We start from the raw sequence: 72089 nt of genomic DNA, 5'->3' as shown, positions 1-72089 counted from the left end.
ACTGGAGGAAGAGACCATCTGCTGTTGTGGGCATGAGCGGCCCCAGTGGTGCAAGTGCATGCTTGTATGATTTCATTGGATTTTTTTTTTTTTTTTTTTTAAGGGACCGGCGTATTTATATCCTTCATGACACAGTCGAGAATTCAAAAGGCACTAACCAATGGCAAGGCAGCTTTATTTATTTATAACCATTTGATATGCCACCTTTTCCTTAGTTAGTCAATTACCATCAAAATTATTATTAAAATAACGAATTCAACTGCAGTTGTATCACAGATTAGAATCAGAACAAGGAACATTACTGAGGTAGAACATGTATGCAGATCCGGTTAGAGATATGAGGTGGATTTTAATAGTTATGTAAGTTGTATTAGTACATATAGTAGATCAGAAAAGGACTACTTTGGGAAACTGGACAGAAACAAAAATGAGATGGGTGGAAGAGTACAAATGCATATATGATAAGGCAAGATTTCATGCTGCTGTTGTTGTTCCAGAAATTGGTGTTTCCCACTTCTGCATTTGTAGCACGTTTAACAACTGATGAGTCGGCAATGCTATCATCTCCGAAGGGATTCAGGGGCTGGGGCCATTTCTTCACCCCAAGACGGGAGAACCCTCTACTTCTTGGAGGAGAACTCCAATAACTGCTATTAATCAATTTGACTTAGGGAATAGCCACTGCTATTAATTGCATCAGTAGCATGGATCTTCTTGGTGTTTGGGTAATTGCCAGGTTCTTGTGGCCTGGTTTGGCCTCTGTTGGAAACAGGATGCTGGGCTTGATGGACCCATGGTCTGACCCAGCATGGCAAGTTCTTATGTTCTTAAGGCAAGCACCTAGTGCCAAACTAGTAAGAATCCAATAAATAGGATTGGCCTAATGGTGGTTGAAATTGTGAGCTCATGATCAGGAAGTTCTGGTAGTCGGTAGTAGAAGGGAAAATCTCTTCCAAGAAATTTAGGGGAAGCCTGGCCGAACAGCCAAGCCTTGATTTTCTTCCGGAAGGCGAGGTAAGATCTCAAGGCATAGGGGATGCAGTATCTTCTTCCATATTTTGGGGGCAAAGAGGCTGAATACACAAAGTCTCATGCAAGTTAATCTGTCTGAAGTCAAAGGAGGAGAGATTAGGAGGGCCATTTGAGAGGATCAAAGGTCCTTTGTGGGGGAGTAAGAGAATAGAAGCTTGCAGAGATATTCAGGGGCCGGTAGATTCAGGCATCTGAAGATAAAAGAAAGAGTTTTGAATTTTATGTTTGACAATGTCGAATGACACCACAATATGCTCTAACCCTGCTGAGATTGCTAATAAGTTGAGCAAACACTAAAAAAAGATATGCACATTGTTTTGGTCTCAGGACATTTTATAAGTTCAATAATTCACTGTAGGGTGTGCGTTGAAATGCAATTCCTGGCTCCCAACACTCTTAGGCTGTGTATTGAAATTCATGAATGCACAGAGCCATGTGTTATTGGCTATTTAGCACAACAAGAAATCCGTCTTCCTTGTAAAGACTATGACTTCTGTTTGACTTAGTTTCCTGCAAAAGGTCACGGACCACGGTGTGGTGTATTGCATCAAACTCTCAATTAACCTGAGTCGCTACTGTAGCTTCACAGAATGAGTCCTATGTGCCATTTCCTGACATGCACTGGGACTATAGATCCATAAACCTCTCTGACCTACTTACAGTGCTATTACTTGAACAATCTAGCTCATTTTAGAATAAAGAAGTGATTGTATTATGCAGTATGATTGTGAACACAGAAACGCGGAAGCCTTCCAAATAACATTTACTGAGAGGACGAAACAAAGAACAATGGTCGAAAATGGGCTCTCAAAAACAATTAGAATCAGGCTCCCAAACACAATTAATCATCAAACCTAGTCAATATCATGCAATGAGTAAAAAAAACCCCCAAAAAACCCCAACAGCAGCAGCGCACAAAAACTTCAAAGTTACAAGGATTTAAAAAATGCAAGCGCAGGCGGGAAGGGCTCTTACAGTAATCAAAAAGGAGGATCATGAAGTAGCGAAAACAATATTAATCGAGGTAGCCGAACAGTGACAGAGGGAGGAAAGGGAAAGAACTCTAGGACATTTCTGTTGCATTAATTCATGTTAGCATGCGCTAAGACGACACGACCACACAAAACCAAATTCTGTTGGGGGGTGTTTTGTGTGTAGTTTTGGATGGTAAACGACACAAAACAAAGCAGGAAATCTCACATTCCTGCTTACCTGCATTCTGTCTTCCTTCCGACAGAATTTTAAACACTTTCCCTTCTTCTCTATTTATTGTATTTTATTGTTCAATGATTAATTATGTTTAGGATCTTTGGGACCGTGTCTTTAATCGCTATAATAACCCTTTAGTAGCTATTTTCCTAGGGTTTCATCCTTTAATAAATGTTATTTAGAAAGATTCTGCATTTTTCTGGTACATTCAGTCCACTGCATAACACAACCACTTTTCTACTCATCTCTTTAGTGTGTGGTTATTTCTACCTTTTTGCTTTCCATTCCATTTTAGAACAAAACATCTAGAAGTTTCAGAAAATGGTGACCATCCATAGCAAAAATGCAGTTGATACAGTGGTACATACAGAAACAAAAAACATATGGTGGCAAAATAAGGACCCTATTGCTCATCTAGTCTGCCCAATTTCCTTCCTGGTGTCATGTCATAGACCTTAGTGGATCTCCAGTTCTCCACAACTAAGCATTCTCTGTCCTTATCCCGTTATTTTCTTGGATGCAGTTATTATTCTGCCTCTACCACCTCTACCGAGGTGAAGTGCATGCATCAACCATCTTTTCTGTGAAAAAAATATTTCCTATTTAAGAAATTTATAACCCATTTATCTACCATTCTAGGTAGGTAACGAATAAAAACATTCATTTAAAAATTAGACAAATTCATAAACGCAATATAAAACTCTACTCTTCTAATCATTATTAAGCTCAACAGATACAGAAAAGAATATCCAAATCAATAGAGGCCTTCATCTTGGATTAATATTCTCAAAGGTCAGTAGATTAGGGCTAAATGCTTCATATCATGACCTATTTTTTCTAGAATTTCTTGTCTAATGAAAGATGTATATGTCTTGTGTACAGTATTATTTATAATGACGAGTGGCTCTACCATATTCCCCTCTTTGTCCTCTCCTTTATGTTCACATATTTAGATCCTTACGTCTCATTTCATAGGGCCTTTTAGTGCACACTCTGTGCCAGATCAGTAGCTCTTCTCTGGACTGCCTCTACTTTGTCTACAAACATTTGGAGGAATGGCCTCTAGAGTTGGATACAATACACCAGGTGAGGTCTCATCAACGATTTATACAGGATCATTATCACCACCTTTTTTTTTCTAATGGTTATATTTCCCCCCTGTAGCCCTTAGCATTCCTCTGCTTCTGGTCATTGCCTTCTTGTGCAGTTTAGTAACCTCGATATTATCAGACGCGATCACCTCAAGGTCGCTCTCCTGTTTTGTGGCACATCAGTATCTCCTCCCCCCCACGCCCACCAGATGTACCAAACAGGAGCTAGAGCTCAGGGTGGTCAGACAGAGCTGTTACATTTTCCTGCAAAACTCTTGTAAGCTGAACTGCTCTATCTGAACCAAGGTTTGCAGTATGTTTAAAAGCCCTGCTGGGTTCAGGACCAAGAAAAACAGGTATTGATCTTATTATATCCTTTATGTTACCTCCGCTGGAAGGAGCAGTTTAGGCTTTTCCATACAAATAAATATCACAAAGATATATGTCCCAAAGAAGTTATAGATTGAACAGAGTGGAGGAAATCATAAAATTGATTTTTTGCCACCTTATATCATGTTTTTGCAGAGGATATGTTGCCTATTCCATGATGAAATGTCAACTGTGTTCTTGTCCTTTCCTTCCAGAGCTTTCTTGTAGCTAAGCCTGCTTTGCTGTGAATAATTTCTCAAAAGAAAGTCAACCATTTTTTTTGGGTTGTTTTTTTTTTAATTTTTGGATGGCCTGATAATTTTCTAGCATGATTTATGCTTTTCATTTCCATCAGAATCCCTCCACTTCTACCCACTGCCATACTCAGAGGAGACGTCTGATTGCGGGGAGCTTATGGACCTTCACTGGGTGAAATTTGGAACCAGGTGGTTTTCAGCCTGCTTTGTGTTAAAAAAGAAGACCTCAAAGCTGCCCCAATCAATCCGGTTTACAATTAATAGTAGAATAATAATATCTTAATCTGAGGTGGTTTCTTCAGGTCAATGAATCTGTATGAGGGTTCAAGCAGATATTCTCCAGTTGGATCCACAGCACACAGATTCAATATAGATTCCTGGGAACCCATGTCAGTTTGATATAGTGATGTTTTTTTTTATGTATCAACTGATTCATATGATGTATTCATAGTTTCTTGATATACTGTATTAGATTAATGATGTATATTCTTCTTCTACTAGGTTCTTTCTAAACCAGTCTGGGTTGTACTTTGGCACAAGGAAAGTGGTTTACAAAGCTAAATTATCAAACAAACTAATTAGAAAACCTTTGTCTGCTTAATTCACAAACCTTTCTTTACACGACGACTTGGTATTTTTCACCTTTGAATGTTCCTGTCTCTACAAACTGAGGTGCGGTTCTTGGCCTAATCTGCTTGCTGCTGAGGACAAGGCCCACAGTCACACCAAGGAAGCACAAAAAGTGACTTTTCCATTATTTTGAATGCGTGGTAAAATTTGCATATTTGTGAAAATATTCGTCACAGAATTTAATGGGAGAATTTTTGTAAGAAAACGTGCAAACGGTTGTAACTTGTACTCTTCTTCCCTCTGCTCGTTTAAATTTAAAAAAAGATGGAGGTGTGGGGGGGAGAAGGCTTCAAAAGCCAGGGCAAGGATCCGAAAACCAGAAATTTCGCATTTCTAATAAAAATGTTTTTCCATTAACTTCCATGATAAGAAACAAAATGGAGAAAGTGAAAGGCCTTTTGGATTTCTTTTATAGAAGCCTTAGCGCACGTGTCCGTTAGCTCAGGGGTGGGCAACTCAGATCCTTGGGGGGCCTTAACCGATCACATATTTGAAAGAGACCCCCAAACCGCTGCTAAGATTTTATTTCGGTTTTTGTGCATTTAATGCAGATCCCATGGCTTCGGTATTTGCATCGTCTTTGAATGGTTTCCTTTATTTGGGTGGGATTGTAAATGCCGTTTTTAACTTTGATGCCCTCCTGTATCAAAATTACGGCTACCGGCAGGAGAGAACGCTCTGAGGGCTTGGATCAAGGCCTAACACATCCTGCCAGCTCCTCAACAGCAGCAGCTTAATTGCCTCTCACACAAAAGCTGTCTAAATTAATTGATAGGTTATTATGCGTAATTACATTAAAACCGATCACATATAATGCACTTTAAAAAAAAGTACAATGTGCTCCCAGCTTATAGTTAGGAGGACAATGTACACAAGCTATTTCCGTGGGTAAATACACTGCTGTCGGGAAAGTCTCACTCTTTATGCAGCTAAAACTGCACCCGGGGCTCACCATCTGCCTACTTTCAGCCACATTAGGGGGCAGGCGTTCCTGGGCGCATGTTTCACCCGGGCACTGTCAGAACAGCGCACGCTGCTTTTCACGGGAAAAAGCATCTGCGGAAAAAGCAGACGGAGGCCTCCGTGGACGCTGCGTCCCCGAGGCCCCTGCCTGTCGTCACTTTTGAAAACTAGCGCAAAGTCCGGGGGGTAAACAACACTAACCACAGACGTTGCAGCCACGCGAGCAGTTTGAGAATCGCTCCCATTATTTTTTTGCAGCCCGTGCTAAGCTTATTTATTTATTTATTTATTTTTTATGGTCCAGAAGTTTCGACTTGCTCCTTTTAGCTTTCGGATGGTTTGGAACCGACCTCCACTGGGACTGCAGTGCCAGAAACCCCTTATTCACAACCCCCTGGCTCCCGCCCACCCCCCCTTTTGGCGACTCTCTTCTTCTGCCAGTTCAGCCCAGGCATCGCAGTGACAGTTCGCGGGCTGCGGCTGCTTCCTGAAACTGGCATGTGCGCAGCCCAGGGGACTGTCAGGGAAGAAAAAAAACAAACAACAAGAAGTGATTTGTCGGGATTTCAAGCAGAGTCTGCCCGGTCAGAGGCCTGTGCTCCGCCGGTGAGGCTGCAGGATGGCTGAAGGCAACGTTAGCCTGAACCACAGCCGTGCGCCCCTCGCGCCTACCCTTCCAGATCCGGACTGGCCACCGGGAGGTTGGAAAAGGGATTGCCGGGGAAAGCCCAGTGTGTGTAGGCAGCTGGATGGCCGAGGGCTGCAGGGTGGTGCCGGGCTCTTCTCGGAGCACCGGTGAAGTGACCTAGCACGAGCAGACCTGCACAGCGAGCGGTGGACTCCTGTTTAAACCAAGCGCAGTACTAACTGTAAATAAACCTGTGTCTGGTGAATGCAAACCCTTGCACTCAGGCATGAAGGAGAACCGCGTTGTGCCCAAAGGGCCTTAACCTGACGTGGATATCACCATTATGTGAGGGCTGTAATGTCGCGCCTTTCTTCCTGCACCTCACCAGGGGGATTCTACGCTGCCTTCATAGCAGCTCGAGCTTCAGCAGGTCCAATGGCCCGAAGTCAGGCTTGGAAATTCAGCCTAGCTTTCAGCACCACTACAGAGCCCTCTCAACCTGGCTTTGGCTGAGACACCTTTTCTTGGTCTAACGTATAAATTATCCAGTGATATTATTCCCAAGCTTTTCAGGACCCTTCTTCAGACACATTTGCTTGAAAGCTCACATACAGCCAGGGTTGCCATCTTGTTTCTTTTTCCCCCCCCCCCCCCCACCCCATTGCATGCACGGATTTGTAGTTCTGTTCATTTTAGGGAAATAGCAGAATCAGAACTACGAGCCCAATGCATGCAGACAGCAAACAAAACAGGACTGGATCAACCTTTCTGGGAAAAAATGGAGTCAGCTGGTAGGCGTTCATGTAATATCATAGAAACATAGAAACATAGAAATGATGGCAGCAGAAGATGTCAATCAGACTTCTCTAGGACAAATACGTCTACTGAAAGTTTGTATGACTCAAAATGCCAAACCTACAAGCAGGGCTATTTGTTACCGCTCTGGCTGGGTCAGGGCTTTGATTTGCAAGCTCCATGGCATTGAATGAATACACCCCCGTATACTGTGAGACACCATTGTAGACGTACACCATGAGATGCGTATCTTGGTAGTCCTCGAAGTGCCGCCAGGTGAAATTCAGGTGGACTCTGCAGCACTAAAAAATGTTAACTGGTTCGGGGGTGATTATAAACCCCGCTTTTAGCCTGGTTATTTGCCCCTGAGTAGTGCAAGATCGCCAATCGTTTTTAGCTCACTATGCCGACCTCACATTATCGCAATTGCCAATCCTGATCTAAATAAACCTCGCCGTAGGAGGCAATTCCTTACAATACCAATGACAAAAGCAATGAAACATCACCCAGGTAAGTTTTTATAAGGCATTTCATCCGTGCACTAAATAAAAGAGAACAATGCAGTTTTCACAACATAAGCCAATCTGATTAGAGAAAGATAAACCAATGTTTTCAGGACCAAAGGTTTAATTTTCTGCAAAAGTGATTTTTTTTTGTTTAATCAGAGAAAAATTGCTTTAGATTTCTTTTGATGTTAGTTGCCAGCTTTTCACCCACAGGAGAGGCTCTGCTTAGGGGAGGCAGCCTTTATTATGATTTCACATCGCCCTTGATTAAAGCTAGAAATTTGCTGAGAGTAAGACGCAAGTTGAGTGCGACGACGTGTGCACACACGTCTCCGATGATGCTCTCGTGGCACGATCAGATTTCAGCACAAGGTGCCACTGGAGAGGACCCTATCCTCTATAAATGCAAGCATCTTTAAGTCAGTTCTTTCTTTCAGGGTTCTAGGTCTTCCTTTCCATTAAAAAGACACCAAACGACTGAACTTTTTATCCTTAAGTCCAATTTGCAGTTTCTGGTATTTAAAATTTTATACCCCCGTTCCATTTAGAACAAGAAACTCCGTAGTGCTTACTTTCTTGGGTGCATGGACTCCGCATGCGTCCACACATTTTGGTGGATCCCCTAAAAAAAAAAAAAAAAAAAAGTACCTTTCGGGATCTTCTTTGACTTCCTGACATATCCTGAAACCTAGGTGTGGTTAGGACACCAGGTACAAAAGGTATTAGTAGAGGAACGCACCCAGAGACATGATGGTCTTCGGAAATTAGACTAAAAGGAAAAAAAAAACCCCGAAAGCAGAGTGGCCACTATTCATAAGATCTATGTTCCTAAATTAAGGCGTCAGATCTACCAAATTGAAAATGTACCCTGAACCCCTAAAATTAGGCAGGTGGGGCCAGGGGTGGGATCAGGTCAGGAGGACGAACTTAGGTGCTTGGTGCTGAATTCCAGCACGAGGTGCAAAATTAGGAACCTCAGGTTTAGGTGGCTAAAATGATGTCACATATTTTCAGCCAACACAGGAGCCTACGTTCAGCTGAAAACAGGTGGCCTAACTTAAGAGCCTAAAGATAGGGGCTGGACCACCAGGGAGGTTTGGCAAGTCTTGGGGGGGGGGGGGGGTTTGTAGTTAATTACATTTTAGCAGGGAAGCGAAGAAGAATGGAACGCATGAACGGATCGGGGGCCCCCCTTGCCGAATGCAGCGTATCTGCCCCCCGACGAATACGAGTACCGAATGTAACGTATGCGGTCCCTCTGCACATCCCTACTAACTTTAGCCTTGATCAGTTATATTCAAAGAACATAGCCTGTTAAGTGGCGATGGCCTTTGAAAAGAAAAAAATGTGGAGCTCGGAGCTTGGAATCTGATTCCCAGCCCCCAACTCAACTTAAAAAAAAAAAAAAATTGTCCTGCCTGGCTGAGACCCCCCACCTCACTAAAGCCCTCCAAGCGTTTATTAAAAGCGACAGAACGTGCTGCCATGTGGGAGGGCAGGGTCGGATTCCACAGCCTGGCTTCGATTCCTCGGCTTTACCTGGGCAGAGGACGCTGCAGAGGCCCGCGGGTGGGTGAAGGGAAGGGGGGGGGGGGGTAGGGGGAAGCCTTCCGCACTGCACACCGGTGGCATCCAGTGACCCAGATCCCAGGTGCAGGGAAAAGATGCAGCCCTGGCCAGTGGCCAAAGAATCTCCATTGCAATGGTTGGACTGGCGAGGAGGAGGAGCTGGGAAAAACGAGGAGAGCCCCTGGGTAAGACGTGCACGACGGCTCGTGACCACCACCACCCCGGGAGGTTCTAGTTACAATCCGGCTGGAAACCCAGAAAGAGCAGGAGGAAATCGTCCAGGAAAAAGAAACAATTTAAAAACTCATCGAAAACCAGTTAGCTCATGTACCGTTCATATTTACAGACAGCCAGATGTGGTGGAGATAAATCTGACTTTTCCAGGTTCATGATATGCATGCACTGCTTTAGAGAAATTCACATCAGAGCGTCTGGTATTGTGCTGAGAGGAGAGGTTCATCATCAGGGAATGATACCTGCCGCTTAAAAGATGTTCAAGAGCAACAAAAAAAAAAAGAGAGATCAGATGTGTCTAAATCCAGAGGTCAGGCTGAGCCGGTCCTGCTTTTGTTCCGCTGCAAGCAGTTACAATCCCTATCAGGTGGAGCACCGATGCCGAAGCTGTCTCGGGCTGTGTTTTCCGATGACCTGGCACCATCTGGTAACCGTGTACGCTGTCTTGCAGAATCTAAGTCCGAAAACAGATTCTGGGTAGAAAGGAAGGAATTCTCCCAGGGATCAGATTGTGGGGATTAATCTTCTTCTCCACATGATGCCAGTGTGCATCAACTTTTATATATCAATAGCTTCTGCTCGACTGCACCAGACCTTCATCCAAAAAGGAGCTGGTCAGCCCCTCGTCCACATGAATAAAATATTTCTACAGTCATGCAGAAAAGGCATGCATTCAATTAAAACTGCTAGTGTGCGGGCAATTTTTCTTCTGAAGGCACATCACTAATTTAATCAGCTTCTGAAAGGCCCCTCTATTTAAAAGGATATGATAGGAGGGAGGATGGCTGGAAGCGAATTCTATTATCCCATTTATTATTAAAAAAAATAAATAGAGGCCTCTCTGCCTTCAGATATTTTAGGGGAATTGTGAAGAACACGGGAATGTTCCAAAAATACACAATTGTTTTTACTCAGCCTTTTAGACTCTCTCTCCCTCTCTTCTGAGTTTTCAAGGCATCTAATTATTCTAAACACAAGTACAAATGAATTGGTAGTGAGAACCTGTCGTGCTTCCTAATTAGCGTATGAAGGTCAGCAGCAATAAATACTATATTGGGTTGGATGATAAGAATGGTGAGTGTATTACTACAAGCACTTAGAATCCAAAGCAGACGATTAAATGTGAAAACCCTTTAACTGGAGAGCCGCAGTGAGCATCTTTCAGTACCACTATCTGGAGCTGTTTTACTGATGCTACATTTTATGCAATTAGCTGTGGCCATAGCATATAAAGGATTGGTGAAGCAACTTCCTGAAGGAAACATATTTGGATTCCTATAAAAACAAAGGATTTTTTTTTTGTATTAATTATAGTATAGTGGAACAATAAATCAGTTTTTAGTGCATTACTGGTGGACAGATTTACTCTCCTGGATGGACAAGAAGCTAAATGTATTTTTCTGCAGGGGATCAGTGGGCCTCCATGTCACCTAAGACTGACTGAGCAGAGGAATAAATTCTGCTTTGTTGGCTACAGATCCTCCCCCCCGCTGCCTCAGCTCACGTTTCCTGCATGGAGTAGTGCTGCATTTCCAGGGCACTTATCATCAAGCAAGGCCGACCACGGGGGCCGGGACTGGAGGGAATGAACTTCTTAAGTCATTCATCTCTGTCTATCCCATGGAAATGGATCGGGAAGTAGTCGTTTCTGCAGGACGCAGTTTTAACCCTAGGCTACCTCGGAGGGCTTGTGCTGCCGTGAGAGCGCGCAGAGTATACCGGAAAGGCCGATCGTTTGCATCAATCCTCGGATAATTCAGATTCTAACTTGGATTCCCCCCTCTGGAAGGCAGATGGGAATCTCCTTCGGTTTTCCTGGGGCCTGGTTTCAAAGAGTGATGCAGGCACGGGAGGCCGTGGGAGCAAAAGCCAGGGATCGACTGTGGTCTATGGCATTGCACCAAGAAATCAATTAGGCGGACTAGATGGGTCTTAGGCTTCCTAGCTGCTACCATATTCTGTTTCTCCATTTCTAGGTGAGTGGGGGGGAGGGGTCAGGTGGTGTGCCGTGGAAGAGGAAACGTTGGCCGTGTTTTTTGGGGACTGAATTGGCAAGCTGCCAAGAAAAGGAGGAAAGCAAAGAGCTCCAAGAACCAACCCCAAATTACCAGGCATGGAGCACACAGCCAGGAGAAACGGGTCTTCATTGATTTTTCCAGGCTGCTGCTCTAAAAGTCACCTGTGCTGTCTGTCCGGTAGTGCCACACCTGTCTTTTAGCTTCCCCGAGAACCCCTGTCACATTCGGTATGTTCCACTGCAATCAAGCAATCGGATCAATAGCAGTAGAGATGGTGGGGATGTTTCAGATGAAATCTGGAGCCTATCAGGCACAAAGGTTGGGTGATCAGAGCTGAAAATGAATTGATTCAGATCTCGTTACTTTTTGCTTGGCTTGGGTGGATGAATTCACACTTAGAAAGTATTTGCAGGCAGATGATGAATGGATCAGGATCACAGGGCCCATCTAGGCTGCCCATTTCAAATTTACTACTGCAGAACCCACCCGATCTCAGGCTTTACCATTACATCTGTGCACCTAAAGATCCTCTGCGCTCAACCCATGCTTCTCAAATTCTGATCCTCATTTGGCCTCCACAACTTTAAATAGCCTGCGTTTGCAAATAGGGTCACTCCGGGAAAATCCAGATTATTCCCAAACAAATGAACTTGAATTCAGCGTAGGATCTGAGCCAAGGTGAGTTGCACCGTGTCATGGCTCACTCTGCTAGGTCTGGAAGGTGAGTATAATAGCGAATGGACGCACCTTAGGGGCAGGATGGACGTTGTGGAGCAGTAGTCTTCGCTGTTCCCCGCAGGTTGAGCCTTCGAGTTCAAGTGGCCACCGAGTCTTTTCAGGCGCTTGGCAGGCTGGAGGTCTGGAGAGCACCGGGGTGCCATGGCAGGACCAGAGCAGGAAAGGAGAGGCCCAAGGCAGGACCAGGGACCAGGGGCCAGGAGCTGGAGCAGGAAACAGGAATTCAGAAAGCAGAACACGGCCAGGCAACAGGATACAAGGAGCAAACTCAGCGTTGGGCTGCTGAACCAGCGAAGGTGTGGCTTCCTTATATAATGCTGTCTTTTAGGATCTACACCTAATGCTGGTCCTCTAGGAGCGGGTGAGCCTCCTTAACATCTCTTGGCTTGGTATTTACTATGGGAAGTGTGTGTTGCTTCAGAGTCCCCCCCATGGCTCTGTCACATAGTCCTCTGCCTCTAAACACCTGCGCGTGCTGGTGTGAATCCTGCTGACCCTGACATACTCATCTAATTAAACTGTTTGACCCTGACAGATCTGAATTGGGTTGTAGGAACTTCATCTGTGGTGGATACATGGAGCCTCCCTTGATGGAGGTGGTGGGGGAGCAAATGGTGGACAAGCTACAGAGAAGGTAAAGTCAGACCTTAGGGAGGATCTAAACATTACAATAGTTAAGGGCATTGGCCTGGAGAGGTTTATCTGCCATCAATTAATATTTTTCTGTGTTGTATACCTGCAGAGCGGCATTTTGAAATTCAAGAACTTGCAGAAGGAAAGTCAGAGACGACCCTTTATTTCTTTATTTCTGAGAGCATTATCCTGCACGACTTTACTTTGTGGTTTCCAAGTCAATGATAATGTCGCCACCCCCCCCCCCCCCCCCATAAGCAGCTGTCCCCCAGATTCTAGCTGAGTGGTAATCGGCATTCTCAGGCCGTGCGCTCTCCGGCCTGACTGCTGCCCGTCAGCTCTTCCAGGCTCGTAAGCCTTTCTAGTCTATCCAAAGGTCGGTGCCAGATTACTAACCAGGCTCTCTCAGCCTATTAGCCTGATGCAGTGTGACCTCTCTTCGCTCCCAGCAGGGCAGGAAATCAATTTTAAAATCCCAGTAATCAGAAGGCAGGCTTTGGCCTCTCTGCCGGCATTGAAAGAAATTCTAAGCTCTCGTTCACAACCGTCAGACCCAGTGATTGCTTGGGTGTCTCAGGCTGGTGAAAGCAACGCGCGGGTTTTCTCATTATGTCCCTGCTTGGTATAACGTTTCCCCCTATAGGGCTCTGTCAGTGCAATTTATCACGGGCAGGGCATGACCCATGTTACAATCAGAGCTGCATTTCCCTTTCTTACCAGGGAGTCGCCCTCTTAACTGTTAAAATAGGTACTATTGTCCTTTCTGGCTCCGTTACTGAGGTATCAGTGGCAGGTTTCTTACCTGCTGGCTTCCTCCTTCTGCGGTTCCGATTCAGTCGGAGCTAGGGCTGGCACCTGGCACCCGCGAGCCTTCACGGGCAACCGCCCCAGGGACTCTTCCCTCTGTTTTGTATCTCCTCGCTCCCTCCAAGGCCCGCCCACGCCGGGGGACCATGCAAGAGAGCTCCTCGCAGAACCCTGCAATAATACACCTTGCAGGTGTCGCCCTTAAGCAGTGAGCATGACGTCCTTCCTCCCCCCCCATCCCCCCCCCCCAAAAAAAAAAAAAAAAAAAGCTGTGAACAGGGACTCCGCAGCATCCCTAGCGCCGGCCTACCCGGAGAGCGGAAGACCTGACTCAGGATCCTCCGCATGGCGGTCCACGGGACTTGCCGCCTGAGCTAGCGCGCGCTGGCTGCGACGTGGCTTTTCTTACCTCTGGATCACGTTCTGGAAAAGTTATCAAATGTTGGCGCACAGACATCGCATAAAATAGTAGCCTTTATCCAAAGCATACCAAAAAAAAAAAAAAGGGCGAGGTCTCCTGCTAAGTTCTAGATCTGGGAGACCTTCGACATCCCTGATGGGGGCCGCGGAGAAAGAGAGGGGGAGCTGAGTAACCTTCGCAAGAGACTGACGCAGAACCGGAAGCCCTGAGTTCTCCCTTCTAAGTATTACAATTGTGTACAGAAGAGATGGGCACATGTGTTTAAATTTAAGAAATAAAACTGCACACAGGAGATAACTGGGCGGAAATGCTTCCACCACACCCCCTTTCACCCTATGCTCTTTTTTTAAATTTTTAAATTTTTTTTTACAATTTTCATTTAATTGGGCACACTTGAAATTTCCAAATTCTGTCCTTTTGTTAAATAAGAAATGATTGTGCAAGTGACAGTAAAACATGCATAGCTTGGTTCACGTGCAAGATTTTCTTTAAAAAATTAAGTATAAATGTGACCATACGCAGGGATTGATCTCTGCTGCTGCTGCCATCAAGCAGTATTGAAACCATCTTGCTTTTGGTTAGGTTTGGACAATTGCCAGGTTCTTGTGGCCTGGTTTTGGCCTCTGTTGGAAACAGGATGCTGGGCTTGACGGTCCCTTGGTCTGACCCAGCATGGCAATTTCTTAACAATTTCAGGACCTATTGCAGTGAAAGTTTAGCATGCACGCTAAGGTCATTTAGCATTCAGGAAAAAGTAGCACGCCATGTACTAAGGTGCTAGCACGCACGCTACACGGGTCCCGGTGACGTCAGCGGTACGCACTAAAATTAGCACTTTCAAATGTCTGCTTGGAGGGTGGGACTAACTTAAGAGACGAGGGGAGGATTGGGGCATACGGACCCCTTGATTGACATGTCATGTGGGTAGGGTAAGGATCAGGCCTTTCACTGTAGTTGGGGGAATTTCTTAGGTGCACATGGTAGCACTTTTTTTGTTACCATGCATGTTAATAGGATGCACATGGTATTGTAAAAATATTGTGGCTTTTTTGAGTGTGTACAGTAAATAATTGAGTGCATTGTCCACTAAGCGTCCTTATAGCATGGACATCCCATTTGTACCATGTGCACACTGGAAAGTTTCTCGTGCAAGTTTTAGTGTGTAGGACCCCTTGCGGCCTGTTATCCCAGGGGGTCACACTATCTATTTAATCGACAAGGCAAATAGATTTTTCCAGTCAGTTTTGTAGCTTACAGCACTTGGCCATGACCTGTCCAACTTTTGAAATAACAAGAAAACTTCTCAACTGCAAAATAATTCTGATCCAAGAAACAGAGAGAGGTAGGGTTAGCAGGGATCTCGGGGGGGGGGGGGGGGGGGGGGTCATCCACATCATAATTCTCCTAGGATTTTTGTGATGGAGTGCAGCGCACAGCTAAACAGATTACCCTTTCCTTGTTATGGTGACTGTCAAGGAAGAAAATTAAAACAGCAAATTAACATTTGTTGTTATCCTTCAGCCAAAGCAGCTGCAGATAAAAAGTTTCTGAAGTGTTAAGTTTGGCTTGCATCATCATTAGCATGCGCGGCACTTAGAGAACAATTGGAGACCGCATGCTCTTTGGAAACTGGGACACCTTATCCTTTTGCACTTTCTTCTGCAGATTTAGGTAAGTGTGGCAATTCTAGTTAACTCTTCGGTGCCTAAGGGTGAGTTTAGCCTTTGCTGGAGTTTACGGTCTGCTGGGGAGGAGAATGTAGGAGGCGTGTCCCACATTTTTGGAGTGTGACAGCTATTCACATTATGCCTTCCACGTCCCACTCCTGTACTGCAGTATCACCCTCCAAAACAAAACATCTGGTTTGTTCTACAGAGAGCAAATTTGGAGGCCCCCTGTTGATGAGGATATCTAGAGCAGATAGTAACCTATACACTAATTATTCCTTTTTGGTACAGAAAATCATTAGGGCTGTAGAACTGTAGGAAAGTAGGGTCTGTCTTGGGTGGGGAAGGGAAGATTGGAACTTGAAGGGAGAAGCGTGGAGCTTGCTTTGTGGGGGCGGGCTGAGAGCTTGAGGTAGGACTGTAGGATTAAGTTCTGTGATGGGAGTAAGGAGATGTCAGGGCACTATATTGGGGGGTGTGTGTGATGAAACAAGGGCTTCACACATGCAGAAGCAGCCTGGAGAAATAGGATAGTTAGAGACCCCAGAAGACAGAGGGAGCTGTAAAGGGAGGTCCAGGGGGAACACCGCTTCAAGCCAGAAAGAAAAAAGTAAATATGATTTGGCTAGAGGACTGTAAAGCCAAAAGGGACAGGAAGCACAGGGCTACTGGGAAATGTAGTTTGGAGATCCTTGACAGAGAACTAATTAGAATCAAGGTAGCAGCCATAGCAAGGTGGGTTACTAATTGGGAGACACAGCTGAGGCTAATTATAGAGCCACTGCATAGGATCAGCGTATCTCTTAAGAACGAGATCAATGCCTTTCAAACAGACAGAGAAAAGAAGAGCTAGGTGGGAGGTCAGGGGAAAAGGACAGAGATGCCCACAGGAATTTTGTGTTGTGTTTGCGGACCCTTGGGCTGAGGTGAGATTGGCCCTACCTGCAGGGAGGTGCCTTGCAGTGCTCACCGCTGACGGGCAAACCCAGGCGAGGCAGAGACCGGTCAAGACCTTCACCTATAGCATCCCACGTTCGTTCCCACCCCCCCCCCCCCCACTGAGGCTTTGGGTGGCAGGGCTTAGGTGAGGGTCTCTGCCGAGAGAGAAGGGAAGGTTCAAGGTTAGCTAGGGTCATGGCCGGCAGCAAGCGGGCCTAATTCGAAGTCCAGGCAGGGGTCAAACCGGGCATCTATCCGAAGGAGAGGGAGAGAGTCGGATAGGCTGAGGCAGGCAGGCAAGGCCTAGAACAAGCGGGCAACGGCGGATGGAACAGGCTGGATGAAGACTGGAAGCCACACCTACTACTAAGGAGTGGCGGGACCCGTCGCTGAGGCGAGCTGCTTCCGGGAGGCCGCCCTTATGTAGAGCAGCGGAAATGATGTCATCACCGGGGGCCGTGGGGGCCTTTCCTGCCGCGGTCCCGCGCCCAGGGGAGATGCATTGTGTTACTGGCAGCGGCGTCTTGCCACATGGAGGACTGGCGGCATTCGCTGTGCCGGCGGTGTTTCACTGGGTCGGGACACCGCCCAGCCAGCCCGGGCCCGCAGGTGAGAGCGGTGGTTCACGGGCTTAGCCCATGGGCCACCAAATGCCACATTCTGAATATGAAAAATGGTACAGTTGGGAACTGAAAATTAAAAATGTGAACACTGATGTCTGTATTAAAATGATTTTACTGCAAGTGGCTGGCTCTGAGCATTTTTTTTTCCAGAAAAACCTCGTGGATCATGCAGGGCCTAGTTAGTGACTCATGACAGGTGTCAGGGTTTGATGGGGGATGGAGGGGGGAGGGGGAGGAGAACATCTTTGTGCTAGCTGGACCTTTAACGTCAGGCCAATTAGCATGGGATTCATGCTCTGCTTTTTTGGATTAAAGTGCATGCTACTACTGTATACATGCTATAGACGCAATTTTCCCATTAAGTGGTATTTTAGTGTGCACGTTATAAATTTAGTAGTCACTGTAGTAGCTAGGTCCCTAAAAGGCAGATTTTTAAAGGGTTTAGCTTCCCAACCTTTGGAGTTAGGTCCTAAATAGGCATTTTTGAAAATATACTAAGTCCCTAAATTTAGGCTCTTTAGTTTCACTAAACACCTACATTTAGATGCCTAAAAAGTGGGTGGAAACGGATAGATTTAGGGCAGGGAAACAAGTTAGGTGATTAGTTTGAATTTTCAGCACTAGATGCCTATTCTTGGAGCCTAACTATAGGCAAACGAATAGCAGATCTAAAGTTTTAGGTTCCTAAGTTCTGGTAATTTTTCAGCCAACAATATAGGCACCTAAGTTTGACTGTAAATAGGAGCCTAACTTAGGTCCCTAAAGTTAGCTGCTCAACTTGCTTTGAATATCGGCCTTCTGTATCACCTCTCCTCTCTTACTCACTGAAGCTGGAATGTGGTTGAATATTATTGAGGTCTATGCATTAATTACATCAGCGAGCCTTGACCTATTATCCCCAACCTCTCTCTTTTATCTTGTCTCCAACTGTAGCATAAATTGCCTCTGAAAGGAAAAAGCCTACCCAAGTGGTAAGTGACTATGTCCAACAATGGCAATATTTTCAGCTAACTAATCAAGGACTTTTCAGATTAGATTAGTTAGGCTGGCAGGGACAGAAAACAGAATTACTTTAGTGGCTGAAATGCAATAATGTCTTGATTTGAAAAAAGTATGGTACTATATTACATTTTATCAGCTTCTGCCAAGGAGATGACAGTGGTAATGTAATTATTCTAAATGCATGATTTTATAACACAGTTGAAATCTGCAAAGCATAACGAAGTACGAAGAAAAGTGTCCAGGGGGGCCTCTGATTTTCCAAAGGCAGTCAAACCTCCTAGCAAGTGACTGCCCTGTGCCATTGTCTCAGCCATCGGTGTGCTTGTGTTTCTATAATTTTATTTTATTTTCTTCCCTAAGTTTGCAAGTTTGAATTTATTTATTTATTTATTTAACTCTTTTCTATACCGACATTCATGATACAAATCATATCACATCGGTTCACAAGGAACAGGGGGGTTGTATCAATAATATTGAAGAGGAAGAAAAGTTACAATAAAACAAGGTTATGTGAACTTGGAAACTGAAATGTGCCAGAGACAGAGGAATAACGTTGTAAACTTAACAAGGCTATACTGGAAGTGCATTGGGTCGGAAATAAGGCACTCTAAATATATATAGAGAACTTATGTGCAATCATGAAACTGGCTAACAATGCGGGGCTGTGACAGTACTGGGAGGAGGATTAGCAGGGGGTGAGGGGGGACTTACTAGGATCAAGGACTTAGGAGGGGGGAAGGGGAAGGGGTTATGGGACGGCTTGTTGGAACAGCCAGGTCTTGAGTTTTTTTCCTAAAGGTCACCAGGCAGGGTTCCTGTCTGAGGTCTGGTATTCCAGATGGCTGGCCCCGCTGTTGAGAAGGCTCGTTCTCTGGTGGATGTACGAGTGGTGGATGTACGAGTGGTGAATTAAAACTTCAGAGCATAGTGACCGAGATAGATCTTGCTCAAGTTTGAAAACAGAGGCCCAAGCCAGTAAATGTTATTGAAATGTCATTCTCCCGAGCATTGTCCTGGCATACTGCTGTTAAGCGCTGTGGTGCAACGTGCAAATCACTGATGAGGTAGGAGGAAGTGAGAGAGAGAGATTAATAACGCACAGGGATATTAATGCTCGGTGTCAGATAATGAGTCTATGAACCAAGCTGGAGCAGAAGAGCAGCAAAGTTAAAAGAGGAAATAGAAACCATCTCTTTCTGCTTTACATGTTTGGATGACACCATCACTTGCAATGACTTTTGAAAACAGATCGGGGAGGGGGTAACCTTCGGTTTACGAGGGCCGCACTCCGGCTGGGTTTTCAGGACATTCCTAATGAATACGCATGAAATAGATTTGCATGCACACTGCCTCAAATGAAAAACACATCTATCTCATGCTTATTCATTAGGCATATCCTGAAAAGTCAACCTGTGGCAGAAAATACAATTTCTTTTGGCTACACAGGGATCAGGCAAGCGGATAAAGGGTTTTAATCTAAATGAGCGTGCTCCTCCTGCACATAAAGCAACAGGGAAGGTGATTTCATAACCGAGCACACTGGGCTAAGTCTGCGTAGAGGTTTTACACACAGACTTTACCCCCATCTCATTTTCAAAGCAAACACACAGGCATCAGTTTCCTCTGAAAATGATCGGCTAACTGCCCTTCAACTCTGGCATGAAGTCAATCAACGAAAAGAAGACAGTTCTGCCCAATCTTCCAAAGAGTTTCACCACGTGGAGTAGGAAAAGCCCTTTAGAAACTGGAGTCCATCTTGGTGGAGACCAAAAATCATTGCCATCTGACAGCCATGCTGCAGCCTCTGTGAAATAAGCCGGCAGTCACAGTCCAGTTCCCAGTGCACAGGTGATCGCTAAACCACCACCATCCTAATTTTGAGCTGATTAGCACTGTGGACTGGGAGTGCTAGTGATCGTCATAGATGGTGTGAATGGGCAGACTGGATGGGCCGATATGGTCTTTTCCTGCCGTCCTGTTTCTATGGGATGGAGACCCCAAGGGGCTCATTTTCCCGGCACCTTAGACACATAAAAGTTGGGTTTGAAAATCAACCTGCAGCTTGGGTGTCTAAACGTACCTGTGAAACCCAGTTTCGTGCACACTTGTAACCACAGTCGAGGTGGGCGTTGTGCTGGGGGAGGAAAGGGTTCCTGCGCACACCTGTAAATCTCAGGGGCAGGTGTAACTTTCTATACGTCCACGTATGTACCCGGTGAACCTGTGACTTATTTGGGTTAAGGTCTGCGGCTATAACCTACCCCCAGACTTTAGCTTCATCCGGGTGGATATAAAATGAAAGTCTTAGAGTGGGACCTTGCAGAGCAGGCTTAAGATGCAGTGACAGAGGCCCCATGTGCTGCAGGGAACGCTCGTGCACCTTCTATCCATGATGTATACATTACATATAACCTCAAAGCGAAGACATCTCTGAGTATAATCTGATGCAGATCTTCTGCAAGACACTGAGCATTCTGGAGGTAGGAATGTTTTCCTGTGTAATAACTGGCACTGCCAGCACAACAGTTCAATTTCAATAGCCAAAAGTTTTATATGAAGGGCAATACCATCAGCTCTCACTGTGTATGAATATATTTTGTTATTGTTTTTCAAAAAATACTTTGATACGACACTCCTATATAATACAGTTGAATCAACATCTTTGACATAACAGTTCTCCATGGTTGAATTGGCAATGCCTATGGCTATTAGTTTAACATCATTAGTCATGATAATGCTTCATTGTGGTGATTAATTTCACCAATAGCTGGTCATTATTATGCCTCGTCCTTACAGTAATTAGTCCACCATGAGCAATCGTAATAAATAATGCCTCAAGAAGACCATTTTCACCATCACCAGCTGCTTTAATGCCATGGCTGTTATGAATCGGCTCCTGTGGAGGGAGGAGTTAGCAATCTTTATGCTCTACTCCTCAAGAAGGGAGGTGTTAGTAATCTGTTATGAACTGGCTCCTGTGGAAGGAGAAGTTAGCAATCTGATATGCTTAGCTCCTGTAGAGGGAGTAGTTAACAATCTGTTAAGGTTTAGACTGCGGAGTTGCAATCTGTATGAATCTGTTGCTGAAGACAACAACTTTGACATGGGGAAGGAGTAGCAATCTGTTACCAGCGGAGTGCTTGGAGAGGACACTCAGCTGTAGAGGAATGTAGATAGGTGGATCCTTGGGCCGATGGCAGATGACTGCGCCCCCAGGAGGATATCCTGAGAGGGACCACCGGCTAGGCTTGGATATGGAGACAGACACAGATAATTATTTTATTAGACAGGTTAGTAGAACCACCAGAGGTGGCAGTAGTGAGGTGATATGCCCGGCAGGGCTGAAATCCCTCAGGTACTGGAACCACAATCCCAGGGTTGCTGAGCTGTAGAGAAACTATAGATAGTGAGTAGACAGGGTATGCTGTGTTCATAGCCAGAACTGGATGACAAAACTCACATAAGGTCTCAAGGCAGCTCAGAAGCTGGAAAGGTTTAGGCTCTCGAGGAGCGAGTACCTGGTTCCAGGGAAAGCTCTGAGAGAGCGATGGTAACTCACAAATGTCTGTATCTGCGATAGCTTCCAGGCAGTAGAGAATCTTCAGAGTGTTCAGGAACATGGGCCCTCGAGGAGCGAGTACCGGTTCCCATTTGCAATCTCAAATAAAGAAAAGAGAGCGAGGCCCCCGAGGAGCGGGTACCCCTGGTAAGTCCGAGGAGGCAGAGTACATTATGGCACCTGTGTAAACTGACAAATTCTAGAATCATTACTTTTATGTACCTTATTGTAAACCGTTGTGACGGTCCCCAGCAAACGATGGTATAGAAAAGATTTAAAATAAATAAATAAGCAATCCCCAGCAATCCCCTTGCTAACTCGATTCGTTAGCGAATACTGAGACCTTTTATATTGGAAGCGGATGACGTCATCTCAGGGGACGCCCCCGAGATTCGCGCCCTTGCTGGTACATCAATCGGAGCTCGCGCACGCGTGCCCTACGTCATCAGATAACATAGCGGATCGGCAGCATCAAGCCGGTCCGGGGACGCCGGAGGGAGACGGCAAGAAGACGCCGCGGCAGCTAACCGTCCATCAGACCCGGAGGGAGTCGCCACAGAGGTAAAGAGGCGGAGTGAGGGCGTCGAGCAGCGACGGACACAACAATGGCATCATGATAATTTTTTCCTAGCCGTTCATTGTAGCACTATATTATAGGGTCGTGTGACTGCAGTGGTGTGAACATGGTGATCACCTTCTCATTGCCCCTCATCTGAAGACTTCATCAGTTAGTCTCTTGTTCTCTATACGCAGTCAATGGCATGCTGCTTTATAGTGCAGAATTGTATAGCAATTGTGCACCATAATATTTTTTTTCTTCAGTGTCCTGTTTGAAATGATTTAAGACCACAGTCAATAGTACTGGCTAACTCCACTTACATTCTGCTGCATGTTCTAGATGTTAAGCGTTTGCTTTCTGTGACTTTTCATCTAAGATTATGGGAAACTGGGTGTTGCTTCTGATTCATACAGAAAAATCAAATACACTTCAAATTCATTGAGCATAAAAGAGTACATTTATTTGACAATAGGCCTCTAAAAGTGATGAAAAGCCATGTTTATGCTCAATCATGTTGTAATGTCTAATACTGCCATTTGCTATAAATGTTGCCAGAACTAAGACTGTTTAAAGCGATATTAAAAATTCAGCAAGCATACATTGATTTGGCTCACGCTGGCTATATCTGTGATGATATTTTAATCTGACATCAATTTAATTTGATTATCCCCTCCCCCCAAAACACACCCCAAATTGTGGAATTAGTAGAGACAATTCTCTTTTGTTTTGGGAAATGAAGGCAAATAGCACAAACAATGGATTAACATTTTGATCAATGTTAAAATTTTGAACAAGGCCTCAAGTCAGGTAGGCTTAAATTGTCCTCTACCAAGCACGTTAGTGCAATCATAAGATCAATATTGGTTTGACCGATAACTAACAGCAATAGGAACCAAAGTAGTTAATTCTAGAGTAATGTATGCAGTTGGAACTTTGCACACCGAACTAAAATAGATGGGGGTGGACATTTGAGGGGACTGGACTCACCAAATCCCCCCAACTGGGTCAGAATAAATACACTCCATCCTGCAGCTGTTAGTTTTGCCTATTTGCCAATATGCTCAAGTCAGCAGCTTGTAACAACAGAGTACATTATTATTATTTTCTATCATCTGTGCAGTACTGTGAAATCTCCTTTCTGCTTTGATTTTTCATAACGAAAAACGCCTCAGTATATTCACACCAAAAGCCTATAGATCTCATCCAGGTGTTAATTCTGGCCATCCAGCTCATCTGCATTCCATAACTTTGTGAGTTCTCAGCGCAAGCACTGGAATCACTGACTTTATTAGAGCACAGGAAGCAACTGGAAATCATAGGCAATAATTATCCAGTTATTTTAGTTTCCCCCCAATTATAGTTAATGATCTATGCATTTTTATTAAATCAAGCATCATTGCAGAGAGCTGAATGCACGAGTGCCGCTGATGGACAAAATTTGTAATCTCTATTTTGATCCTGATTGAACAGACGGAGCAATGAAAATCCAGATTACAGAAGCAATGTTCAAACTGTCCACATTGGGATATTTAATCTTTGCAGTTTGCACCAATTGTCAAAAGCTTTGAAGCTTGGCATTTGCGGATACCCTCTTTATTAATGATAACACACAAAGACTTGAAAATGGAACTTACGCAGGTTATTTTCTTTCCCACCACCCTGACCTAAACATGCCCCCCCAGGACATAAGAACATAAGAAATTGCCATGCTGGGTCAGACCAAGGGTCCATCAAGCCCAGCATCCTGTTTCCAACAGAGGCCAAAACCAGGCCACAAGAACCTGGCAATTACCCAAACACCAAGAAGATCCCATGCTACTGATGCAATTAATAGCAGTGGCTATTCCCTAAGTAAAATTGATTAATAGCCATTAATGGACTTCTCCTCCAAGAACTTATCCAAACCTTTTTTGAACCCAGCTACACTAACTGCACTGACCACATCCTCTGGCAACAAATTCCAGAGCTTTATTGTGCGTTGAGTGAAAAACAATTTTCTCCGATTAGTCTTAAATGTGCTACTTGCTAACTTCATGGAGTGCCCCCTAGTCCTTCTATTATTCGAAAGTGTAAATAACCGAGTCACATTTACTCGTTCAAGACCTCTCATGATCTTAAAGACCTCTATCATATCCCCCCTCAGCCGTCTCTTCTCCAAGATGAACAGCCCTAACCTCTTCAGCCTTTCTTTATAGGGAAGCTGTTCCATCCCCTTTATCATTTTGGTTGCCCTTCTCTGTACCTTCTCCATCGCAACTATATCTTTTCTGAGATGCGGCAGCCAGAATTGTACACAGTATTCAAGGTGCGGTCTCACCATGGAGCGATACAGAGGCATTATGATATTTTCCGTTTTATTCACCATTCCCTTCCTTCAATTGCGACTGAAAATCCGCACATTTATTTTTATTTATTTATTTATTTAATTTTATATACCGACAACCGTTTGCACCTCGTGCCGGTTTACAAGTAACTTACAACCAAAAGATATATAGGCAAGGCCTTTACAAGTAACAGTATGCACATTGTAAAACAACACGTGGGCTTCGAGCTGCGTCGAGGAAGGGGATTTTTCAGAAGCCGATTGAAGTGGCCAATATGCTTTTTTCCCCCCCCGAGTAAATGGCTTAGAAACGATCCTCTCTGATGATGATTACTTGTTTTCGGTGGATAGATTCCTTGCAAGCAGCAATACCTTTTGCTAGAGCAACATGAGAATTATCCAAAGATGAAGTGGCAAAAAAAAAAGAGGCCCGTACCATCGTGAAAGCGCGTGTAATAAATGTAAATGCACGTGAAATAAGCAGCGGATATTATAATGCATCCTAGCCCTCGTCGCCGGCGACTCCGCAAGCCAGGGCTGTAAAATCAGCCCCAGCCCACGGATTTCACAGCCTCGTCTGCTGCAGCCGCCAAACCTCTTCCGAGTCCAACGCTGACCCTGCTGCGATGCCAAAGGCTTAAGCACTTCCTGGTCTGCCCTCCCCTGCCCTCTTACGAGCGTTCCCCGGGTGGCGGCGGGTCGGGCCGTCCTCCTCTGCCAAGCTGGGCCCGAGTGCTGCCTTCAGCCGGGCGACGCTCTGTCATCACCCCCTGCTTTCAAAGCAGCAACTGTCCGGGAGGATCCTAAGGCGCTGCCACTCTTCTCCGTGCTGTGACCAGTGCTGGGGGGTGGAAGGGAAGGTTAGAGCGGCCGGAGGGGATTAAGGAAAAGAGGAGCTGGGGTGTGATTCGGGGGGGGGGGGGGGGGGGGGGGGAGGTGTATGAAACATTGGATGGGACTGAGATAGAGAGCTGAAGGTTATGGGAAAGAGGTTGGGGAGGGGGTGTGTGACAATAGACTGGGGGGGGGGTGGGTGTGTGATGGATACTGGGGAAGGGTGGATGGGTCTGCATGCGTTTATGGGCAGGTGGAATAGGGACAATAAAAAACTGGAGGTGGAGAGAGGACATGCGGGGAGGAGGTGGGTAGAAAGAGAGTTTGGGATATGAGGGAGAGCAGGGCGGGACACTTTTCTCTCCTCTCTCTCGATCTGCACTAGTTGCTAGGACTACCCTCCATACCCCATTCTCAATCTTTCCTTCACCTCATCCCACTCTTCCCTCCTGCTCCCCCCCCTTCCCCATCCCAATCTCTTCCACCCCTACCCCCCAATCCTCCCTTTCTTTCCACGTCCCCACTCCTCCCCCGGCCCTCATTCCCTCTCTTTACCCTCCCCCCCTCTGTGCCTCCTGACTCGGCTATCCTACACGCGGCCACTGGATGAGCACTGCGTCTCCATCTTTCCTCGTCTGCTGCACTACATTAACTGTGCTCCACAGGGAAAAAAGGTCGCATGAGCAGATATATACGTTTTCCAAAGGAACATGCATCTTCCACCGGAGATCTCTGGAGCTGATTCTTTTGGACCATCGCAGTTTTCGCTTGGTATTCTGAACGAGTCACCCTCCCGATTCTTCCAGGCGTGCCCTATTGTGGTGGAGCTGCGGCTATCAGTCGGTTGAATACATTTCATGGAGAATAAGTATTCCATTGGAAAAGTGTTGATAAAATGCTGCTTTATTTAAATCAATGCAGGCAGAAGGAAATAATGCAAAATTATTTCACAGATGAAAAAACAGGAATAAGGAAGGAGCCAATGTATGCTCACAGTACAGCAGAAAGCGGTTCCTTCAGATAAAATTCTAATCTTTTGCTGTATTTCTTCTATTTTTTTCCATTATATATATATTTATATATATATATTTGTCTTAACAATTCTATCAAGAATACAAGCATCTTGAAAATAAATTATGGGGTAATTTTCAAAAGCATTTACGCACGAGTGAACTGATCAAATTTGCAGATGACACAAAAAGCATTCGGGGTGGTTAAATCACAGGCAGACTGTGAGGAACTGCAGACCGGAGAAGCGGGCATCTAAATGGCAGATGAGATTTAGTGTGGACAAGAGCACAGTGCTGCACCTAGAGGGAATAGTAATCCTAATTCTAGACGCACAATGCTGGGTTCAGCACGACGAGTAACAGGATCCAGGAGCCATCGTGGACAGAACGCTGAAATCCTCAGCTCAGCGCGCGGCGGTGACAAAAAAAAAAAAAAAAAAAGCAAACGGAATCCTAGGAATCACTGAGAAAGGACATGGAGAATAAAACAGCAACATCGCGAGGCCTCCGTATAGATCCATGGTGCAGCCACGTCACCCCCCACCTCTCAAAAAGAAGCTGGAAAAAAGTACAGAGAAGAGCGACAGAGAAAGGTTAAGGGGGTTGGAACAACTCCCTCATGAAGAAAGGCTGAGCAGGTTAGGGCTGAGGGGGATATGTCGGAGGTCTGCAGAATCATGAGTGAGGCAGAAGAGGTGAAGAGGGAACAACTGTTTATCCTGTCATATAACACTAGGACTAGCTAACAGGAGGCAGATTTTAAACAAACTGGAGAAAGGTTTGTTTTTTTTTCACTCAACGCACGGTGAAGCTGTGGGATTCGTCGCGTGGCCAAGGCAACCAGCGTAGATGAGTTTTAAAAGGCTTTGGACAAGTCCCTGGAAGAAAAGTCCATGCATATTTAGTAACCAGGTGACTCAGGGAGACTCCAGCGCTTGTCCTAGGGGTTCAGCAGCAAGGAACTGGATCTACTTTTAGGGCTTGGCCCCTGCCGGATACAGGACGCTGGGCTCACTCGGCCTTCGGTCTCTGTATGTTCTCAAATGCAGCTTTATGCACATAAAAGGACTTTTCTGAAAATTACCCCGGGGTTTGTTTGTGTAAAATTATGCGTGAAAGTGATTTTGCACTGAGGCAATCCCGGGGCACAGCAGGGGCAGGGAAATTCTTTACACACGAAAATATGCACCTGGGCATTTATCCCCTTTCCCATGCAAGCATAAACCCGCGCACATAAGCTGCATGTGGTGCCCCTAATTTTCAAAGCGGACTACAGGTTAGAGGATGGAAATGAGGAACAGAGTGCATGGGGGTAACTTGCTGGTGTGGCGGTTACTACCCTTAACCAATAAGTCTTCATACTGTTGATGTTACTCCAACATTGCTCTCTACTTCAATGGCAAGAGGTAACGTGGAATTGGATTCAAACAGCAACCAACAAGGGCCCTGACTGACGGTTTGGTAAACTAAGTATGGAGGTGTCCTGTATGGCGCTGGGAGACTGGATGGACCGTTTGGTCCTTTTCTGCTGTCATTTCTATGTTTCTATAGCATGCAAGTCAGCTTTGAAAATTAGGACTGAAGTCCATGCGATATTTTACTTGGTGAGTGCTATTTGCATAGAACGGGCAGGTGAAGAATTCTTGTGAGGGGGACCACGGGGCTCAAAATGAAATCTCCATGCACACTTCAGTCTTCCTGCCCCTGCCCCAGCCACCCATCTGTTCTTTAAGCCACTAACAATTTTCAAAGGCATCAATTTTCAAAAGGTGTTTCCTCGTTGTAAACACCTCTTTTGCCTGCATAAAAACTTTTGAAGCTTTCCTTCTATGACCAAGTTTAGCTCTCATCCCGGGAGATTAGTGCCCAAATTAAGAACTGTAATGAGTACCCTCCAAGAATTGCAAAACTGATACCAAGAAAGTTCTGTGCAGCGGATCACGCAGTAATACATTACAATGTGTTTAAACAGAGCGCCCTTACTGGAGTGATTACTTATCTGGGAAAACACTTTAGTATTCAATTCACTTCAAGAGTAGCTTTCACTGTTTAAATAGGATAGGGGTAGCCAACTTCAGCCCTCTAGAGTCACAACAGATCTAGTTTTCCCCCTGCCCACACTGAATATGCATCAGGTATATCTACAAACTTTGTTCTTGGTGCCAGGCTAATTTGTATATTTTTTGGTGATCCTGAAAACCAGATCTGGTAGGGGCTCATAAGGACTAGAGTTGCCTTCCCCTGCTCCTGAACATGTTAAGAAAAGGACTAGAAAAGGTGAATGAACACTGGAGAAAGCCAGAACATCTCTTAGGTGGGTGACGGGACTGGTACGATTAAGTCATCTCCTAAGTCACTGAGGTCGCCTGTTTGCCAAAATACAACCTGACCCTTGAGACAGCTTTGATTCAAGTTTCTGAACCAGCTAGTCAAAGCGAGAGCAAGAGTGGCTCAGAGGTGGATCTCCACTTGATGTCTAACTACTCCATAACTGCTACCAAAAGCCATAGGATGCTTTGATCTCGAGGGATCTTCACGCCTAACCCTTCCCTGGTGAATTTACCAAACCTGGGAGAACCCAAAAATAGACAAGTTAGGCAAATGGGAGTGTGCTCTGGAAATTCTGATTTCTAGGCTGGGTCAATTACGACTCAAAACTCTGCACAGTCATAACAGCTGAACCACCCAAAACCCAAATAGCACCGGAGCTGGGTTATGGTTGTGGCGGCCAGTCTTAATCAGCAGCTTTGGAAGGTTGCTCAAAGGAGGCACAGATTTGCGTGGTTTTGGTAAGGGAAGAGGCAGATTAGATTAGCTCATTTTACCGACGTGGAAACAATTACAGAGGCTCATTAGTCACAATGAGATCTTCCCTATTAAAAAAAAACAACTTCCAGTGTACAACATTACATTGACGCAAAACGTTTGAAGTGAAAAACCAATGGAAGGTTTAACAGCAGTAGAGCCACTGCTGCTCCTCATCCTTGACGTCATGATTTAACACCGTGTGAGTGTACATCTGTTCTTTCAGCCGCACACCAAGCCAGTCTTCAAATACAAGGCATCTGAGCAGTCTGAGATGATAATCAGCTGGGTTTGTGCCAGTTGGGCGCCTTATTGAAAATGTAACCCATTATTTTAGAACCTCTAATAAAGTCGCCCAGAAATGACCTCCACTAGTCAATCTGTTGTTCTTCCTTGGGAGTATAAGAGAATTAGTCTTCACGTGCTTTGTAGAAAGGTTAGAAGGCATAGGATCGTCAGTACAAATCAACACAGGAAATGTATACAATGCCCCCTCTAACTTAAGTATCATTTACTGAACAGAAAGCTGAAGGCAGAAAAAGAGTAAGCACACCATAAATTCATACTCCTGCAGTCCTACCCTAATTGATGCGTCTTCAGGGTTATTCAGCGGGTGACACGATTATTTTTTCTTTATTGGAACGGATTTTTTTTTTTTTTCATGGCCCTGGCTCTAGGCAATAAAGGCCTGGCCATAAAAATAATTTGTTGGTGGAAAATTGATAAAAATCCTTGTTATTACAAGCAGTAAATTTAAAGTGGACATAGCTGTCATTACTTCCCACCTAGGGACCAATATTCACTTATGCTGAACTCTAAAGAGATAATCACTCACCTTGACTAGCTAGACCAGGAAGCTCATAAAAATTAAGGATAATTCTTAGCAGAAATAAAGGTTGTTTTTTTTTTTTTATACTCGGAAAACCAAAGGACCAGGTTGCTTATGCTTTGAGGAGGTAAACGGTGATTGGCAGGCAGTTTTCTTAATTTATAAGAATCTTGTGAACTACAAGTTAAAGCAGAAATAATAATTCGGAAGGCGAGCTTCATTAAGGTTTTACTTCCTCTGTGTCTCTCAAAGAATACCGAGTTTGTGAACGGCAACGAGCGCGTTCACTGCTCCATGAAACCACAACAGAAGGGATTGGAAAGGCTACGCTTTCGGTGTTAATCTGAATGAAAAAAATAAATAAATAAAATTAAAGACAATTTCTCCAAACATTCATATTATGCGTCCAGAAAATATAATAAACACTGCCTTCCGTTTAGGCTTTTCAAATTACAGCGGAAAAGCGGCTCATTAAGCACCAGGCTTTTGGTGCCGGCTTGTTTTCGAAAGCTGAGAATTGTAGATTCAGCCAATGAGAAAGCCACAATTCCAGGCCTCAGAGGGTCAAAGGAATTATAATGCGCTTGCAATGCATTGGCCGGCAGAGACCGGCATCTGCTTCCCCCCCCCAATCAAAACCATGTCTGGTGGTTTGGAAAAAGCAAAACTGTGTGCATTGTTGTTGCCTTCACAGAAGTGCGGGTAAATGTATGCACACTGTGGAACTGCACGCACACAGAGCGTGCAACTTCCCAATTCTGCTTTTTACCTATATAAGTATCCATTTACACGGATAAATGGTTTTTGAAAATTTCCCTCATTACTGGCCTGATTTTCAAAGAGTTATGTGTGTGTGTGTGTGTGTGTGTGTGTGTGGGGTGGGTGGGTGGTTACATACATAAAATCAGCATATATTTTATAACATGCGCGCGGTGGAGCGCGCATGTTATACAATTGGGCATAGATTTGTTCACGCTGGGTTGCGTGAACAAATCTGCGTCCGCGGGCATGTTATAAAATCTGGCCCACAATGTGTAAGTGGCATGTATACATGGACATGCTATTTTGGAAACTTTGGAGGTAATTTTCAAAAGGTTTTACGGGCATAAATGGGTTTTTGAAAATTGCTACTTTTACGTACATAATGCCTTTGAAAATTCACTCCATAGGACTGAATTGTCAAAAGGTTTTACGGGCATCAATGCACTTTACATGCGTAAATGGGCTTTTGAAAATTGCTAAGATATATGCTACTTTGACTCGTGTAACTCCTTAGAAAATTACCTGCATAGCCGAGTCCATGCATACTTTTGGTGACGTGTAAATGCTAACAGGCAGAAAAAGTGGTAGTTCTGGGCTGTTCTGTGGTGGGGGTTCTAAATACGTCCACAAGTTGCTATTTTGCAAGTGGTATATGCGCATTCAATACTGAATATGTCTGTATGCTTTTACCCCCTGATAAGTTCGCAGAAGCAAAACTGCACTGGTTTCCGGAAGGGAGGTGGAGGGTCAAGAAGTGGCGTTGTCAGCAATTTGGTGACAACAAGTGAGCCCATTTTTTTAAATAAAATACCTGCCTCCACGTATCTCATGATTATCACAAGCACATGTTAAAATTATTATGCATTATGCCAGAGGATGTGGTTAGTGCAGTTAGTATAGCTGTGTTTAAAAAAGGATTGGATAAGTTCTTAGAGGAGAAGTCCATTACCTGCTATTAATTAAGTTGACTTAGAAAATAACCACCGCTATTACTAGCAACGGTAACATGAATAGACTTAGTTTTTGGGTACTTGCCAGGTTCTTATGGCCTGGATTGGCCACTGTTGGAAACAGGATGCTGGGCTTGATGGGCCCTTGGTCTGACCCAGTATGCCATGTTCTTTTGTTCTTATATTTTTATAAAGTGGGTAGAGACAGTATGTGTTTTCCTGCATTACAAAAAATATGCACATATCGAAACGTATGCAGGTACTGAAACGTGCGCAGAGATTTTCATGGCAGAAATGCACTGTATTTTATAACCTGTGCAGGGCCTGTCACACAGTTGATAAAATGCTAACATAAATCTCTGAGGACCCACTTATGCAGACTATTCATTTATTTATTATACTTACATGCACAGCCTATTCACTGCACTAGGTCGCTTACAACATTAACGTTCAAAATAAGATGCAGTACTAAAACTACTACTGAAAACCGGGTTCCCTGAACACAGACATACAATAGCATCCATTAACCACTTCTTGATCACCCCATCAGTTTACTAATAAGCCAACCTAGCAAACTTTGAAACATCTCCATTCCCTTACTCCATTTGGATTTCTTCATTCAACATTACAACCAAGTCAGGAAAATCCAAGACACCAGGAGGTCCACATTCAGCCGTCGTGCGGCTCTGCTCGTTAAGCCAGATAAACTTATCTGTGGCGTATATTCAGTGGTGCAGCCACGCCGCGGAATATACCTGGCTATGTTAAAGTTAGCCAGATAAAGTCAAACCGGCTAACTTTAGGGCAGCTCTGTGGCCCGGGCTAAGTGCTGTTTTGAATATGGGCCTCCAGATGTATAAAAAATATATCATCCTGGAGTCTCTATTCTTAGATTTATAGATCCACACACCTGACTACTGTTGTACTCCATTTTCTAAGAGAATGGTTGAATGCTGTGTGAGCATCGTACTGTCTATTTAAGCATGAATCATAGAAAAATAACTTGAACCCCAGTATGCTGTTCTGTTTGTTCTAGTTTTGCCATTTTGCTTACTATTCATATACAAGCATGGATGATTGAGACACCACACTGTGTCTGGCATTATAATACGTGAGTTGCTTTGTTAAACGCCTGTGCTTTAATTTAATTAATAAATACTTGTAGCTTTGTAGATGAGCGGAATACAAGTTTTATACACAGATGAACTCAAGAGAAAGGAGAAGTAAAATGAGAGCGAGAGAGAGAGAGAACAGGACATCAACCATGGCAAAAATAAAAATATCAGCAGAAAACCATGGAAGGGAACAGTTCAAATCAAGTTGCACAACTTATTGACGATTGGGCTAATTAGCAAATCAATTGCTACCTAATTAGTACTGCCACAGTAGATATTGATTAATTTTGTTCCTCTGATGGAAGATTAAAGTACTTGACCCATTTATTTACCTCACAGAAATCGCATGTCCTTTATTCCTGACGGCTGGCGACAGTTACCATTTTAGGTCAGGGCCTGGTTTTCAAAAGCATTGCATGCATAGACCCAGGGCTCTTATATGCAGAAATCAGCTTTTGAAAATTGCCCTGGGGTGTGGAGTTTGCACGCGCAAAATATACGCGCCAGAGCGTATGTGCGCGTAGTTTTATGCAAACCGAAAAGAGGCGTTTGAGGGGAGGGGGAGGGGAACATTAACAAGCATGCATTCGACTTTCCAATGTGTGTGCGTAAATGTACCTGCTCCCATGCAGCGTAAATGTGCACGCATTGGCTGCGCAGTGGGTACATGCCTACTCTCTCCCCCGGGTGAGGACTTCTACATGTGGACCTCGGTCCTACATGGGCCATTTTCAAATCACTTTCTTTAAGAGCGTGGGACCCGCTGCCTGCTTTAGAGGCCGAATCTTTCAAGCTTTTCACCAGGAACAGGAGATTACCCGAAGGCCTGCAGAGAGATGCAGAGACTTGAGAGGGCGAGAAGAGACAGGAACAAATTCATTTTATACAAGTGGTAATCAGGTGTAGAATATATGAACCGGCTAAGTTTTGGTTTGATAGTCTCGGTTGCTTCCTAAATGTATTTGTAACTGTTCTTGCCTTTATTTTCCCCGTGCTAGATCTTCAAAGTCAACGTTTCCCTTTTCATTCTACCGGGATATTCTACGAGGTATTAGCTACTCTGACCACTGCACGTGCGGGATTGTTTTTTTTTTTCTGTTAGCTAACAAGCAGTTCTTTGACAGACGATTCAGGAAGGAAGCCCAGCAGCAGAAGAATTTATTTTATTTCATTTATTTAGACATGTTATATGCTGTCTTTCCATGTATAGATCATAAGTAATATCTCCCCTGGCTGGAAGTAATATTAATGTGAAAGGGAAGAACCGCGGAGGAGAGAAACACGCTGCAGATGACTCCTAGAAGCCCATTTACTAAATTATTTTGTGAAAACAAAGAGTGCCTCACCAAAGCTGGTAACAGCCCCTGCACTTGTATCTTAATCAAAAACAGTTCAAGAAACCATCCAACTGCAGTGACTATGGGAGCAGACACTTAGCTTAAAATGAGATGTGATGGTTAACCTCTATCCATAGAGAGCTATGGTCTACGTTTGTTCAAGCAGAAGAGTAGGAATAGGATGATCAACAACTAAGTGAGTGATTTGCGCTGTAACTGATGTAGAAAAAAGCACAAGCATTGGCAAGTTAAATGTAAGACATTGATAAGGCAGGCTAAGAGAGAATTTGAAAAGAAGTTGGCCAGAGAGGCAAAAACTCACAATAAAAACTTTTTAACATATATCCGAAGCAGAAAGCCTGCAAGAGAGTCGGTTGGACCATTAGATGATGGTCCTTGAAAAGGGCTTTTAAGGAAGATAAGGCCATTGCAGGGAGACTAAATGAATTGTTTGCTTCAATGTTTACTAATGAGGATTTTAGGGAGATACCCATTCCAGAGATGGTTTTCACGGGTGATGATTCAGATGAAATGAACCAAATCACGGTGAACTTGAAAGATATAGTAGACGTGATTGACAAACTGAAGAGTAGCAAATCGCCCAGACTAGATGGTACACACCCCAGGTTTCTTAAACAACTAAAAAAATGAAATTTCTGATCTATTACTAGTAATTTGTAATCTATCATTAAAATCATCCATTGTACCTGAAGACTGGAACGTGACCAGTGTAACCCTGATATTTAAAAAAGGCTCTGGGGTGATCCAGGAAATTATAGTGAGCCTGAATTCAGTGCCGAGAAAAATCATGGAAACTATTCTAAAAAAACAAAATCACAGAACATATAGATAGATATGATTTAATGGGACACAACTAGCATGGATTTTTATTCAAGGGAAGTCTTGCCTCACAAATCTACTTCATTTTTTTGAAGGGGTGAATAAACATGTGGATAAAAGTGAACCGGTAGATGTAGTGCATTTGGATTTTCAGAAAGTGTTTGACAAAGTCCCTCATGAGAGGCTTCTAAGAAAACTAAAAAGTCATGGGATAAGAGGGAGTGTAGTTTTTGTGGATTCTAAACTAGTTAAAAGACAGGAAACAGTAGGATCAAATGGTCAGTTTTCTCAGTGAAGAGAAGTAAAAAGTAGCATGCCTCAGGGATCTGTACTTGGACCTGTGCTTTTTAATGTATTTATAAATGATCTAGAAAGGGGAACAACAAGTGAGGTTATCACATTTTCAGATGACACAAAATTATTCAAAGTATTTAAATCACAAGCAGATTGTGACAAATTGTAGGAGGACCTTGTGAGACTGGAAGACTGGGCATCCAAATGGCAGATGAAACTTAATGTGGACAAGTGCAAGGAGATGCATATAGGGAAAAATAACCCATGCTATCGTTACCATCCAGGAAAAAGATCTAGGCATCATAATGGATAATAAATTGAAATCGGTGGCTCAGTGTGCTACAGCAGTCAAAAAAGCAAACAGAACCTTAAGAATTATTAGAAAGGGAATGGTGAGATAAAACAATGGATGTCATAATGCCTCGGTATCGCTCCATGGTGAGACCACACCTTGAATAGTGTGTGTAATTCTGGTCGCCACATCTCAAAAAAGATATAATTGCACTGGAGAAGGGCAACCAAAATGATAAAGGGGATGGAACAGCTCCCATATGAGTAAAGGCTAAAGAGGTTAGGACTTTTCAGCTTGGAGAAGAGACAGCTGAGGGGGGATATGATGGAGGTCTACAAAATCATGAGAGGACTAGAACAGGTTAATGTAAATCACTTGTTTACTTTTTAGATAATAAAAGGATTAGGGGGGGCACTCCATGAAATTAACAAGTAGCAAATTTAAAACAAATTAAAGAACATTCTTTTTCACTCAAAACATAATTAAACTTTTTAATTTGAGGTCAGAGGATGTAGTTAAGACATTTATCTTACCTGGGTTTAAGAAAAGGTTTGGACAAGCTGCTATTAGTCAAGTTGACATAGGAAATAGCCACTGCTTATTACTGGCATTAGTAGCCTGGGATCTATTTAATGTTTGGGTACTTGCCAGGTAGCTGTGACTTGGATTGGCCTCTGTTGGAGACAGGATGATGGGCTTGATGGAGCCTCGGTCTGATCCAGTCTGGCAACTTCTTATGTACCGTACTAAATTTTGCAAGAAATAAATTCTGGGCACTAAGGAATTTGTTTTTCTGCTAAAACTGTTTTTGCTACTGCCTGTCTCCATTTTTACTGTGGAAGTCTGTGGTTTGATTTTTGTGAAGAAATCCCATTTTGAGTTAAATAAATTCAGTATTATTGGAGCCAACAAATCTTAAAATAGTCCATTGTCCAGATTTGTAAAATGTTCTCTGGCCTTGATGTAAACTACTGCATTTTTGTAGATGACTGTTGCGATCAGCAGGGGCCAACCCCCACGGCCGACAGCACCTACCAGCAGTGGCAGAGGTGGGTCTCTTCGGTAGTCTCTGCACGGTCCTCATCATCGGCTAAGGCAGCAGGGAGCCAGCAGCATGGTTCCCACAGGGGCAACCTTAGCCCCAATCTGACACAGGTGCTTGGCTCCTCCCCCCACTTATAGGAGCAGCAACAGGAAGTAGTTCCAGGCTCCCAGGAGCCACTTCCTCACCCAGGACTATATAAGGAGGCTTCTGAAGGATTGCCAGTGCCTTGCAATAGGTCCAGCTTGGTGTGTTTCCTGCCTTGCTTTGATTTCTGCTTTGGATACTGGACTCTGCCTTGCCTGCTGCCTGCTTTGGATATTGGACTCTGCCTTGCCTGCCTCTGACCCTGCTTTGGATACTGGACTCTGCCTTGCCTGCCGCCTGCCTCTGACCCTGCTTTGGATATTGGACTTTGCCTTGCCTGCCGCCTACCTCTGACCCTGCTTTGGATACTGGACTCTGCCTTGCCTGCCGCCTGCCTCTGACCCTGCTTTGGATTCTGGACTCTGCCTTGCCTGCTGCCTGCCTCTAATCCTGCTTTGGATACTGGACTCTGCCTTGCCTGCCGCCTGCCTCTGACCCTGCTTTGGATACTGGACTCTGCCTTGCCTGCCTCTGACCCTGCTTTGGATACTGGACTCTGCGCCTTGCCTGCCTCTGACCCTGCTTTGGATACTGGACTTTGTCTCTTTGCTGCCTGCCTTGACTCCGGACTGTCTATACCACTGCCCTGCTGGTAACTCTGGCTGCCGGCCCTGAGGTTCATCTCCCGCTGACGAGGAACCATGGTAAGCCTTTTTATCTTGTCATTGCGGCCCAAGGGTTCACTGATTCATTGAATTGTAACAATGACATTCAGTTTTATAGTAACCCATTAAAGGTTCTTTTTGGATGGCCATAGGGAAAGTAAAAACTGCCATTATGGCTCTCAATCAATGGTTGATAGAAAATAAGTTAACCATAATTAAGAAAAAAACTGAAATTCTTTATCTAGCTTGGAATCCTGACCAACAAGTTCCAACTAATGTTACTATACATGGGAGTATAATTGCATTTCTGAAACAAGCTTGAAATTTAGGAGTTTTGATGGATACTTTGTCTTTGTGTCCTCATGTAAATCAATTGGTTCCTATCTTAAAGAGCATGATTTAAAAGCAATTATGCATTGGTTAATCATGATGCCCATTGATTATTGTAATACTCTGCTTCTTGGTTTACTGCCATCTATGATACCAGCTCTTCAATATGTGCAAGAGTCAGCAGCCAGGATAATCGCTGGGCTCCCATTAAAAGGACACATCACCCCAATTTTATTGTGATACCCCTGACTGCCTATAATTTGGAGAATTAAGTACAGGGTTGTATTTTTTGTCTTTAAGGGGGATTAGTGGGCTTGCTTCTGCTGTTTTTAATGCAGATTTAAAATTATATCAGTCCACGAGATCACTAAAGATCAGGGAACCAGTTCCTTTTAGAAGTTCCTTCTCTTAGGTTGATTCGGCTTGATGAATTACGTGAGTGGCTTTTCATGATACAGGGTCCCATTTTATGGAAACTTTTACCTCTAGAGATCAAAAAAGAAATCTCGCTTACAAAATTTAAAAAGCTGATGAAAACATTCTATTTTAATAAGGCTGTTAACACTCCTCAGTAATATAGGTTTACAATTTAGATTTCGCCAGATCAAGGAGAATTAAAATTCCTAAAAATGACTTTTTTTGGATTATACTTTGGAAAATTAACCCTCGCAGATTAAGGTATGACAGTAGCATTCTCTGATTCTATTTTTTAAAAAGTAGATTTTTAGTAGCCGTTGGTGTCTATGCAGCAATGAGGTTTATTTTTGTTTTATCCACTGTTTTATTGCATATGTTTGTGTTAAAATGTTTATTATTTTTTATTTTTCTTTGTATTAATTATGAATATTTTTATTGTAAACCACTTGGTAATTGCTAGGTGGTATATACATTTTATAAAGAAATAAATAGTTGTGGACTTATTCCAGGGTTTGAGATCACCTGAAGTTACTAGTGAACTTTTAACATTAATTCAATACACATTGTTTAGCTAAGAACCAGATTTTGCTGTATATTCCATCTCTCTTTCTGAGGCTGACTGGCCAACATCTTCTTGCAGGTGTGTCAATTCACGAGTTTGGTTTGCAGGAGACTAGAATGAAAGCTTTTTCCCTGGCAGGCCCAAAGTTATGGAATGGTTTATCTGCTGTTGTCTGTGAAGAATGTGATTGCTTAAGGTTTAGAAAAAAGTAAAAGCTGTATTTATGCAAGCTTTTTCTTGTTTGTGGAAAAAGGTGTAGATCATAGCGACTGCTGGTGGAATTTTATGTGCTATATGTTTTTTTATGGTGTTATTTATTAGTATGTTATTTTTATGAATGTAGATTGTGTCTGCATTGAATATTTGGAAATTGTGGGATATATGAACAAATAATAACTGCCGATATAATGCTTCAGAAGAAGCCGCGTGCTTAGCGAGCATCTGTCAGCCACAGAGAAAAAAAAAATCATCTTGGGATTCCCTGAATCTGGTTCACTCCACATTTTGAGACCAGTGGAAAGTCTGGTTATATTTTATGTACCCTAAAGTTGGGGGTTTACAGAAATAACCAAAATAGGCTAATTGTGCCAACCATCTGGTTTGCTTCCATTTCAAAACAGAGGCCTTCGAATCTAGTTTTCTGCCTCAAGCAGCTTTCCTGAGCACATGTATAGGCACTCGGTGAGGTCTTCAAGCCCTTCAGCATCCAGAGTCCCTGCTGATAAAGGCTTTAGCAAGGCTACGAGTGACATTATACTGTCTGATGGGCTGCCTTTGCATAGGCACTGATAGTTAATGCATTTTGCACAGAGTTGTTTAATTGTCAGCACCTGCTTTTATCCTTCAGGAGGGGACTGGCTGCATGCACCATACATCCCCCAATTCTAATTATCCTCGCTATATACTGCACTGTATATCATTTCCATTTTCAGTTGCATTCTGCATAATTTGCTGTATATTTTATTGCAGACAGCTAATGGAGGTATCTGTCTCCATTCTGTTTTGTACCACAAACAAAAAAAAAAAAAGGAGAAAAAGAGAGAAAAAAATGAACTTGAAGTAGCACCATTCATGGCTGGAAGGAGAAATGTGGAAAAATGTAATGGATGTAACAGCGACTGGCCTCAGTGTCAATGGAGACATTCGTTTTTTGCAATCATTGGGCGAGAATCCAAACTGCAAACCCTGAGCACGGAATTGGATTTCTTTGTTCATTTCTTAATTAAAAAAAAAAAAAAGCCTAGCAGTGGAAAAGGTCATAAAACATAAGATAGGTAATTTTTTTTAACAGCCCATCTAGGTTACGCCACCAATACAAGCTTAACTTCCACCAGTTTTCAAAGTGGACCTAAGCCCATAAATCCGCTTTGGAAAAGTAATCCCTCTAAATCTTCCACCCTCACAAGTTACACCTGCTGTTTGCGGTGTGCAAAATTCTCCTGAAAATGTGCGAGCGTATGGCCAAACCCCACGCCGCCACTCAGTCCAGGAAAACCTATGTGCACACGTGACACATAAATGCACCTGCTTATCAGGTGGGGAATGTTATAAAAGGCCCTTTCGGGCCGATACAGTAAAAACGTGGGAGAGTGGGCGAGCGCCCGCTCTCCCGGCGTGGGCACAGGCCACTCTCCTGTGCACGCGATTCAGTATTTAAATCTATTAAAATTAGGCTCGGCGGTAAAAAGAGGCGCTAGGGACACTACAGCGTCCCTAGCACCTCTTTTTTGACGGAAGCGGCGGCTGTCAACGGGTTTGACAGCCGACGCTCAATTTTGCCGGCGTCCGGTTTCCAAACCTGTGGCTGTCAGCGGGCTTGAGAACAGACGCCGGCAAAATTGAGCGTCTGGTTTTCGACCCGCCAGCCGCGGGCCCATTTTAAATTTTTTATTTTTTAAATTTTTTACTTAAACTTTTGGGACCTCCGACTTAATATCGCCATGTGCATTTTCCCAGCGCCCGGAGAAATTAGCGCCTACCTTTGGGTAGGCGCTAATTTCTGAAAGTAAAATGTGCGGCTTGGCTGCACATTTTACTTTCTGTATCGCGCGGGAATAGCTAATAGGGCCATCAACATGCATTTGCATGTTGCGGGCCCTATTAGGTTCGGGGGGGTTGGATGTGTGTTTTGGATACGCTATTACTCCTTACTGAATAAGGGGTAAAGCTCCGATGGAGTGCACTGTACTGTATCGGCCTGTTTGTGTTTTACCTGCAAATGTCCCTTTGAATATTATCCTTAGATGGGATCTATCTGCTAGGATCCTTGAGCAAATGACCGGCCTGATTGTTTCTATACTAACGCTCATCTGCCAGCTCTCTAGCACTGTAGTGCTACGGAGCAGTACAGCAATAGTGACCAATATGTCTTTCAGTCTAGACCGGATTCCTTGCAGGCAGTGATTCCTTTGTTTGGACTGCGCAGTGGGCTTCCCAGCTCTCACAGGTCCCCATGTAGAAGGAACACGTGTGGGAAAAATGTATACGTGGGGGCCGATAAAAGTCTTGGAACCTGCAGACTCCGCATGCATGGCTACAAAAAAAAATCTCAAAGAAAACATTTTACCGACGCCGGCTCCCTGTGCGGGGAAGTGTGCAGCGCTGCCGCGGGGGGACGGGACACCAGGCTGGCACTACCTCGGCCGTCATCAGCGGCTGGAAAGATGAATGGATTTCTCACCGCAGGCGCTGCTGGCAAACTTACGGACTTAATCTTGCTTTTCTTTCAGATAAACACTGTTCTGGAACAGAGTAAGCCAGCTGTGCAGTGCCTCTTGCCCCTGAGAGAATTCTAAACACCAGCAGGAAAATCTTGTAGCTTTCTTTGATAGTCTTTTGAAACGGGTTGGTTTTTTTTTTTTTGTGTGTTCGCGCGCCGAATCTGTATTCTCAGAGCCTGAAACCTATGTCATTTTCTGCCATTTCTTCTTGGCAGTAGCCTCAAAAGGATGGTTCAAAAGAATACATTACGTTTCTCTCTTGTGAAGTATTCCTGGAATGGCAGGACGATTTCATTTTCTCAAAAAAATACTGGGGGTGTGATAAATTCGCTCTTCTTTCACAGTGCAAGGCTCTGTTGATTTCTCACTTGCAGATGGCTAGCCTGCTCAGACTCATTAAGAGAAGAGTTGGTGGGCTTTGTACTTTGCCTAATCTATTATCCCTTATTTCGTTTATTTTCATCATCAGTCATTTTGTGAATGCCTCACCAGTTTTTCTGGAGCTGGCGTGTAAGATGAAGATTATTTATTCTTCTACATTCATTCACAGGTACAATTTTAAAGGTCAATTAATCAATCTAGGCATTACGACGAGGTACTGATGTGCACGTGTCAGCTTCAACCATCAGCAAAAAGGTTATATTCTTAAATTTTTGCCTACACTAATTAAGAAAGCATATTGTGGTATTATGCAATTTTTTATAGACTGAAGTGCCACCCAAGCCTTGATAAGGATCTGTACTTTCTCTGATTAGTGTTGATTATGTGCATATATTTTAAAAAGTTGTTTATAGTATGCTGGTTTGATTAAATGTCAAAATGGAAAACAGGGTTGAAATTAATATTATGTGGAAAATCTTTGAAAAATACCGGTCATTTTCTTGACAGCAGCTCTACCCATGGCCGACTATGCTGTTCGCGGGAGGAGGGTTTTTATGCCATCGGGGAGTAATTCTGTAACATCGTCCACACCAGTTTTCTACGAGGACGTCTGCACACAAGTCCGCTGTGATTAACTTCCAGGAGCTTTCTTCCTCGGGGCGGGGGCCCTGAGGAAGGAATGAGGAGGTCAGGTCAAAGGTCGTTGCCAGAAAAATCAAGTGAACGAGAGGCTTGGGTTTTTAACTGTCTACTAGACATAGGTTCACACCTCTCTATCACCTTCTTATCACCCTGCTGACATATCAGCTTTACCCCCCCCCCCCCCCGGACTCTTTCCCCTCAGGGCTGGTGCAAGGGTGTAATAGTCAAGTCCGACCCTTACAACCAGGGCCGGATTTGCAACTGTCACCCATAGGCAGAGGACCAGGGGTGGGAGATTGTGTTCCCAGAAATCAGACAACAACACAGGACATCCTAGTTTTTGGGTGCCTTCTGAATTTGGCGCCCGAGACACGTGCCTATGTTACCTATGCCTGGATCTGACCCTGCTTACAAAACCTGAAGCAACCCTCACCAGTCACACCCTCCCCACATACCCAATTTAAAATACTGAGCATTTATGATCACATATTTTACATGAAAAAGGACAAAGTATAGAGGTGAAAATATCACTTACAAGAACCTGTGTATTATATTTACATGCACTGTTGTGGAACTTGCAAGGTATCAGACCCCTATTGTAACACACGTTGGGTGTGGGGTTGGCCATCAGAAATTCAAGAATAACTTAGCACTCAAACTTTAACAGTTGCCTATGAAAGACAACAATGCAAATATTAAACCAGACCCTAAAACACTAATACACCTTCTATTAGAACAAGCCAGGCTGTTTTAGATCCCTACAGAGAAACCGCATGCAAGCAGAACAGCTCACCTCAGTCACACGTGCAGAACACAGACAGACCCTCACCGAATAGAGAAACCATAAAGTATAAATAGAAACATGCAGACAAAATCTGAACTGGAAACTGCCACAATCCAGACTCTGTATGCAGTGAACAATGGAAAAACAGAATCATCACCATTCCTCATAAACCGTCAAATAATAAAATAAAGAAATATAAATCATTAATCATAATAGCAAAATCATACAATTAGAAAGAATAAATATTTCAAAATAGCCAATGAATAGAATGACATCCAAAAATTAAAAACTCGGATATTTTTCAAACACCAATAAATTATTTCAGTATAGCAGACATCAAATAATACCCAATAATGAAAACTAATAAGGTTAAAAATAATCACTCTCTCTTCATAGCTGGGAATGTTTGATTTCCAGATGCCCTGAGGTTGTCATGGATTAGCGTAGGACTGGAAGGAGGGTGTTGTTGCCCCCAGACTTTCTCCTCTCCCAGTTTCACACACACAATGCGGCAGCAGCAGCAGCCATTCCCTCCTTCAGCCTCCACAGCCCACAGGGGCTGATGATGCTCTGCCTCCTCCTGAACATGCATGGCTCCACTGCTTCGCCTCTTGGCTCCTGCTCTTGATGGCAGCTCAGCTGCTTCTTCTTTATCTGGCCAGGTGTGGATTGGGTCTCCTGCTAGGCCTCCTGCTCCTCTCTGCTGTGCTGGCTGATGCGTCAACATACTTGTATGTTCCCACTTCTAATGAATATAGCATCTCCTCCATCCACGTGTGGGGCCCACTACATGTCTTTCTCTTCGGGGCCCTCGCACGGGCCTGGAAGAAGGAGATGCTCTCCCCATACCGCTCCCAGAATGGGGGTGCTGTAGGCAGTCACCTAGTTTGCTAAGGGCTCTGTTTCCTCTTCTCGTTCATACCACCGTTGTAATGTAGTCTGCGAGTCACTTGTAGGATCAGCTTTTGACGTGACCTGCTTGTTTTGTTTTGACTTGATGAAGGGAGTGTGGAGGAAAGTGAACCACATGGTAACCACGCTGTTCTTCACTTGAAAATGCAAGGCGAGTGTTTCAAAATGCACGTCTCTGTAAGCTTTAAGCAATCTGATGAGGCTAAAGATAATTCAGAGAACTGTAAAATGCAAGCAAAACTCACAAGGTGCCAATAACTCCCAACCGGGTTGTATGCAGCGGCTCGTCATGTTTCTTGCAAGTCAATCAATGCTTGTTAAGTTGCTTAGGGAAACCAGGTCACAAGATTGGAAAGACAGCAAGACAAAATGGCAACAAACTACTGCAAACACGACAGAGAATCCCTGCGCCACGTCCCTCCTCAAAACAGCTGCCGGAATTCCTGGGCTGGCCACGGCCAGCTGCAGGAAACCAGGGCGGAGGCTCTATTCACAGTAATGGAGCCAGCACCATCAACCCCAGTGCGTCCAGTGGCCGAGAGCAGGGGTGCTGTACTGGTTTCCATCGAACACGTTGGAACTGGATGGGTGTAACGATGGTTAGACAATGCTAGGCATGCCCCATCTCCTATGCACTTCCTCTAAGCACCAGCTGCTTGCCGCTGCCAGGACACTGGGCTGGATGGACCTTTGGCTTAACCCATTTTGACAACAACTCTGGCTTTCTTGTGACGCGACGGTTGAACATTTTTTTCACTCTGGCGACGAAAAGAAGGGATTGAAGATCTGCAAGGGAACGAGCGGCCACCGAGTGCGCAGCAGAGAACCAGCAAGGCACAGGAAACTGATAGCGGGCCTGTGCTTTCAGAGCTAAGCTTCGGGAGCATGGCAGGCAGCAATTGAATTTTCAAGCCCTTTTCTTCAGCATTTCCTCAGGAAAGTTCAACAATTGCACAAACGGGGGACAACGCCACAAACTTCATCAGCTGTATTTAGCTCCGGGAAAAGACCAACAGTAAAGTGACTTCCTTATTTATCGTTTGGAAAAAAACAAAAAAAAAAAAAAGAGAGAAAACCCTACAGAGCACTTCCAGCGTTAAATCGCTGGTCCATTTTATAACTGCTGCAATAGGGCTTAAATTGTATAAAACCTGCCTGAAATCATTCCCGTTTCTAGCAGTCTACAGGTTGTGCAGTAGGCTGCGTTACCCGAAAATCTCTCTTTCGCTGCACCATTCGATTTTGGCAACACTGGGAGCAGGCCGAGTGCTGCGGATTTCATGGGCCACAAGTCATGCATGAGGGAGGCACTTGCTAGTTGCCCATGATGGTGCAAGATAGGGGGCTCCTTCTGCACCTGTGCACTCTGGAGTTGAGCTGAAAATGTTCCTAAAATGTGACTGCTTAGATTTAGTCACTCATACTTGGGCCCCTAAACTTAGCCGTCTAGCACTGGAAATCAGCACCAGCCAGCTAAGTCCTCTAACCTACCCCTGCCAAACTCCACAATCTTCTTCCCTCCATTTCCCAAACCTCTATTCCTTAAAAATGCATTTCTGGACCCAGCGCACACCTCAGTCCAACCCCGCTCAAATACCCAATTACCCGCTCCCCCTCCCCGCAACCACCACCAGTCCAGCAGCCTGCTCAAGTCCTCAGCCATCCCTGTTCCCTTGCAGCCTGGTACCCGACTCTAGTTCCCAATGAGATGCCTCTTCATCCCGGGGCCCTGCTGAACTTTGCTCCCTCCTGATTCTCCCCCAGTTTTTCCCCACTACTTCTTCCCATCCCTGAGACTGCTTGAAACCTTTTCTCCATCCTAGCTGGCGTGGGGGGGGGGGGGGGGCAGGGAGAGACACACCCCCCTGCTCCCTGCCCCAGGCTCCAGAGAAAACTGTGAGCCCCAATTGGAAGGCCATCTTGCCGCTGGTTAATTCTCGCTGGCGTGCTGATGGTGCATCTGAATTCTAGGAAAGGTTCTGCAACGTGACCCCCTCTGAATTTTGCTTAAGCAGGTCAAAAGGCTCTCGCAGCCCTCCACGAAAACAGACGCCCGCACGATGCCAATGTGGCAAATCTCCACGAAAATGTTTGTAGGGTCCAACCAAGTGAATCGAGATCTTGTGTCGTTAGAATCCGTGTCATTAGGGAAGAGGCTATTTGCCCTGGGGCAGCGAGACAGTGTGACCCGCGCCTTGCGTTCTGTCAGTAAAACGATCACCCCCTCACTGTTGTTAATATCAAGGAACACTTACCGGGAAGGCATCATTCTGACGTTGGTTTGCAGCTGGGATTACACGGGGGTATTCAGACATGTCGTCTTTCACAGATGGCAACATTTTACACATATGTACCCCAGAGAAAGATCACAGGGAAACAAAAAAAGCCCACCTGAAAAAAAGTGCTTTCTTTACATCTCACATTACTCCGTCTCCTGTGTGCAGAGATTAGGACAGCGATATGTTAACAAGTCCTCGCCTCCAGCCTCCACACCCCAGCCGAACTGACTTGGTTTTTAGGAGATCCCTAATGAATATGCATGAGAGAGATTTCCATATACCTATCTGATTCTTGAATCCAATGTAGGCAAATACCGGCTGGGGAGATGTGAGAATCAGCTTGAACACCAGTGGATTATGCAGATCAGCTTGCTTCACTTTTAGGCCGATACTGTACTGCACGGCTCAACCCGCGACTGGACGCGCGTCCATAACCCCCGATGCAAAAACAGGGGGTTAACGCGTCAAAAAAACGCACATCCAATTGCATGCGTAGATAACAGCGCTCATCACATGCAAATGCTTGTTGAGGCTATTATCTATTCTCCGCCCCCCCATGGAAAAAAAAGTGTGTGCCCGACGCGCACATTTTTACTCGCCAAAACATTGTACAGAAAAACAGAAAATACTGCTTTTCTGTTCTTCCACCGACTTAATATTGTGGCAATATTAAGTTGGAGGCACTGAAAAATGAGAAATGTCCCAAAAAAAAAAAAATTAAGAAAAAAGGCGGCGCCAGTGGTCAGTTAGGAAACGGGATGCTCAATTTTCGAGCGTCCGTTTTCCTAACCCGCTGACGGCCACCTCTCCCGGGTGCCCACAACTGAGGAGGCGCTAGGGGCGCACAGTTTCCTCTAGCACCTCCTTTTCACCGCAGCACCTGATTTAAATATTAAATCGGGCGCCCGGGAGAGGTGGATCGGCGCACGTTAAGGGAGCTCAGTCATGCGTGCCCGTTTAACGAGCGCCAGTACTGCATCAGCCTGTTTGAGAGGGCAGACAGATCCAGTCTTGGCTTTTTCCCATTGCATGCGTGCGCTTGCCATCTTGCCTTTGTTGGGGGAAAGCAGGACCTACCAGTCCAAGCAATCAGGGGGTATAAAACCACCGATTGTTCCTGCCAAAACAGTCAGCTGGTCACCAGTGCATTGCTGGAGATAAAATAACGCAGGTTTCGTTCCTTCAGCCCTGTACCTGGGCCCGGTTTTCAGGATGACCATAATGCGGAGATTAATTTGGTTCTTTGACCATACATATGCAAATACTCTCTTGAATATTCATTGTGATTATCTAAAAAAGCTGAACTAGTGGAGAGGTTTTTTTTTTTTTCAGGACCAATTATCAAAGATGCTGCTAAAGAGCAGTGTTTTCCCAGCCCTGACTTGGAGGCCCATCCAATCAGCCTTATTTTCCCTATAACCACAGCGAATGCACATTAGGGATGTGTTTTGGTTTCTTTCGTTTAGCATGCATTAAAATTATTTAGTGTGCACTAAAAGCTTTTAGTGCATGTAACAACCATCTAGCACATGCTAAATAAAACAGAACAGAAAAAATAGGGAAAAAAGAAAAACCTTGAAAGGACAAAGAAACGAAACGTTTCTCCCCCCCCCCCCCCTGTGCACTTGTAATGTCCATGAGAGAGATCTAGATACGCACTGGCTCTTCAGCGTACGCCTACTCCTGTCACACACGTTTGTGATGGATATCCGGAAAGCCAGTCGGGCTGGGGACCACTGGCGTGGAGGTCTCAGCGTCCACCCAGCTCGGCCGCCTCTAACTCGGACATTGCAAGCCCGAAAAGGAATTGCCAGGATCGGAAAATGCAATTAATACAACAATAACCTTATTAGGATTTACACAGAAGGCAAGCTCGGTTGCTGGGTTCTGCCTCATTTGGATCACATTCCCTTGCCTCTTCGAAAAGAGAAATTGCAGTTTATTTTTAACACTGTTTCAGATGAGTTTTTCCTGTCTTCTCATTGAAGCTCATTAAATTGTATTCAAAAATTTAGCTTTGGGTCTTATTTTGCCGATCTTGTTTGAAATAAAGCCAAAAGTACTTGAAGGCACACTGTCACTTAATAGGACAGAAAGTCATCCATAAACGAGGCAGCCCTGTGTTTAAGATATTTATTTCGAAGAACACACATTAAAGCAACATTTTTTGTCGTTAACACGAGGAAAACAATAGCTCCCACATAACTGGTTCCCCTTATTGCACTTGTTTTTAATAACTAGAACATTACTTTCATTATCATAATGGAAAAAGCTGCCAGCATAAAAAATAATTTGTTTTGATTTGCATTTTTGCCGCAAAGGACACAAAAATATTGTCTCAGGGAGACAAGAAAGTAACTTCCATACATTACGCAGCTGCGTTTTCGCGCGCACGCAGTGACGGTATCAGCCATCTTTGCTCTTTTACGGACGAGGCCCTCCCACCTGGAATTTACTGGTGCCAGAAGCAGAGCAGGACATCTAACCACTCCTGCCAGTTTTTTAAACGGGCCGCGTGGTGCGCCGCCCTGGCAGCTGGATACTCAGGGCCTGATTTTCAAAACGCCGCGCAGGCTTACATTTCTGCTTCGTGCATGTCGGTCACGCTTTGAAAAAGCAACCAGGGACGTCTAAGGGAATGTCCATGCAAATCCTGGAGTAGGTGCTCGGGGAGGGGGGGAGGGCATGAGGGCTGTAGAGTTGAGACGGAGAAAAGACACAGGGGCAGATTAAAAAAAAAAAAAAATTGCGCCAGCCTCCATGCAAATACTCTCATGAATATTCATTGTGGATTTCTACTTAAGGAGCCTATCCCCTTAACTATCCTTCTTATCTTTTCCCCTCTCCTCTACCCTAATTTTTTTTTGTTTTATAACTTATCTGCTTCTTTGGAGCAGAAGTAAGCTACGTGCGCCGGTTGGCTGCCGGCGCGCACTTCCTCGGTACAGGGCCTAGTGGCCGCTGTCCTGGCCGGCCCCTGCCTGCCCCTCCCTGCCTGGACCCCGCCCCTGGTCCATCCCCTTTGAGACAGGCCGGCAGTTCTATGCCTATCGAGGGATACGCGTGCGGCTGGTCTGTTTTTAAAATGCGCTTGGCGCGCACAGGGCCCAGCCACGCGCATCTCCCCTGGTTTTAATGTGCGCGGCGCTTTGAAAATTTGGGCAATACTTTTCATTTTTGAACCGGTTTTAATTTTGTGGGTGTGTGCCCACACGCAATCCCGGTGAATCCTCAAATTTTCAACGCCGACGTAGGCGCATAAGACCACTTTGAAAATTCGTGCTAAAGATTGCGGGTATCAAGCACTTTAGCCCTGTGCAGGCTGTTCTAATACCTTCTAAACGGCCTCATTTGCTCTCGTTTTCATGGCTTCAGTGCCAGTTTGAGTGAATTTCACCGCCTTGTTTATTTGTAGCTGGCTCAGGAGGAATGCTGTAAAGGTCTGGAGCAATGCTTCCAGAACCTCAGCCATGTGTCACTGGTGTGCTTGAGAAGACCTACCGCACTGTTATACATATGGGGTTAATTTTCAAAATGATTTACATGTGTAAATGTAGCAATTTTCAAAAGCCATTTATGCAGGTAAATCCTATTGACAGTTCAATGGTATATATTATATTGCAGTAATTTTCAATAGCTCAGTTACATGGGTAAAGTGCATTTACATGTGTAAAACCCAGTTTTAAGCGTGTAAATGCTTTTGAAAATCAGGCCTTTATTTTATCAAAGTATGCACATATATTTTATGCATTAAATAACTGTAACATATGCACATAATTATGTTTAAGAGTGGAGGCAGGTATTTTACAAGGTTAAGTGATGTATGCACGTTATCTCCCTTCTGAAAATAATTACTTGTGTGTGTTTCCAAGTACTAAGTCACCAAGACTTCCAGAGATTGACCCAGTTCTTCAGCAGTTCACCCGTGCCCTCCACCCAAAAGCTGCAGACACAAGAGAAGTCAAATTAATATCCCTGACTTGATTAGCAAGGGTTAAAGCATGCAGGCATGTCTGACGATATATACACGTGTACTCTATTTATGAAATGCTTAAATGAGTGCGTATTGCCAAACCCCGCTCTCAAAACGCTCTCTTTGCACGCGCATACTTTTCTGGGTGGCGGCAGCTATAGATGTGCACTCCCACCCTTCGAAAATGCGCGTGTTGCGCAGAAAGGCTACTGATGTGCATAGAAGCCGACTTTACATGCACCATCCCCGTGTAAGTCTTTGAAATTTACTCCTTTTCTTTGCATTATCACCCCATTTTCAAACACAAATCATGTGTCAGAAGTTGAGGCGAGTTTGTGCTTTCTCCCCATTGAAAATTCTGGAATATTTACATGGATAAATCTGGGGGAATCTCGATAGGTCCTATCTGACAACTTCCATCATATAAGCCACAGTTTACTTTGTGCTTGCTTACCAATTAACACCAACTTGACAGACGTTTCCTGTGCAAATCCGGAATTCTGGCTGCAACCCTTGTCTACTTTCTCAGAAAGAGTCTAACACCACATTCATTTCACTTGCCAGAATTGAATAAGACAGCAACTGCAAACTGCGAAATACATCAATTAGGTGTAGTCACAACAAAATGAAGGAGCTTTTTCCGCAGAGCAATGAGGGAAGAAGAAAGGCACCGGGACATTTGGAAGTTTTGTCAAACCGCATCTTTAATAATGCATAAGTAAAGTTTAAAAAATTTATGCTAAACTTACTTACTGAGCCGCTTGACATACTGATATGACACTAGACTTGCACTTATCACATTTCCAACTTTCTGTGGCTTGGCAAGATGCCTAGGATTTATCTCACCTTCGGCCTATCAAAGCACTAATACCCCATTGCCTGTAAACAACGTTTGTTTTTTTTTGTTTTGTGTTTTTTTTTTTTTTTTTTTTTACAAATAAGTCAAATTTAATTACAACATTGAGATTTTCAGGACTCACCAGAAAAAAATAACAAGCTCGGCAGCAAGGAAACCAAGTACGTCAAGAGAAGATGGAAGCAAAAATGATGGAATAAAATATGAAGTGCGGCAGAGCTCAATGTGCAGTATCGCTGGCTAATTAATCCAGCTTGGATCTTTCACGCTAGGGAAAAAAAAAGATAACCCAGCATTCATCCTCATCCTTGCTCACATTCTCATTTATAACAGTTAAGACTGTAGAATGAATCCTATTGTGGACTGCCAACTGGTTAAAAGAGAGAGAACAGTGAGTAGGGCTTTTTAATATATTTATAAAATGACCTGGAAATGAGAACAACAAGAGGGGTGATCAAATTTGCCGATGACACAAAATTATTCAAACTTGTTAAATCACAAGAGGATTGTGAGAAATTGCAAGAGGACATTGCAAAACTGGGAGACAGGGCATGCAAATGGCAAATGAAATCTAATGTAGACAAGTACAAAGTGATGCACTTGGGGAAGAGTAACCCAAATTATAGATACAAAATGCAAGGTTCCACATTAGGAGTCACCATTCAGGAAAAGGATCTAGGCATCATTTTGAATAATACGTTGAACTTTTCTGCTCAGTGCAGCAGCCAAGAAAGCAAACAGAATGCTAGGGATTATCAGGAAAGGAATAAAGAATAAAACAGATAATATCTTAAAGTCTCTGTGTCGCTCCATGGTGCGACCTCATCTTGAGTATATTATTCAGTTCTGGTCTCCACATCTCAAGAAAGATATAGCCGAATCAGAAAAGGTACAGAGAAGGGCAACCAAAATGATAAAGGGGATGGAACAATTCCCCTATGAAGAAAGGCTAAAGAGGTTAGGACTCTTCAGCTTGTAGAAGAGATGGCTGAGGGGAGATATGATAGAATTCTATAAAATAATGTATAGAATGGAACAAATAAACATGAATCAGTTGTTTATTCTTTCAAAGGGTACAAAGACTAGGACACACAACGAAGTTACTTAAGTAATACATTTAAAACTAATAAGAGAAAATATTTGTTTTACTCAATGCATAATTATGCTCTGGAATTTGTTGCCAGAGGATGTGGTGAAAACTGTTAGTGTAGCTGCATTTAAAAACAGATTGGACAAGTTTCTGGAGGAAAAGCAGCTTGGAATCTCTCTACCCCTTGGAATCCTGCCGGGTACTTGTGACCTGGCTTGGCCACTGTTGGAAACAGGATATTGGGCTTGATGGACCCTTGGTGTGACCCAGTATGGCAAATCTTGTGTTCTTATTTTCAAAGTACAGAACGTTGAATGTAGGTTGTGAAAACCATGAACATACACACTGAAACAGATTCAGCAAGCTTCTAAATATTCAGAGCGGGGTGGGAGGGTAGAGGCAAGCAGACTGGGTAGCCCATTGTAGGGTCGGAGAGGTAAAGATGACACTTCCAATCAGGCCGTGTCCACTGGAGATTCTGACACTTTGGTTCACATTGGCTACGATTCCGTGAATGTTGGAGGCTCATGTGCACCACATGAACCAATCAAGAAATCAGTGTGCAGGAGCTGCTCCCTGGGACGCAGGAGGATAGCGTGAAGGCCTATTAGCTTCATGGCTGTGATTGCATGACTTTTCACGTCATGCACCGTGCGTCCTGCAGCACGGTTAGCTGTGTGTGCTCCTGAGACACGGCACTTTACACCGAGAATCCTTTCAACACTGATAAAAATGATAAACATGCACAGTCTCTGCACAACTCTCTCTCTGCCCAGGAGTGAAGACTCCTCATGGGTGTCCTCAATGATCTCAAATTGTTCTTGCCCACAGTTAGTAGGGTTTTTCTTCTGTTATCTTACACTCTCAGTCGAATCCCTGATAGGAGGGACCCTCTCAGGAACACACAGATGTCAGTGTCCCTGGCTCCAGGCAGGAAAGGGGACAAAACTCTTCTTCCTGGGCAGCCAACCAAAATCTTGTTGTCCCCAACTCAGATCCAAATGCCAAAAGACACTGTAGCTTGGTCACCACCATCCCTCAGCTTCCTGGGCAGATAGAAGGGGCAGGTCTTTCTTATCTTGGGCCCCCAAGACCTCTCCCTGATCAAGCACCCTGAGGTCTCACAGTCCTCTTACCAAAAAAAAAAAAAAAGTAAAAATTCCCCAAAATAACCCAGAAAACCACCCTGCAGGCGTAGAGTCCCCGACCTGATCCAGAGGTGCCAGCTATTTATTGTTTTTTTATTGTTTTTATATACCGACATTCATCAGAGGTATCACATCGGTTCACAGTGTAACAAGAACATACGCTTGGGAAGCGTTTTACATTGAACAGTATTTGGTTATAATAAGGCAAAGGAAAAAAAGAATAGACTTGAACGATGGAGCCACAACCTCCAGGTAGGCCAAAAACTCTCAGAGGAAACACTCTCCAAACTCATACTCCCCCCCTCCCCCCCGAGCTCTCAGGAGACAGCTGCTTATAAACCCTAAAAAGCAGGTGCCCACTTCAGCACAGTCAAAGCTAGGGGCTGCTCTGAATGGATCCTACCATCATATTATTCCACTCTAACTGCACTCTCCCTAGCTCAAAGGAGATCACCCAGAGCACTACTGGTAATGTGCCGCAGGGGCCATTACACAAATACATATATGTGTCTCTGTGTTTGTGTATTTAAGTCTCCTTTTCTGCCAATTCTTTTGACTACGAAAAGAAAAACAAGAAATTATGCAGAAAGGTAGGGAAGAGGATCTGCTCTGTATTATAGGAGGATCTCACCACAACACAGTACAGTAAAGCCAGTGATTCCATTATTAGAATCAAAGACGGCTACAGGGCCTAGCCCAGTGGCAGAGCTGTATACTGTCACGTGGAAGATCCAGGTTAGATTCCCGGGTCTGACTTCGGCTCCTTGGTCTGTCCAGGGCTGGGAGGGCTGCAGAGGTAGCCTTCACATCTCTTAGGGGAGAGGAAGTCCCCAGCCGTTGCGTGCTGGCCACATCTAGTGACCAAACTCAGGATGTGCAGGTGTATCAGACTCTGGAGGGAGCGGCAGTCTGTCGCCCCTAGCTGCAGATTGTGGCTGTGATAGCTGGGCTAAGATGGAGAGCAGAGAAGTAGGATGGTATTAAATTAAAAAAAAAATAGGGAAAACCCCCTGGGTGGCTCAAGGCACTCCAGCCGAAAGAGCAGGGGGGAGACTTCCAGGCCCCCAAAAGTAAACAAACGTTATTAGTGTGAACAGTACAACCTTCAGCTGGCTCTTTGCTTTTCAGTTCATTACTTCCTCTAGTCGCACTCTGCTAAGCTCCATTAAATTGATTTTGCACTGGTTTATATAAAGTAATATGAAGCAGTTTTGCAGTCTGGGAAAACATAAGGGGCTAGAACAAGCATGAGATACTGGTCTGGAACTGGAGCTTGTAATCGCTCATCACACCACACTGTGCTCCCTCCCGCTCTACCCAATGTGAGAAAAATAAAATGTAAAATTGGAATTTGAAAGATGAGAGAGAAATGTTAAAACCAGCACAAGGAAGATTCCAGCTAGGAGTGGAGGAGATATAAATCTTGTTGAAAGACTGTACAGTTTTAATTGTCGTTATTTTATATGGAATACCATAGGTCACGATGCCTTTTAAAAATACCAACCAAAAAAAAGATGTTGGGAGAACATGAGATCTCAGCAAGTCCCTTCTTCTTCAGATAGGACTCTACCTTCTTCAAGAAAGAAGCCTTTACGGCTGTTAGATGGGCAGTACCATCAAAAGGCATCCAGTAGAGACCAGACTGATATCTATTAAAGACAATTAGCAGAATCGTAATGGCTGCCAATGTTAGGATTCTTGGGCAAAGGTTAAGGTGACTCCTCACCAATGTTGACTGCAGGAGGTGTTAGAACCTCCCGGAATGTTTCATTAATCCAGGGATATTTCAGTTCCCATGTCTGTCTTTCTAGTGTCTTTTTTAAAGTTTCCTTTAAGGACTAACGGAGATAAATCAGATGTCTGAAGAAGAGACCTAGGAGGCCTCAAAAGTTAATGGTTTCTTTTGGTTGTTCTGATAAGATTACCTAAAAGCCCTTTCCCGGCAGATTGCAAAGAGTAGACCATTTCTTGTTGCTCGCTCCCTGATATAAATACAATGCAATATTATAGGACATCAACAGCGTTCAGGAGGTAGTGTTCAGCTATCAGATAGGTTAGGCATCATCCAATGATGTTGGCAGGCCATCTGCTGAAATAACTCAATGCTGGCATGTAACTTCGTATTAGGGTAGGCATTCGTTAAAAACAAGGAATCCGAACCAAAGATGCTCATTTTCGGTTTCTTTCATTTGAAAGAAGATGAATTCCTAAAGGACCCGAAAACCTAAAAATAGAGTGTGCTATTTGCTGACATTAATAAACCCCCCAAAAAAACCTAAAAAAAAACCAGGCCAAAAATGAATATAACGAACCAAACTGAACATTTTTGGTGAGCAATGACACATGCCTAGTTTGTATGATATTCTCGCTTCTTAGAAATGTTAGTATATAATAAAATGGTTTTAGCCAGTGGAAGTCACAGAACAGAAATGCATAGGCAACCTGAAGGTCTTGATTTTATGGGCGACTTTATTATAGCAGAAGGACCTTTTAAGGTTCCAGACGGAGAAAGAATTAAATCACTGCATGGCACAAGTGCCTTTCGTAATGTAGCCACACTTTAAACTTGCTAAGCAAATACCAGCACGACATAAAAAGTTTGTATGGCATAAGGACAATAGAGGATAACAGATGGGCTGTATTTAAATGTAATATTTTCAGGCGAGCGGGTTTAGTGATATGATAAACTGTGAGAACAAAACTGCAGTTTCTCAAACCATTCATCCAGACCGGAGGAATTAAAGGTATTTCACTGAATTCTGGCTGATCTGCTGTCCTTTGATTCATCCCTTAATGGTTTATTTACTTGAAGAAAGCTCGCCTATTAAAAGTTTTTGCCCTTTTAAGAGGCGGCAGACAGTGTAATAGCTTTTGCAGCCAAAATGTTCCTGGTTTAAGCCTCAGCCTAAGAAGATCTAGGTGGATAAACAGCCAGGCAGAGAGAACGCTTCAGGTTCCCGAGCCTCAAGCACTTCTAATTAAAGTCAACAGAGAAATCAGAACGAAAAAGCAAAGTAAACGAGAAAAGAAAAACCTAAGAAAAATCCTGGAATGTAAAATGCAAATCTTTAAATACAAAACGGCTATCAAATGTGTCTTTTTAATTTTTCCTTTTTTTTTTAAAATAAAACCAAACTCACCAAAATTTCATGAGAAGCAAAAAGTGGTGCTACTCCAGCTGTTTAGTGTTGGCCACAGACTTTCTCCCTAGAGTTGGGAGGCAATTCCCAAACTGTTTGCTTTTCTGCAAAGTCCACGCGTACCTTTTAGCCAAGGACTTTCTAGGGAAAGCCCACGCATGAGTAGAAAGTGCAGTGAACTTTGCTACCTGTTTTTTGTGTGGATAGAATTTATAGGGAAGACACTGCATGCAAACCTGAAAATACAGTCTACGTGCATCATTCTCTGTTCTTGCTCAAAACGCAACCCCACCTTCCACTAAACGTGGCTAAAAGTATGCGAGTTACCAAGCACCGGATTAAGGGAGGGGGAGCTTACGTGGGCAAATTGACTTTTACCTGCCTTTCGAAAATTGGACTGGATGGCACTGCCTCCATTCTCCCTAAACCAGCCAGGGTACAGGGGTGGTCTTAAGATGGAGAGGACTTCAACCTGAAGAATGAGATACACTCACTATGCAAGAGCGCATCCTGCAAAATTTAGGATTGATTACATCCTGATAAGAACATAAGAACATAAAATATGCCATACTGGGTCAGACCAAGGGTCCATCAAGCCAGTATCCTGTGTCCAATAGTGGTCAACCAAGTCACAAGTACCTAGCAAGTACCCAAACATTAAGGGGTAGATTTTAAAACGTGTGCGTCCATGTGTGTGCGATTCCCGGCGCGCACACATGGACACGGCGATTTTATAACATGTGCGCATCGCTGTGCACATTATAAATTACAATTCCCACGTGTAATGTGCACCCAATTTTAATATCAGCGTGCGCATGCATGGACAGGTCATGACTTGCGTGTGTGGGAGGGGGATTTTTTAAAGTATGCTCAGGGACACAATCGAGCCTTTGTACGCATCTGCCTTGCTTCTATGAGCTACCCTGTTCACCCACAGAGTAAAACATTTGCATGAGCCTGCATTCATCGCTTCCCCATCTTTTGTTAAACTTATTTATCTCCACTTAATATCCTGTAAGCCCAGATCTACCTGGCAACATCGCTCATTACCATTTACCTCAAATGGAATTAGGATCATATGTTTCAATATTCTCACGTCTTGCAAGGACATCTTTTTCCTTCCACCCCTCTAATTTCCCCTCTAATACACCACATCCTCTTCCCGTCCCTACCTTCAACCATTACAGAAAGCCAGAGTCAGTACTGTGAGTGTGCAAGCGTCATCCCCCAAATTAGCCTAATACAAAACACTTTACATGGCATTAGTTATAAACTTCTAACATAACCAAAGCATCCATGGAAGATATTTACTATAGAGAAACAACTATTGGTAATAGTTAAAGCTGACCTCCCAACTTAGCAGTTTTATGCCAAGATCCTCCAGAGTTAGCCACAATGCAGAACCAGCAGTGACAACAGCATTACCACGCCGCCGTTTTTTCTAGAAAGCTCTCATATCAGTTATTTCCATGCTAATTACTAATCCTGCACATATGTATAAACCAGAGGCAACTGCGGAATTTCATTTTTTTTTTTAAAGAGGATCCTCCTATTATCTGGTCTTACTTTTGTTGATTCAAACTTGGCAATTTGAGCCGGCTGTAGTCAAATAAATCTGCTCTAACAGGCTTGTAATTTCAACTGCATCAATTGCTATGACTGCTTACCACTACAAAACAACAACTTAGGATTTCAACTCCATCTTGCTGTTATGATATCGAGGTGTTTGGTGGATTCTCAGGGGCAACAGTGATGGTATCTCCTATGGGGAGAAGCCCCGTAGGGAACTGAAGCACCAGGCTAGACTCAGATGCACAACACAGTGGGGCGGATTTTCAGAGCCCTGCTCGCCTAAATCCGCCCAAATCCGGGCGGATTTAGGCGAGCAGGGCCCTGCGCGCCGGTGAGCCTATTTTACATAGGCCTACCGGCGCGCGCAGAGCCCCGGGACTCGCGTAAGTCCCGGGGTTCTCCGAGGGGGGCGCATCGGGGGCGGGCCCGGTCGTCGCGGCGTTTAGGGGGCGTGTCGGCAGCGTTTTGGGGGCGGGTATGGGGCGTGGCTATGGCCCGGGGTGGTCCGGGGGCGTGGCCGCGCCCTCCGTACCCGCCCCCAGGTCGCGTCCCGGCGCGCAAGAGGCCCGCTGGCGCGCGGGGATTTACGCCTCCCAGAGGGAGGCGTAAATCCCCCGACAAAGGTAAGGGGGGGGCTTAGACAGGGCCGGGTGGGTGGGTTAGGTAGGGGAAGGGAGGGGAAGGTGAGGGGAGGGCAAAAGGAAGTTCCCTCCGAGGCCGCTCCGATTTCGGAGCGGCCTCGGAGGGAACGGGGGTAGGCTGAGTGGCTCGGCGCGCGCCGGCTATACAAAATCAATAGCCTTGCGCGCGCCGATCCAGGTTTTTAGCAGATATGCGCGGCTCCGCGCGTATCTACTAAAATCCAGCTTACTTTTGCTTGCGCCTGATGCGCCAGCAAAAGTAGGCCAATTCGCGCTATTTGAAAATCTACCCCAGAGAATATATCTTTTATTATACAGTTAGTATGGGCCACCAGAGGTGGCAGTAGGGAGTAGATTGGTAGCAACAGTCTGTGATCCTTGGCATAGGAGACCCATCCCACAATGGTGGTGTAAGGCCCCGATGCAGATGTCCAGTAAGGCACTGTAGGAGAGACAGACTGGCAGATGTTATCATACACTCCCTTGTAGCTGAGTAGATATTCCCAATGAGCAGTAAAGAGAGGATAGGTATTAACAGTCTGTAATCCTCGGCAGAGGAGACCCGTTCCACAGTGGCCCGATGCAGATGGGCAGCGAGGAGCTGTAGATGGACAGACTGGGAGAAGTAGTACTCACTCTCTGTAGCTGATAGGTAGTGTTCCAGCAGGTTGAAGAATTGGTAGCAGGCACCAGGATAGACACACAGGCCCTCGAGGAGCGAGTACCTGTATTTAGGATAGGCACCTGGAAATAAGCAAAGGGCCCCGAGGAGCAGGTACCCAGGTTAGTAGAACCCCGGAGGGTGAAGGTAGCTTCCAGCAGAGTAGAAGCGGCACAGCAGCTTCAGACCAGAGCGAATCCAATCTGTTGCTAACTCGGCGAGAGTCAGCAAATGGGCAACCTTTTGAATGCGGAAGCAGTGATGTCACTCGAGGGGGATGCCCCTGAGGTTCACCCCAACACTGCTACAAGACGTGAGGCATGCGCGCGCCCTAGGAGGACTCAGGCCAACATGGCGGGACACCGCTCCAGGGAAGCCAGAGGGTGCGGCAAGGAGACGCTATGGACGCCATTCTCCCAAGGCTGGTGGAGAAGACTGAAATAGAAGTGAGGCATGTCGGGTGAAGCCGTCTGAGACAGACGGATGCAACACTTGCTTTTCCTTTTGATTATGCAGGTACCATACCAGAAATTTTTCAATAATTATGGTGAGCTACTGTCTGAACAGGCAATCTGCTCCTTCATAAAGTTCAGCCACCATCTCAAGAGATATTCCCAATGGTCAAGTTGTCCACAAAGTTTTTTTGCTTCGGGCATTGAGTCGAATGCATGCACGTTATCATCTCGACATGCTTTTAGCAAACCTGACTTGTTTTGCTGCCAATTGTGCACCCAAGGGTCCAAATTCCCTGCATTTCATGGTTACTTTATATGAGAAGTCATGGGAAAGTTTTATGGGCATATTATTGTATTCCAAAACGGATGCCTTGCGATACGCCTGCCATGTCTCCTGTTTATGCTGGAAGTTAAGAAAATGGGCAATCGTAATACTTGGTCGCTGATCACCCTCCCTTCTGGCTCCTAATCTATGTGTGCATTCCACAGTCATGGACTCCAGTTGATCCGAAATGCCCAGTGCCGTGGGGAGCCATTCTGCGAGAATATTGGACAGTTTGTGGTGTTCTATGAATTTTTCAAAGCCCACAAAACGTAAATTGTTTCTTTGCGACCAGTTTTCCAGCTCATCAATTTTATCCTCATGTGCATTAATCAATTTTTCCAGCTTTTGTATTTTTCGAACAGTTTCCAAAGTGTCATCTTCCATCACCGTCATGTGGCCTTCCAGGGCATCAACCCTTGGACTAAATTCAGCTAGAGCAGTTTTTATATCTGCAGTTTCCTCTGCAATGGCATCTAATTTGCCAGTAATCACCGCTTTTACTGCCTCTGTTATTGCAAACATCGTAGTTTCGTCTATAGAGCAGTGAGTCAGTTTTTCTGTGATGGCAGCCATTTTTTCATCCCCTACGTTGGGATTTTCCTTCTCTTTTCTTACCAGTTTAGTTGGCATGCTCAAGGGAGAGTTTTGCATGTAGCAATCGTTGTTCAGATGAGCTCTTCAATCTGATATTTCCCGCAACAACAATATCTCAGATGCCTCGGATATTATCAGATTTCAGGGGATGACCATCCAGATACAGAAGCAGAGTTTCCACATCACGACTCAGAAATTTCTTTTTAATATCTATGTACTCTACACACACCGGCGGATCCAATTTAAGCTTCATAAAGTGTGAAAGCATTTCTAAACATAAACCAATAACTGATTTGCAATTGTGGCTATAGCTTTACTTTGCATGTGTTCTATTTATTGGCAGCATTGCTGAATTCAAGTTACAGACTTAGGGGCTGATATTCAAACGGATCTAGCTGGCTAATGTGGGAGTTGGTTGACTAGATACTTTGGGGTGTAAAATTTCACCTTGTAGAGTGGCTACATCTAGGGAAACCAGGCAGCTAGCCCAGCAACTCCAGGAAATCTGCCTTGCGCCAAACATGAGCATTCTCCACGAAAAACTTAACACCTGGACTTTGAGAGGGGGAAGCACAGAGCAGGGAAATGGTTTTGCCTAGGATCAGAACACAACTGGGGGAGGTGGGGGGAACCAAATAAATTAACAAAAGCCCCAAGTTAAGGTCAGCAAATAATGCCCCACACAGTCATAATTAAAATCCCGAGAAGCCGACATGAAGGTTAATGCACTCCTGCAGCATACAGTTTCAATAGGGAACTCTTCTGTTGATTATATATGCAATGTGAATGACTCATAATCGCTGCTATTTCATTCCCTGCTATGTGTGTACTTCCTTGGATCAGGAGAGCAGGGGAGAGAACACGCACCATTCATCACATGCAATTATTGAAGTTACTTCCAAGGAGCACTAATCTGCAGTTGAGTTTCTTAGCTCACAAACCTCAATAAATGACCACTTCTTTCTGGCTTGATGATGGGCTTTCATTCTGGAGCGCTCCATTCATACCAGGTCAGATTTTACACAGCTGGAGTAATTCAGCAATCCATCATGCCGCGTTCAGGTAGGAACTTAGCACTGCCAGAGTACATCTAATTCATTTTTAAGCTGACCAGCAGTGGAGTGAGTCAGGTGATTTCTTTTTTTTTTTTAATAAAAGGGCACTGTTTGAGGAGTTCATAGCGGCATGTCAGGATTCCCAGTCATAGGACACAACTGACTCGATGAAAGAAATTCTGGGTGATCGGGCAGAAGGAAGAGGAGAATGTCCCAGATCCTAACAGCAGCGAGTCAAAGGATATCCCCACTAGAGTTTCTGTAACTGTTCCCGACTATGCTCGCCTGTCGTTCATTACTCTGTCATCAATGTGTGTTCTGAGCACCGTCATCAGTAAGGGGCAGGACTACCAGCTCACCAGGCTGATCCAGTCCCGGATTTACTCCATCCGATGCATGCCGCTGTAGTTCTGATTTCCCCGAGAAAAAGAAGAAGCGGGTGTGAATGCAGACGGTGAGACAGAACCAGGACTGGACCATCTCTTCTGGCTGACCAGGTTAACGTGAGAACTCTAGTAAGGAGGGGAACGGTTGCCAGGCTCTCCTGTGCCGAGTCCGGGAAGAACCAGGGATATGTTTCGAACATTCTGAGCCCACTCTTGCCAAGCCTTTATTTTTTGGTCTGGAAAATTATCTACAAAGTACCCGGGAATATTTCCAAAGCACATTCACATAGCTGCCAAACAAAAAACAAAATTATAACACTAAGAACCAAAACCAGAGTAATAAAATAGCAGGATCTCTCCCTCTCAGCCCGATCCTCCCCCTGGACCCTCTTACTCTCTTCTTGAAGTGACCAAGGAGCAATCCTTGGTCACTTCTGCCCCACAATGGTGCCGGCAGACCGAGGCTAGCACCACTGTACACTTTTGCCATACAAAACAGCACTGGACTGGGCCTGTGAGGAGTTTAGGGGTGATTTCTGACTCATTTCTGAAGTCAGAGCAGCATATCTCTGGGGCAATTAAAGGGCCTGGTCTTAGCTTTGCATGATTATGATTGCTTACGCCTTATCTGACTGGCCCTCGGCTAAAGACATCTTTGTTTGCTCTTTGTAGCTCTATCTTTAAAGAGCTTGCATAAGTTACAGTGAATAGAGAATACTGCTGCTTGTTTGCTTGTGGGGGTCAACATTGGGGCCCATATTTCACCTATTTTATTTGGCTTACACTGGCTACCTGTGCTTCTCAGAGCAAGGTTTAAGATTGTTTGCCTTACTTTTAAAGATCTGTTTGGTTTAGGGATCCCATACTTGTTGGAGAAAGTTTAGAAATATGTTCCTGGCCATCATCTCAGATCAATGGATGCTTCTCTTCTGTCTGTTTCATCAGTAAGGGAATGTAGGGCTCTGGATTTTACAGGCATTTCTCTAACCTTATGGAAAGCCTTTCCTAGGTCACTTCAATTGTAAAGGGACTATTTTCAATTTAGAAAACTCTTAAAGCCTCATTTGTTTAATTTAGCTTTTGGGTAATACAGTTTTTTTTCTTAGTTTTCTGCTTAGCTGGAATTCTTGTGTACGCTGGAAATTTTATATTATGAATTTATCTATGGTTGTGGTTTTTGAATGTTTACTGTAATTTGTACATTTCATTGATGTTGTTTTATGTTTATAATTCTGATTAGTTGTAGTAGTTGTGCTTTTATTGTTTTTACATCGCCTGGAGCTGGCGGGCCAGGAAATTCATTACATGTTATAAATAAATGAGTGATTCATAAACATAAAATCCAAAAAAAAGGGGAATGATTCAAGCGTGAGTAGGGATTTCTAACCATACCTTCAACAGCAAATGTTGCAGAATATGGACAGGAACCAAAAAGAGGCTTATGCACTGTTGTGTGGGAATACAAAAAAAGCAACTAAATCTCTCCACAAAATAGCGATAACACTTGGCAAATTATCTGTCTTATTGATGAAGGAAGGAAAAGACTTCAGAATTCCAATGTGAGTATGAAACATCTTAAATATTGACTTCAAATATTGGTCCTGGATTATAAGTGAGTATATCTTTAAAATTTAGGATGCATTTATGTTGATTTCAATTATTATTTTTTTTTTTTTCACAATGTCTTTGCTTCCCTGACACAGCCTTCTTGGTAAAACATTGGCCACGCTGAACCAATATTTGAAGTCAATATTTAAGATAAGTTTGGACCAATATTTGAAGCTTATATTTATGACTAGTTTGGGATTTTTCAATTTTTCTGCTTGTATATTGAAAGTTAAGGAAGTTTTTAAGACTGGTGATTATTCAAAGCCATAAAGGTGAATTTCATGTTCACCGTAGGCATTCTGAAGTCTTTTCCTCTTTCATTAATAAGACAGATAATTTGCCATGTGTTATCACTCTTTTGTGGAGTATTTTAGTTGTTTTGCTGTCACAGAATGTGACTTGATAAATGGCCTGGGCATCCGTCTCAGAAGCCCGAGACTTGAATTCAGACCCTGAAACTCCAAGTGAAAAAGTTAAGATAATGGATGAAAGAACAATTAATAATGGTAAACGGTTAACCCTTCAAAGGATCAAATACTGATGCTGACCAGGGAAGAAAAATACATTAAAATAGTCTGTATATATTAAAAGGAAAAGCAGACAATTGTGATTAACGACAACTCTTGAGTGATGCAAGTAATTTATAACATTTGAGAATTTGTGTGAAGTCCATTATATAAATATTAGGGAGAATACAATACCATGGCTTAGACTGAAGGAAACATGAATTCTTAAATTCACTACTTTCAGGAAAAACTCTAAGAGCACATTTTTGCAAACATTTTGTTTTGCACAGTTTTTTTTTCTCCTGGACTTTTATTTCCTATCCAGAAGCTGCTGGAAATTAAGCAAAAGACACACACATTTCAAGTTATCATTTTCAGAAGCCAATTTACCTGGCTAGCATTATGCAGTGGGGGTGTCAACAACACACTTTGCTTAAGCTGGGTAAAAGCACCTGGGCTGGGAGTCCATGTTTAGATCAAGGGAGGGAAAATAATGTAGGTAGATGGTATTTTGAAAACTATGCATTATTTTCAAATGAAAATGTGCCCGCAGGAAAAAGCAAGTGCAAATCTCTGCAGATGCACATTCCCAGGGCATTTCTCACAGGGAAACACAAGGATACATCCCATTTGAGAACTGGTGCGAAGCCTGGGAGGGTAAAAAGGCTCCCGGATTTTGCACCTATAAGAGCAGATTTGAAAATTGCCTCCACATTGCTCTAAACTATCCAAGCAAAACCCCCTATGGGCACCAGTTGGGGGACGGGACCTGAAACTTGAAAGCTCAGCCTATTATCCTTGGCTTATTTTTATTTGGGTTTTTCATGTGCTCAGAACTAAAAGGCCATCTTTCCACCAGCAATACAAAGCCAAGCGCGCAGAACCCTGGAAGTTATTATGACCGGGAAATGAGAGGCTGAACAGGCGTTGCCACTCTGGTACATTTCAAGAGTGCAAAGAGAGGAGAAACTTGAGCAGAATCCGTGCTAGGGAGGATAATTAGAAGAGGCAAGATCAGAGAGAGCTGAATGCACCCTTCCCAGCAAACAGAAACCAATTTGCTATAGAGACAATCAGAGCAAATGGGGAGCATTCACCAGCGTTCTGCATTTTAGATTTTCTTTCTCCGTCTGCTTGTTCATCTTTACGGTAACAAGATATGGGGACAAAGGGAAAAATGCAGAGGCAGGCACCAGAGGCTTTGACAAAATGGAAAAAAGTAGATGGTACGGTTTCTCCATTTGAATTAACGAGACAACCAAGATGAAAAGAGATTACATTCCATTGTCTGCCTGTAATTGGTGTTCACGAAATAATTAAAAGAAATTTGACTCTAGAGGGAGCAAAAAAAAAAAAAGTCTGCCTTATGATGTCAATATAATTACCAGAAAGTCACCTCAGGTATTGCTGGAGGAAGGGATTTGACGAATCCCAAATTCTTGCGATGTTGAACATGGGTCGGCCTTAGAAAGACCCAAGCTCAGGCCAATCACTTTGGCGATGTTCTCTGAACGCGGTGCATTTTTTTGGAGGGCTCTCTCTCTCATAGCTAAAGAAAAGAAATTCTAGCAGAAGAGCAGAGGTGCAACCTCCCGTCCCTCACTGGGGACAGGTCTACAAGAGGCCGACCTCCAGGGACAGCTCAGCCATTTGTCTACCATGCTCAGCAGCGGGTCTCTGGACATGCTTTCCCCTTAATATTGTTGATTATATGAAATCCAGTTGCCATCTGCCTCCTAGGCACTAATTATGTAAACAAACAAAAAAAAAAAGCTTACATCAAATACAAAATCTGTTTCTGTTTTTATTGTGAAAATTACTTGCCTTAAAAATGGAGGTTTCATTTTCTAATGAAAGCGTCTACACATGGGGTATGCCAAGAGTACGTGGTGAAGCTACTTTGCACAACAAAACATAAAAATTCAAGTCTGCCTCATGCTGCTCATTATATTGAGATTAACATTTTAAAAATGTTAATGTGTTTGGTGATCGAGCTATAGGAATCTTACCTTGGAATTAATTTAGACACAAAAAAATATTTTAAAGAAATATTGATTATTAGGAACTACTGAAAGTAGTCAATTCAACTGTAGAACAACAGCAGTTTCATATATCAGAACATCGATGTTTAAAATAAATAAATAATCACTAAGGTAAAAATATAATCTGTATTAAGATGGTGTTCGCAAAGTCTAATTTGAACCAGGCAAATTCAGGTTCATTTGCATTCAGCAAATCCTGAAGCAATCTTTCATCGATCTGTGGGAATCAGAAAGTGGGATCTACGGTGGGTTCCTGCAGATCCCCTGCCCTGTTTGACCAGTAACTGGCCTCTCTCTTTCACCACCAAATTGACAAACCCATGCAAATCTATCTCATGTGCTAGCTGAGGGGATACTCCCAGACTGGCCTGAGAAACATCATATGATCAAGGCATGTTCTGGGAAAAGATACAGATCTTGGTTTGGATTTTATGCCTTGATAATTTTCTCTGCTTGCAGCGAGAACAAATTCTTTGGTTACAAGCAAAATCAAACAATGCCAATACATCACTGATTTCAGCAAAATCAAACGATGCCAATACCAATACAACTCTGAACACAGCAAAATCAAACTATGCCAATACATCTTTGCTCTCATGTGCTCTCAAGGTGATACATGCACTCCGTATTTGCACTCCACAATATTCACAAGATTCCAGTTGTTTTTGTGGAATTAACATTAATTCAGCTACATCTGCACTGATTTTGAAACATGTATTCTGTTAATAAAATTATTCTTAAACTATACTTGCAAAGCATTTCAAGCTAGTGCATTATTTCCCCTCAATGAATATTCACAGAACAGTTTAATGCATTTTTATAATTTGGGGAAATTAAAACTGATAACACCCACCAAAACCTACCTTGGATGCGGCCTCCCATCTCTCCATAGATGCATAATGCAATATGGCACTGATTTAGGATGGAGGCTTAGAAAGAATTAAACAACTTTGCCATGTGTAATCAGGTACAAAATGTAGACCAGCAACTGCTTTGCTGCCACCCTATATTCAGGAGTTCTACATGAATAATTCTGTTCTACTAGGGCTTTCTGCCTGCTCAAATAAGTCCTTTATAATACTTGCTTTCCATACAGATGCCACTGTAAGCATATGGGCAAATCTTTAACATAGGGAAGATTCAACGGGGAATTCCATGCTGAATGAATAATGGGTTGACGGTCTTTGAGATAAAAGGCAAGGCAGTCATGTTGGAAATTTGCCCCTTGCTTCTACACAGCTCATAAACTATTTTCTAGTGTGGTTGTTGATCTGATCTGAATATATATGTATCTATTTTTTAAAGGTAGCAGTTTTAGCACACTTTTCCACAGGTTAAGTGGCGTTATAAAATCATCATGCCAGGATGTCTGACTGCACCCTTCCAATCCCCTACCCCTATTAGCTTTTGGACCATTCATCCAGGGTCCAGGGGTGCCTGGAAAGGGGGGGGGGGGCAGGGGAGATTTGTTTAAAATCTTTGGTGGTTGTGAGGCTTGGATCCAATTCATTTCTCATTTCATTTCTTTTTTATTTACTTTTAAATAAATCAATCAAAGAAAACCCAAAACAATTCTCAGTCACACCTCTACTTCTTCAGTGATGACATTTTTGGCCTCATACGCCTTGTGTAGACACTGGAAGATCCAACAATGTCCACTGCAGGCCATAGAAATATCAGCTACTTAAAGAGTTTGGCACTGGGGAGATGGTGGCTGAAATGGGATTAAACTATAACACCTGACTCACTATTTTTGGAAGTAACCAACTGCTTACTGGGAAGTGGCTTGATATCACTTTGTGGAACTTATTGAACCAGGAAAATTGAACTTGCAGGTCAGTGATGTAAATATTAAAATATTCATTACTGTTCTGCCTATTTAAATAAAAGCAGTGAGGTTGATGTGTCCACTTGAATGCACAGAAAAAGAGGTTAACAAAGGATAAACAAAAATATATATCTGGTGATACCATTTTTTTTATTGGACTAACTTAATACATTTCTGCCTATTTAAGGTCAGTGTTGGCCTTCAAGCTCAATCTGTAAACTTTCATGAATTTAAATGCAGTGAATAAGCTACAAATATGTAAGGGGCTGCTATTTCACTATGCCTGCAAAAGAAATCCAATACAGGGCCACACATCCACCTCGCTCTCATCACAGATTTATGTCCAGCATTTTACTGAAGTTAGTGATATTATCCAGACTGACTAAAATTAATCAGGCCTCTTCTTTTATGCTACCACAGCACTGAATATCTTAGTGAACAATCTATACTTGCGTATTAATTTGGTGGGATGAGGAATGACAGCAGCGAGTGATTAAGAAACAGAATAAGGGGGCCTTTGCCATTAGGAGAGAGATAAAACACAGAAACAGATAAAACGCTACATAGTACATGACCCATCTCTTCACATCCCCTCTCTCAGTCTTTCAGGGTAGGAGCTGTAAACTACCATGCTAATGATTTTACTGTTGGTGGTTAAAGCAGTGTGGCGCATGCATATTTTACAAGATTACAAGATGTGTAGGAACTGAAGGAAGAGAAACAAAAAAATCACTCATGGCAGTGTCCCCTGAAAATCCAGTAGCCACAGGTATACTACAGAGCACCTTATGCAACACAGAACGAAAGTAATGCAAACATTTTTTTCTTAAAATGAGATATAGTCAATCACAATCTGAACAAATGTACTTGTTTGCTTCCACCGTATTCTCTTCCGGAGAATATGCCATTGACTCAGTTTTGTTAAGGAAGTGTCTAAAAGTTGTACCTTTAAGTGGCTGCCCACATTTTAGCATAAATGTGCTGGAGTGCATTTCAGGCTATGGGATTTTCTTCAAAAGGTGAGCCTGCAGGCTCTGAGTCATACCTCGAGTGTCTGGGTTTCTCCCACACCGGCTGCAATACAGTCTCTTGGATAGCCTCTAGGGTCGCCCGGCCCAGTGAGCTTCCTGTTCCCCAGTGTCTTGCTCTGGAATATAAGTCTCCGGGCATGCATGCATGCGATGCAGGACTATGACTCACAGAAACATTGTGCTACAGTACATGACAGCAGGTGAAGACCATTTGCCCCCATCCTGCTGCTCACTTATTCTTGCCCACGCTGCTAAGGATATATCTCTGCTGCAAGCCACAGATGTTTACATGGTAACACGATGAATGACGGCAGATAAAGACCGCAATGGCCCATTTGCCCAGGGTTGTAACTGCCGCTCCGTGTAAGTTACCGCCAAGCTTTCTGTTAAGGGAAGTATCTGCTTGAATGCTAGTCGGATATCGCTTATCATCCAAGTCCATTTTGTTGCCTTCTTAGGTTCTCTGGCAGGATGAGCATACAAATTTCCATACCTAATGCAGCACGTCACCTTCTCCAGACTGGACTACAACGAGGTAAAGTGATCACTGAAGGTAAAGTGAGCATCCCAGTAAGTTTTGGGATTTGTGGTACAGTTTAATGTTGTACCTGATGCATTCTAGGACATATGGGCATGCTCTTTGAGTACAATGCATTCTGGGATGCATTTGAAAGTTTACGTTTTCCTTACGATGTCAAAATGATGCAAGATAGGCTTCAGTAAGGTGCAATTGAAAGCTTTAACAGTTCAATTTCTTCTGAATGTGCTCCATTTAAAAGAGTGATTCCCCACTCCACATTAGCCAGGGAACCAGCCAGCAGATGAACACATGGGTCGAGTGGAATTGGAATAAAAGGAGAGATATTGGGGATGGCTGGGTGAGACTTGTACTAAAAATAATAGTGTTAGCAGTCTAAACTCTGCAGAAATAGGGACAGACAGTGGTAGGATGGTAAGAATTAGTGAGAAAATAGCAAGTGTATAGTTTGAGAAGGTGGTGGGTGGTGGCCAGCGGACAGAAGGTTCGGGAGAGAGACTAACAGTTGGGAAAATAGTATCAGAAGAGAATAAGCATTTACGAATGCTAGAAGTCCCTCTCATGTAAGAAGATATTGAAAAGAAAGTTATGGATATGAACATAGCGCGGGCGTCTAGAAGGCACATTGCTCCTGGATAAAACTAGAATCTATTTTGGGCTGTGATACCTTTAGGGATGGGCAACTACAGTCCTCGAGGGCCACAAACTGGTCAGATTTTTACAATAACGTTCATGAATATGCATAAAATAGATTTGCATATAACTGATGCAGTGTGCATGCAAATCTGTCATGCATATTCATTAGGGAGGCAGTAGATTGGTCAGTGTTGGAGACAGGATGCTGGACTTGATGGACCTCGGTCTCATCCAGCATGGCAATTCTTATTTTCATAATATATCTCATGCATATTCATTGCAGATTTCCTGAAAACCAAACCTATTTGCACCACTTGGGCACCAGAGTTGCCTACCCCTGGTTAGATCAATGGGCTGAGAACCAGAGAAACCAGGGTTAAAATTTCATGTCTCCCTCTGACACTCCTTGTGACCTTGGGCAAGTTATTGCCTCAGTATCCACTTGGATTCTTTCTTCTTTGCAGCAGGGACTTTTTGTTCCTGAATTCTAATAATGCTGTGAGACACCTTGAACATCCTTGGGAAAGGTGAGCAAAAAATTATTATAAATTAAACAATTCAAAGGGATACAGATGACTAAGGTGAAGGACTTGGATAATGTAGGTGGTAAAAATTGAGACCAAACCAGATTGGAGAGGGCAAAGGGCCTGAGACCCTGAGGAACTGAAGGAGCACCACCCTTCATACTGACCCTCAAAAATCATTTTCAAAAGAGTGAATGCCAGATCAATATGTTTGATTGGTTTCAAACCAACTCATTATCAATGACAATTACCCTATAGAACATTTGGAATGATTTCAGTGTGAATTTTCTTTTCTGTTTTCTTTACTAAAAGTCGTGAGCTTGTTTGGCTTTCCACTGAAGCTTCTTAGCCAAGCTACAACCTGAATCAAGAGGATGTTCAAATCAATTAACCTCAGTGAATAACCGTAACTGGAGGGTACTAAGTTTATGAAACTTTTTAACAGTGAACACTTTTTTCTTCCTGCCCTCGGTGTCTGTCTTCAATATTCTAACTGTCAGATGTAAATGAGGCGCATCCCAAGACGTTGATCAACGTTCTGTTGGCGTCACATCCTGTTAGTGATTGCATCTAAAATTAAAAGTAGGGTAAATATTCTAAAATTCCACGCTTGAATGCACTATGTTTGTCACAATGAGCTGGATGCACCGAAGGGTTTTTCCTATTTTGTATCTATGGGGGGAAAATGCAGAGCACATCTGACTCTCTATTACAGCAGAGAAATATGGAAAAGTCGGATTCCAGAAACATTTTGTAAACCTTAAGAGTAAGCAATTAACAGGGAAAGAAAGACGCAGTGTAAGGGCATCATAGGGCAGGATTCAGAAATGTGTGTGCAAGTTGCTACTCTGTAATTGGTCTATGAGTATACATAACCAAACATTTTTGAGCACTGTGACATCCATTACTTGACTCACGCAATCGAAATCAGATGTGTATTTTGTCCAGAGTTTTTGATAGGTCTGGGTAAAATGGTGGCGGTGGGAGATTCAGGGTGAACTGGTGGAGGATTCGGTACG

This window comes from Rhinatrema bivittatum, chromosome 15 (assembly GCF_901001135.1).
Source record: "Rhinatrema bivittatum chromosome 15, aRhiBiv1.1, whole genome shotgun sequence".
NCBI classification, from domain to species: Eukaryota; Metazoa; Chordata; class Amphibia; order Gymnophiona; family Rhinatrematidae; genus Rhinatrema; species Rhinatrema bivittatum.
The sequence above is the reverse complement of the archived record's forward strand: the minus strand, read 5'-3'. Positions refer to the sequence as shown.